At 47.1% G+C, this 71212-nt stretch overlaps 2 protein-coding genes across 3 annotated transcripts; one reads left to right on the plus strand and one right to left on the minus strand.

Moving 5' to 3' along the window:
- Positions 1-349: 349 nt before the first annotated feature.
- Positions 350-23767, plus strand: LOC136477562 (uncharacterized). 2 transcript variants are annotated; one of them, XM_066475764.1, is made up of 18 exons: positions 350-801; positions 875-974; positions 1501-1557; positions 1650-1696; positions 1805-1838; positions 1981-2071; positions 2423-2514; positions 2729-2803; positions 3238-3329; positions 4399-4528; positions 11177-11266; positions 20461-20520; positions 22137-22228; positions 22385-22450; positions 22552-22615; positions 22734-22822; positions 22983-23103; positions 23202-23767. In XM_066475764.1, exons 1-18 carry the CDS (start codon positions 740-742, stop codon positions 23259-23261), a joined length of 1422 nt encoding a protein of 473 aa, XP_066331861.1. In that variant the 5' UTR covers positions 350-739; the 3' UTR covers positions 23262-23767. The 2 variants fall into 2 exon arrangements, with proteins under 2 accessions (XP_066331861.1, XP_066331862.1); XM_066475765.1 differs by lacking the exons at positions 350-801; positions 1501-1557 and having other exon boundaries at positions 936-974; positions 1601-1696.
- A 31977-nt stretch (positions 23768-55744) lies between these two features.
- LOC136474053 (protein POLYCHOME-like) lies at positions 55745-59646 on the minus strand. Its single transcript, XM_066471670.1, has 6 exons — positions 58831-59646; positions 58677-58734; positions 58384-58452; positions 58198-58288; positions 57818-58090; positions 55745-56615 (listed from the first exon to the last, which is right to left on the minus strand). Exons 5-6 carry the CDS (start codon positions 58079-58081, stop codon positions 56181-56183), a joined length of 699 nt encoding a protein of 232 aa, XP_066327767.1. The 5' UTR covers positions 58082-58090; positions 58198-58288; positions 58384-58452; positions 58677-58734; positions 58831-59646; the 3' UTR covers positions 55745-56180.
- Positions 59647-71212: the final 11566 nt, after the last annotated feature.

A 71212-nucleotide genomic window follows, 5' to 3' on the forward strand; every position in this document is an offset into this window, starting at 1 on the left:
GGCCGCACCTTCTCCTGCCCGCTCCCTGATTTTGCCGTGCTTGTTCAGTGGTGAGACTCGATTATGTTCTTGGCGTCCCAGCCCGCCTTCCCCTTAAAAATGGGATTCAATTGTTACATCGGAAATTCACGCAATCATCATCTATCATTTACAATGGGATTCAGATACGTTTCATGTGTTTCATAGGCTGAGCGTCTATAGTAATAAGTTTGGCTGTACACAAAAATCCTGATTTTCTTAAAAAAGAATCGCGTTTTGCCGCTAGCGGCATTTTCAGCCAATTTTCATTCTGGCGGCAACAAATTATTTCGGCAGCCTGCTCCGCGCGAGAAGCGCTCCTCCGGCTCCAGCCGTTTTGCAATACGCTCCCCACGCTCCGCTCCCAGTTCGCCTCCTTCCGCCCCCCTTCTCCACTAGACCACTAGGATCCGGCGGCGGCGGCGGCGGTCCCCGCGAGCCCTCTTTTACCTCCACCTCGGCCTGGAGGGCTTCCCGAGCCCCGGAGACCTCCCACTGCTCGCCCTACACCACCACGGCGGCGGCCTCCCACAGCTCGCCCTCCTCGTCTTCCACCACCGCGGCGGCCTCCCGCGCCGTCGAGCGTGAGCGAGTTCGGGAGCGCTACCAAACATGGAGCTTAGCTGGAGCGGGAGCGCGTGGGAGCTGGTTGGGAGTCCTACCGAACAGGCCCTCAAACACTAACCGAGCGGCGCCTAGCCGCCTTCCTTAGCCGTCGCCCATGGAAAAGTTCCTCGTGGCGGCGCCGCCTCATTCTGGCGAGGAGCCCGCGCCGCCTCCCAGGTGCTCCGCGCCCCCCAGAGCCACGCTCGATCGGCCGCCTTTCACCGCTCTCTGAACCTCTTTTGGTCGACAGGAGACACAGGTGGAGGCGCATCACCGTGGAGCTCGACGGTCGCATCGATGACAGGTTCCGGCACCGGGAGTCGCGCCTCCTTCTCAATTCTTTCGTCGAGGTGCCATACTCTTGAAACAGATAGCTGTTAATCGTTTTGATTTGGGTTCTATTGTTGTTTATTGAGTTCGCCATTGAGATTTCTTAGTAGTAGGAGTTAAACAGGATGTGGAACTCTCCATGGCAAGTTTTGAACATTTTTTTTATAAAAATTATAGTAACCTAATCCTAGTGTAACTATCCCCTTTTTAATTTATCCTAGCCTAACTAACCCTTTTTAGTTAATCCTAGCACAGCTATATGTTTTTGTTCGAAAACAAAATGTAAAGTAATTTAGTGGAATAATAGAGCATAAATGTACTGTGATCCGGGAGAAATATCCTTAAGATAAACTCTGGTTCCTTTTGATTTATGAGCTTCACAGCTTTAGCTGACTAGCTTCTAAGGTCTGTTGGTGTTAAAGGTTATATATCATCTCTGTGGGAAAAGGAAAACGAGGGGCCATTTTTGTCTTTTGGTTCTTACATTCCAATATACATTTTTTTCAATCTCGATTTAATTTTCTCATTTACTTTTATCTTGACAAGATTGGGGCATTCGATCACAAGTATTACATGCATGGTGAGGAACGGTGTCGAACATATGTAATGCTGATCCTTTGATTTATGTTTTGCTTGTAATGCCCAGCTGCAGTACTTCATCCAACTGACGGGTTTATTGTGATTGCTCCCATCAGGTGGATCGAATGATTAGTGCTTCAACTATAGATTTTCATCCAGCAAGGTCAGCTTTTCTCTTTATAGCTCTTTGGAGCATTACCTTACATGATTTAGAGTTATGTAATGGTCACCTTCCTACAGTTTCATTTTAACAGCTATTGTATTTGAACAGGGAGGGTGTTTCAGCAATAGAATTTGATAGAAAGGTAAAATGCATATTTTGTGCAAATGTAAATTTTCTAGTTTAGCATGACTGTGAATTCCAACTCGTCGCCTTCCAATTTTTCAGAACAAAGTTGTGATACGAGTAATATCAGAGCATCCTCATTTCTGATTTTAACCGTGCAGGGAATATACCTTGCATCAGTGACACTATCAGGGTGCCTGACAGTGCATGACTTTGAGACCTTGTACTGCTCTAAATATGGTCCATCATGCAGTAAGTTAAAACTAGAACCCACGTGACCTCCTTTCTAACTTGTATTGTCTTCTGGTTAACATTATTTTTCTCTAATCATAGCTTCCTATCTTCATTTGATTTGGAAACTAGAAATCAGGTTAAGAACCTGACTTTTCCTAGACAAAGAGCAACCTCTGCACCTTCTGATGATACATTCTTGTCCGTGCAAATCTAGTTCTAATTTGTATATTCTCAAAGCACACCAAAATAGTTGAAATAATGACACACTCAGAGTGGGAGAATTAACACTCTAAATCTTCATTTGCAAAGCTGTTATAATTTTCTTAGCTTATAGGCTTAGGTGAGCAACTTACTTTTTTTTCTTTGTAGGTATGCCAGATGAATCATCAAATTATGTGCTCCATATATCTAACCGGATTCCCTTAAATGCTGTCCGATGGAATCCAGGAAACCAAGACGAGGTACAGTGCATATTTATTCTTAACGCAGTATGGGATTTTCCAGTTTCAGATACTTCAGTTCCCAAAATATTTTGCTACTTGATACTATCAATGTTTACCAAGCCTAACTACCATGCAGCTTGGCACTACAATCTGTTTTGTAATAAAAAAGATTGAGATAGTTATGAGTTCATTTGATTCCTATGTATTTTATTGTCGAAAATACCTGCTGCAGATCGCTTGCACATCAAGTCAAAGTGATAAAGTTTTCCTCTTTGATATTGGCTATGTCTCATCTGCACCAACTGAAGTAAGCCCCCTTTTGTGTTGTTCCTCATAAATGCTTCACATTTTTACGCAAGGAAAACATGTCTGCTGTTGGTTTACATTAGCAAATCATGTGTTATCCTTTCCCTTTTCTATCTATTCCTAGATTATCACACATTGCTGTCTCTTACTTTGTTCAATTTATTTTTCCCACTGTTTTTTTGTCAGTTATGTAGCTGCATAATATACAAGAATTTATGGCAAAAATAGTGTTGTGGGTCTGAATCAGAGATAAGATAGACCTGCTTCCATCAGTATGAATCAAAAATTAAAAAAAATCCACAATGTAAAAGAAAATGTTTCTAAATAATATCTTTGTACTTATTTAAATATTGTAAATTAGAAGGGATTATAGCTTTATCTACGAACCATTTTCTAAACATACATATCCTCTGACCTGAATTATTACCATTTTAGGTTTTGCATAAAGGAAAATCCAAATTCCCCGCGCTCTCTGAATCCTGCAAGAGTCTGACTGATATAACTTTTACTTCAGATGATAAGTCAAGGTAGGTAACAAATTTCAGGGCTATTCGCCTCTTCATGCCATCACAGTTGCCTCTGTGAAATAGGACCAATAACAAAATATTGCTATTTAGTACTGTGGAGCTTGCTCTAGACAATCAAGAGCATATCATGTTCTCTGGTTTTCTTTGTTCATAGTCCCTTAAGACATATGGACAGCTGTGAAGCTAAAGAAACCAAGGACTGCTAAACATGATGTGTTACCAAATAAATGTAGCTATGTGGGTTGGGCTGGGTGAGTTATCGAAGAAGAGATAGATGTGGATTCTGCTGATGGTTGTGTTCCCTCATAAATAAATAAAGGTTAGCTGTTTTATTTAGGGGAGAAAATTGGGATTTTGCCCTTATGGCAGGTGGGCTTCGCCCAAATGCCATCAAAGTTGTGGGATTTGGCTGAATGTCCTTATGAAACGAGTCTACGCTAAAATACCATTTCGCGATTTAAGCCCAGTGGTATTTTACCTTTCCCTTCATCTCTCTCATGCGTTCTCTCTCTCTCTCTCCCCCAAGGGATCTCTCTCACTGCTTCCTGGGCGTCACGGCGAGCACCAGCCCCACATTCTGGGTAAGGGACCAGGTCAGCATCTTCGATCTCTCTGGCGTGGCGCTGGAGATCTTTGCTGACAGCTTGTGCATCATGGAGGCCGGGGATAGACTAGTGTTTGGCCGCGGTGGGCCAGGGGCAGCAGGGAGAGGGAGAGGGAAGATTACTAGCGTGAGAGAGGGGTATGGCTGATTCAACATGCAGGGGCAAAACTGGAAGATTAGGCTTTTGTTTTGGCCCAAAAAATAAAATGAGAATTGAAATGGTGAAGTGGCATTTTAGCGTGTAGGCAATGCTTCATAATGGTGATCTAGTGAAGCCCACAAACTTGATGGCATTTGGGCGAAGCCCACCTGCCATAAGGGCAGATTTCCAATTTTCTCTATTTAGTGTACTTGAATGTCATTATCAATATCTTAGTGGTATTTGAGGCGTACGTACCAATATGCAAACACATCTTTGCCTTATTGGAAATATGGGGATTTTCACTTACCAGTTCTCTTTCATAGGATATTTGCGTCTGGCCTTGATGGGGCCGTGTACATGTGGGACAGGCGGTCAAGTAAGACACACTGTCTTGAGCTTATGGCATCTCCAGAATCTCAGTTCAACACTGTCAAGCTAACTGTGGATAATCGGGTATGCATAAGAATTTAAAATATTCAATAACAGGTGTTGCTTGCTTCTTTAGATTACTTTGTTTTATATAATGGTGAAATTAATCACGGAATATGCTGTTTGAGAACGACATCCCATGAACTTAATCATCTTGTTATGATAAACCTAATGCTACAGAATTCTATTTCACAAAAAGGAGGCTACAGCTGGATGAGAGGCCCTTTGATGATTGGTGGGATAATGCAAGCCAGAAAGTTACTTGTCAGATCAGAAATGGGTTTAACTCTCTGACTTATCATTCTACTAGGGGTTTGGTCAATTTGGAACCACCGTAATCATTGTCTTCGATGGGTTTTCCCTAGTCTGGCAGGTGTGATATCACTTGTGTTAAGGCTTGGTTTCCGACGTAGGTTGTAGCTATGTGAGATGGAAGGCCAGGGTTTGAAGCCCTGACGGTGAAGTGGCGCTGTGCTGCGTGACGGTGCAGAGAGGGAGGCTAGGGAGGCACGGGGTAGCCGGAGAGATTGATTGAGTTTAGGTTTTATAGCCTCATATCTTAACAAACTCAATTTCAAAGAAACTCCACTCTAATATGATCCGACTAACAGAACTGGACATCGGAGTGCCAGGCTGAGAACCGCGTCGCTGGGCGCGCCAAGGCTTTGGCGTCGCGCCTCAGCCATGGTTCCTCTTCCCCCTGTGCTGGTACATGTTGCCAACCATAACAACTTGTTGCTGAGTGATAGAAGCCTAACAGGCTGAGATATTATTCATTAGAGGGCTGAGTTACAAGAGGGTTACATATATAGCCTAGGATACAGAGGTGCCCAAAGTGCCAGACCCGAAGGGGCCAGTTTAGACTAGAGGAGCCCAAAGGGCCAAGCCAGCCTGGAAGAGGTGGCGCATTCATATGTAGAGTAGAAGCATTCACATAGAAACTAGATATTCTAACACCCCCCGCAGTTGGAACGTCGCTAGGACGAACGTTAAGACTGGAGCGAAACTCTAGGAAAACAGAGGAAGGGAGCCCCTTGGTGAAGACATCGGCGAATTGCGACGTGGTGGGAACGTGGAGCACACGGACAGCCCCAATGGCGACGCGTTCCCGGACGAAGTGGAGGTCGATTTCCATGTGCTTGGTTCGCTGATGTTGGACGGGGTTGGTGGAGAGGTAGACGGCGCTGATGTTGTCGCAGTAGACGAGGCAGGCGGACTGCAGCGGCTGATGCAGCTCCTGCAGTAGTTGCCGCAGCCAGGAGGCCTCGGCGACACCGTTGGCGACAGCCCGATACTCGGCCTCGGCGCTGGACCGAGAAACGGTGTGCTGTCGCTTAGAAGACCAGGAGACGAGGCTGCCTCCAAGGAAGACAGCATAGCCGGAGGTGGGGCGGCGAGTGTCTGGGCAGCCGGCCCAGTCGGCGTCCGTGTACACAATAAGTTGAGTAGGGGATGATCGAGGAATGACCAGGCCATAATCCAGAGTGCCCTGAAGGTATCGAAGGATTCGTTTGGCAGCAGCAAGGTGACTCTCCCTAGGATCATGCATGTGAAGACAGATCTGCTGGACTGCGTAGGCAATGTCGGGCCTGGTGAAAGTGAGGTATTGTAAAGTGCCCGCAAGGCTGCGATAATTTGTAGGATCAGCAACAGCAGGACCACCATCAGCAGAGGCTTTGGCGCAGGTGTCAACAGGGGTAGAGCAAGGTTTGCAATCAGTCATGCCATGACGAGCCAAGATATCCAGAGCATACTGCCGTTGGGAGAGAAAAATAGCAGCACCTTGTCGTTGAACTAACATTCCAAGGAAGTGATGAAGAGGACCAAGATCTTTCATGGCGAATTCCTTCTTCAAAGCATCAATAACACGGCTAAGAAGCTGTTGGGAGGATGCAGTGAGTATGATGTCATCAACATAAAGAAGAAGGTAGACTGTGTCAGCACCCCGGCGGTAGATGAACAGGGTGGTGTCCGAGCGAGCTTCAGAGAATCCCAAAGTGACCAAATAAGCAGCAAACCGACTGTACCAAGCGCGTGGTGCCTGTTTCAGACTATACAGGGACTTGTTCAGCTTGCATACATGATTGGGAAGAGCAGAATCAGTGAAACCTGTGGGCTGCGAACAGTAGACGGTCTCTGAAAGAACCCCATGAAGAAAAGCGTTCTTCACATCAAGTTGATGTATAGGCCAATCACGAGAGTGGGCCAAAGTGATAACCGTGAGGACAGTTGCAGGTTTGACAACGGGGCTGAAGGTTTCATCATAGTCGACACCTGGCCGTTGTGTAAAACCTCGAAGAACCCAGCGAGCCTTGTATCTGTCCAGGGAACCATCAGCATGAAATTTGTGTTTGAAGATCCATTTTCCAGTGACCACGTTTGCCTTGGCAGGGCGAGGAACGAGGTCCCAAGTGTGGTTCTCAATAAGAGCTGCATGTTCTTCCATGGCGCGACGCCAGTGAGGATCAGTGAGGGCGTCACGACAAGACCGAGGAATTGGTGACAACGCCTCGGTGTGAAGATGAAGGCGCGGTTGGTGATATCCAGACTTCCCACGGGTCGTCATGCCATGAGAGTTGGCGACCGGTGGGATGGGAACAACACCGACAGGAGGAGCAGCCTTCACGTAGCGAGGTGGTGAAGGGACGATGCTCGAGCGCCGGGAGGGAGCAGCAATGGGAGACGTCGGTGACGGTGCTGGAGCAGGAGCGTGCCGGGAGTAGACTTGGGTGACAGGCGGTTTGTTGAACGCCGTCGGTGGTGCCCGGGTCGTGGTGGGCGCCATGGGCACCACGGGTGCTGAAGGCACCATGGGCGCCGGACGAGCAGCAGGCATCATCAGCGATGGAGAGGTAGCAGGTACCGGGAACGCCGGAGGTGGAGCCGAAAGTGCGGGGAAGCCTGGTGGAGACCTGGGTGCCCGCGGGAGATGACCAGGGCTGTGTGAGAGCACTGGCAGCAGTGGAGGCTCATCGGGCGGCTCAACCTGCAGGGGTGCAGCAGCCACGGGCAGGGAGCTGGCACGGCCTGAAGTAGTGGGTGTACCTGCAGAATGAATAGGAGCTGGTGGAGGCTCATTATTAGTTAGAAAATCAAGCTCGTCGGGTGGAGGAGATGATCGGTGATGGAAGAAAGGAAAAAGGGATTCGTCAAAGATAACATGGCAAGAGATGATGACCCGGTTGGAGGTGAGATCAAGGCAGCGATAACCTTTGTGATCAGGGGAAAACCAAGAAACACGCACAAAGTAGAGCGAGGAGCAAGCTTATGTGGGGCAGTGGCAGTGAGATTAGGATAGCAGGCACACCCAAAGACCCGAAGTTCGTGGTAGGAAGGGTGAGTGGCATGGAGGACGAAGTAGGGTGTGGACAGACCCAACGTCTTGGTGGGAAGACGGTTGATCAGATAGGTGGCAGTGGCAAGAGCGTCCACCCAATAGGAGGGAGGCATAGATGCTTGAAACAGTAAGGTGCGGATGACATTATTTGTGGTGCGAAGGATGCGCTCAGCCTTGCCGTTTTGCTGCGAGGTGTATGGACAAGACATACGCAGGGAAACGCCTTTGGCAAGAAAGAAAGCGCGAGAGGAAGAGTTGTCAAACTCTCGGCCGTTATTGCATTGGATGGATTTTATGGGGCATCCAAACTGAGTGGAGACATAGGCGAAAAAATTAGAGAGAGTGGAAAAAGTGTCGGATTTTAGGCGAAGAGGGAAAGTCCATAGAAAATGCGAGTAGTCATCAAGTATAACCACTGTTCGCCTACACGGCCGTGTAGCCCGTGTACACGCCGTGTACACGCTACACGGTGGTGCGCCGTTTCCGTTTAATCGTCCGTTTACCCCGTTTAATTGACCGTTTAGCCCGTTTAGTGGACCGTTTAGCCCGAATAATGGCTAAACGGTAGGTGACCGACTGTTTACCGTTTAGCGTTTAGGAAAACACTGAGTATAACTAAATAGTACTTAAAACCAGAAATGCTGAGTACAGGAGAGGTCCACAAATCACAATGAACTAAATCAAAGGGTTTGGATGCCCTGGACATCGAACTAGTGAAAGGTAACCGAACATGTCATCCAAGTTGACAAGCATGACATAAAGAGGTGTCGCCGGGCTTGCTGCAGATAATAGAGGAGGACTGAGCAAGGTGTTGGAAAGCATCCTTGCCGGGGTGACCAAGGCGACGGTGCCAATCGATCGTCGACGGGGTGGTGACAAGAGCGCAGGAGCCGGACGATGATGATGGCAGCTGTAGGGTGTAGAGAGGTCCCGAGCTATTGCAGCGAAGGAGGATGGTGCCCGTGCGTAGGTCCTTTACAGAAATACCAACAGGGTCAAATTCAACAGAAACATGGTTATCAGTGGTGAATTGACGAACAGAGAGAAGATTTTTGATGATGTCAGGAGCAAGGAGAACATTGTTGAGGCGAAAGGGACCGGGAAGGGTGGAGTAGCCGGTGCCAACCACAGGGAGAGTGGCACCGTTGCCAACAACAATGGAAGAGGGAAAGGTGGAGGAAGAGGATAAGGTAACCATACTGGGGTTGGATGCGATGTGGGAGGAAGCTCCTGAATCGACAACCCAATCGCTGCTGCCTGGTGGCGTAAGGGTCACAGTGCTGAAAGCGTTGGCGAGGGAGTGTGGATCCCAAGGTGCCCATGCAGGAGGGGGTGCCTGAACCGGTGCCTGGGAGTACAGACCAGGGCCCGAGGTGGAGTATGGTGGAGGAGCCGGAGCCATAGCAGCCATCAGAGCTTGCTGTTGGTGTGGAGGGAAGCCGGCGCGAGGCGGTGGAGCACGAGGACCGCCTGGGTTGGAGCCGGGCCACATATGAATGGACCCAATCCATGGATTGAACACGGAGGGCCATGGCGAGCCTCCAGAGCTGCCTTGGCCACCTCCAGAGCCGCCTTGGCCACGCCCACCGCGGCGACGGCGCCCACGTCCGCTGCCAGAAGGGGCGCCCCCAGTAGAGGGAGATCCCTGAGGGGGGCGCGGTGGCGCAGGAAGTGGAGGCGCAGGGGGCTTGCTGGTTGGTGTAGTGAGAAGCGCCGAGGGAGGAGCCATAGGCTGCTCCATGTTGAGTTCAGCAAGGCGCAGGTCTGCGCGAACGTCGCTGAAGGAAGGAAACGACTTCTGGCGAGTGATCAGCTGTGCCATGAACTGAAACCGTTCGTTGAGGCCGCGCAGGACGTTCAGGACGAGCGTACGGTCACTGATGGGCTCGCCAAGATCAGCAAGGGCATCAGCCTTGGTCTTCATCTGGCGGCAGTAGTCGTCGATGGAGAGGGCGCCTTGAGAGAGGTTGCAAAATTCAGCATCAAGAAGGAGTGCCCGGGATTCGTGATTTCCCAGGAACTGATTCTCGACCCCGAGCCAAGCCGCCCGGGCAGTGGTGCCAGCGTGCTCGTGGACGATGTCCAGAAGGTCGGGGGAGATGGTGTTGAAAATCCAGGAGACGACCACGCAGTCCATGCGAGACCATGCCGGATCGTCGGGGCGGGCGTCATCGCTGAGGACATGATCCCTCAGGGAGAACCGCCCGAGGGTGAGGAGGAAGTAGCCGCGCCACTTGGAGTAGTTCGATGACGACTGGAGTTCGGGAACGATGGGGATCAGGTGCTTGATGTTCTGGACAGCAGCCGCCTGGCTGTGGAGATGAGCAATGGCCGCGGCTTCAGAGTGGGCGTCATCGGTGCGAACATCGTCGTCCTTGAGCAGCTCCGCGTGAAAACGATGGCGGAGGACGGCAGCCTGTTGCTCCAGGGCGTCAGCCTGCGCGCGCTCTTGGTCAAGAGCAGCGGCGGCAGTGCGAACGCGCTCCTGGGCGGCGGCGGCAGACTTCAGGAGGTCGGCCTCCTGTTGGAGCTGCTAGCTGCGCTCGGTGTTGGAGGAGCGGATGGAGATGGCCTGGGCCTCCAGCAGCTCGGCGGCGGAGGTAGCTTCATCACGAAGCTTGGCCGCAGCAGCTGTGGCCGAGAGACCGGTGGCCATGGGCGCAGGAACAGCGGGCGCAGCGGCCTGGGGGCGCGCGCGCGGCTGGGGAAGAGGGGCGGAAGCGGCACAGGACTCAAAAGTCTCGTGATACCATGATAGAAGCCTAACAGGCTGAAATATTATTCATTAGAGGGCTGAGTTACAAGAGGGTTACATATATAGCCTAGGATACAGAGGTGCCCAAAGGGCCAGACCCGAAGGGGCCAGTTTAGACTAGAGGAGCCCAAAGGGCCAAGCCAGCCTGGAAGAGGTGGCGCATTCATATGTAGAGTAGAAGCATTCACATAGAAACTAGATATTCTAACACTGAGGAATTGCAGCTATGGGGTTTGGCCAGGGCTTGAGGTATTTCACAGATCCTTGCCCTTGTGCTTGATGAGGGTTAATTTTAGGTCGAGGTCGGGTTTTTTCCAAGCTAGCACTGGCATGTATGTTTCCATAAGCCTTAGGAGTTAGTGGGTCTGTGGTAAGTGTTAGAAGGGTTTCTCCAAACCCCTTTTTTCTTCTTAAAACAAAAAGAAGGCTTTGCTAGCTGTTTCATGTTTTCAATGTGCTGTACATTTTCTATTATCTTTGCCACCTCATCTGATTTACACCCTTTCTTAACTTAAGCAGTCAATTAAAATTTTAATTATCAAGCCATCCCATAAATGGGCATTTACCATTTGTTTTGCAGACTGTGTTTGGTGCAGCTAAAAATGGCACAATCCATGTTTGGGATCTCCGTGGAGGAAGGGCATCAGCTGCTTTTCAAAGCCACAATGAGGTGGGTTTTGGTGTTCAGCAGATTAACTTTATGTATTCAGCACACGTGGTTCTGCAGTCTTTTACTTCATGATCAGCTTGTAACATGCGATCTAATTGCCTATATCTCCCAGAAGTTGCTTTAGCCCATTTGTCATGTACGAAAAACTCATAGAGTGGTTTACCCGTGCCAAAAGGAAATGAATATACCAATTCTCAGGGAAATTAAAACATCCAGTGTGCTGAAGCCTAATTATGATTGATTCAGAACCATGTGATGTCATATGAAACCTTTTTAAAATTTTAAAACATGAAGGATTCTATATCATAGTTATTAAGAATTAACTCACGTTAAGCGGTGTAGTCTAAGTAAATTTAAGGTGTCAAGCATTGGAAGCCTACTCCCCCCTCCCCCACGCGAAAAGCAACTAGCAAGAAGTTTTTTGTGCTTTTGGTCTTGGCTATGTGTTATGTGGTTTGTTATGGGTTGTAATTCTGTAATGCTTGTGGCCTAAACTGTTAGGTGTTGGTCAGTGACCCCTTCAATCAGCATGCTTCTCTGAATCAGAGACTTAGAGTTGTAGGTTGATCCGATGGATGGGTTTCACATACTTTCCTTCTGTTTCTCTTCTGTCTTTCTTGGTATGAATGCTGTATTTCCGTTATGTCATAATGGAAATGGGGGAGATCCTCGATTCATTTTTTTAATTAATAGTGAAGAAGTAACTTACAAAACAAAGCATAATAACACCAAGAAAAACAAAGAAAACAATACCCACAGATGCCGCCAACGCCTACCAGAGATCTGGCACAAGGTTATTGTCGGTACAGAAAGTGACCAACTAGTAAATATTTGTAGTTTTGCTGTACGTTGTGATCGGAGGTGGCCTAGCATTCAATGACACGGGATTTATACTGGTTCAAGCAACGTGCCCTACGTCCAGTGTGGGTCGGTCGGTGACTTTATTCCCGAGCCCAGGTGCTCGAAGTCTGTAGTAGGGTTACAAACGAGGGAGAGAGAGATGGGGTGTTCGGTCGGTCCGGTCGGAATGGCCGAGATTGACAGGAGCTATGCTATGAACGAAGTGTCCAACCCTAAACCTGAACTTGAAGAAGTCGACTTGGGTGAACACCCTCTCTGTTTGGAGGGAGCACATCCCCTTTTATAGAAGAAGGTGATGGCTTTACAAGAGAGAGAGTACGGACGTTTCTAAGCCTTGTTGCCCACGCCGATGAGGATGGGACAATGGTGGACGCTCGCAATACTGTTGATGTCATTGCAGAATGTCAGGTACATGTGAGAGGTTGAGCTGCTTTCTTTAAGACTGAAGGACGTCGGTACCTGCAAAAATGCTGTCTCGCCGACTGGAGGCATGGCTCTACCGAATTCACCTGGTATGGTGAATTCCGGCGCCCACAACACTGTTGATGCCCAAAGGCATGGGGGTCTTACCGTACGGGTGTTTTGACCGGCGCCTACAATACTGTAGAGGTAAATGTCGGCGCATACAACACTGTTCCGCAGGGTATGGTCCCTGGTGCCGTGGTTTGACTTGCGAGCCCTGTCTTGCCTTCCTTAGTACGCCTTCTGGTTCTTTCCGATCGGGCGTCCCCGGTCGGATGGCCCCAGTTGGTTCTGGCGCGCCAGTCGGAGGATAGCGATGGGCAGGGTTTTCTATGGACCCCGGTCGGAGACACGGGGTCGGAGTCGGAGGCGGTCCTCGGTTCAGGCTTTCCGAGCGGAGGCCGTGCGAAGGCAGCCGGGGCCTGACGCTAGCGCTCCGATCGGAGAGGCCGTTCGGAGTTGGCCTGAGCCCGAGCTAGTGCTCCGGTCGGAAAGATGGGCCGAAGGCGGCCAGGGCCTGAAGCGAGTGCTCCGGTCTGTTGAATTTAGATTTTCGGGTCGGTCCAGAGGAAAAGAAGGTCGTCCTCCTGGGCTGAGCCCTGGCATGGAAGCCGGTCCTCGAGGGACCCCGGGTTTATGAACCCGACAGGAGCCCCCGAGTCCCCGGGCGATTCGTGTCTTGCTGACGGGTGCGCGCGAGCGCACTCGCGGGTGTAGCCCCCGAGCCCCCGGGTGGTTCGTGCCGAACTGGCTGGGGGGTGTTTCCGAGTTTGTCAACGGGGGATGTTTTTCTGTTTTGTCGGCGGGTGCGCGTGAGCGCACCCGCGGGTGTAGCCCCCAAGCCCCAGTCGGTTCGGGCCGAACCGGCTGGGGGTGTTGTCTCAGCAGGCGTGTATGCATGTTTTTTAGTTTGAGACGGAATTTTGTTAAACCGCGGCGTCGTTGCGCGCCGTGGGATCGGGTGAGTCGGAGTCATGAACGGACCCTGGCGTCGGTGCGCGCCGTGGGTGGAGCTAGTTCGGTTCGGTTGTGTCAGAGCTCACTGATCTTTTGGCGTCGATGCGTGCCGCGGGATCAGGTGAGGCGGAGTCATGATCGGACCCAGGCGTCGGTGCTCGCCGTGGATCGAGAGAGTTAGTTTTAGTTAGTGAAGCCGTTTGAAGCCGTTACGCGAGTTTAGGAGTCGCGGTCCCAGGAGCCGTAGCCGGATGTCGCCGATCCTGTCGACGCGAGTTAAGGAGTCGCGGTCCCAAGCCGTAGCCGGATGTCGCCTATCCTGTCGATGCGAGTTAAGGAGTCGCGGTCCCAAGCCGTAGCCGGATGTCGCCTATCCTGTCGACGCGAGTTAAGGAGTCGCGGTCCCATGCCGTAGCCGGATGTCGCCTATCCCGTCGACGCGAATTCGGAGTCGCGGTCCCATGGCGTTTAAACCCCCGAGCCTTGTCGGGCCTTCGTGGGGGCTATGAGTCGTTTTTGCGCTACCCCATCCGGTTCCTCACAACCGGAGGGGCTGAGTTTCGTCGCCTGTCCCGATCGCTCGGGCTCGAAGACTAGCTCGGTGAGCTCGCTAACGGGTGTGATCGAGTGGAATCCGGGTCCGTTGTTTGTGACGGGGTTGGCATAGCCCTCTTGTGGCATTCCACTACTCTTTTTCCTTCAGCCCGGCAGATGCCTAGGTCGTTCCATAGACCGACCCGGGTGGCCTGACGGCCTCTCCCTCGATGGAGATTCTGTGGGCCTGAGAGGTTCAGGATCGAACGAGAAGGTTGAGATGACCCGCTTTGCCAGACCGGGCAAAGGCCGCACGGTGCTCATCTACGGTTTTCTCCTCTGGCTCTGTTTGGTTGCTCATGTCGAATGAGGCAAGCCACCGCTTCGTGGCGCAACATGGAGCGTATTGGTGCATTTCGCTGCACGTGCGATGCTTAGTTCCCGAGCCCCCGGGCGGTTCATGCCCTAACCGTCCGGGGGGTTCAGGTGTATGAGATGAATGCGCGTATGGATGTATGAATGATTTAAATTGAAATAGAGGGGCTTTGATAGTGTTTTACCTTGAAGACTGGAGAGACGGGGTTCGTTGGGCTCTAGTCGGAAACGTCCGTCCGGGACTTGCACTTGTCAATCGTGGGTTAGCCCTCGCGTGAACAGTTTTGTGTTTAATGAACATATGCTTACCTTGATGACCTGAGAGACGGGGTTCGGAGAGCTTCAGTCGGAAATGTCCGACCGGGACCCGTGCTCGTCATTCGAGACGGAGTCGACATGGCCCTCATGGGGCACTCCTTCGCTTCCTACCCGTATCTCAGGTGCTTATCCTGAGTGAATCGATCGACTCAGGAGGCCGGTTGGTCTCTTGGCGGAGATTTCGTGTTGAGCCGAACGTCGTGCCGTCGGGGGGTGAGCAGCCTGTGCTCTCGTCAGTCGCACCGATAGCAGACGCCGCTGGGTCGGTTTCGTAGCTCGTAAGATATAAGCAGTTTAGTGAACGTAAAAAAGTTTAAGTTTGTGGGGGAGCCCCCGTGTAAACGTTCATGTGTGTTTTAATGACTGCCATGGTATTTTGTTTTCTGTGATGGAGTCACTCCGTTCGGGGAAGCTTGTTCCCTTTCGTTCCTTAGTTTAACCTTAGCATAATTTTGTTTTAAATTTCTTTCTATCTCGTACCTGCCTGTTTGTTCCGTAGGTCGTAACCTTGCGAGCCCGGGGCGTGGCCCGCGAGGCTCGGCCGATCGTAACCGTAGGAAAAGGCGGGGTGCGATCAGTCGGAATGTTTAAAGCAAAGCTACGTAAGGTAAAATAAAGTAATGAGCTACCCCTTCGTTAGGGTAGGATGGAATTTCTCCATACAACAGGAAACAAAACAGGGAGGTAGTAGTGCCCCCTAGTGGAGCCCCCGAGCGTCCCGAGCCGAAAAAGTGTTCGAGTCAGGGTGCTATTACAGGAGCGTACGTTAAGTAAATAATGGTAAGATTGAACTTAGGGAAAGAAAAAGCGACATAGCTGTTCCAAGGTGCTCGGAGAGAGCATCATCGTTGTTGTCCTTCAGTCGGTAGGTGCCCGGTCGGATTACTTCGATCACCGTATAGGGCCCTTCCCCTTATCTTCCTTTCGTGGTACCTGCGGAGGGTTTGTTGGTTTGTTGCAGTCCGGGACTGCTGGGGTTGACGACTCCCCGAGCCGTAGGAGCTCGAATGAGTTGACGACCGCGGTTGCGAGCTCGTAGTTCTCGCGGTCGCACGCGAAGGCATGCGAGAAAGCACTACTCACGGTGATGACGCCGTTTGGTCCCGGCATCTTCAGCTTGAGGTAGGTGTAGTTGGGGATTGCCATGAATCTTGCGTAGCATGGCCACCCCAAGATGGCGTGGTAGGACCCCGGAAAGTCTACCACTTCGAAGGTGAGGACCTCCGAGCGGAAGTTGGCTCGGCTGTCGAACGTGACGGGCAGATCGATCTGTCCGAGCGGGTATGCCTGCACTCCCGGGATTACCCCGTGGAAAGGGGAGCCCGTCAGGCAGAGCTCCGACCGGGGGATGCGCATGGCATCAAGGGTGTCGACGTATAGGATGTTGAGGCCGCTGCCTCCGTCCATCAGCACCTTGGTGAGGCGCTTCTTGTAGACGATAGGGTCGACAATGAGCGGGTAGTGTCCCGGTCTCGCGACGTGGGAGGGATGGTCCCTCTGATCAAAGGTGATCGGGGATTCCGACCAGCTGAGGAAGGAGGGAATGGCCGTCTCGGCGGTGCATGCTTCTCTATAGCGGACCTTGTGCTGGCGCTTGGACCAGACTGCGTCGGATCCGCCGAAGATCATGATGCACTCTTCGGGCTCGGGGAAGCCGTCTCCGTCCTTGCCCGCCGCGCCCCCTTTCTTGGCTGCCGCCTCCTTGCCGTCTCCCTCCTTCGGCCCGTCGGCCTGTCGGAGGAAGCGTTTGAGGAGCTCGCATTCCTTGTAGAGGTGCTTGACGGGGTAGGCGTGGTTGGTGCATGGACCGTCCATGAGTTTGTTGAAATGGTCAGGCAGTCCCTGTTGGGGCTGCTTGGCCGTGCGATCGGCCGCGGCGACCAGCGCAGAGCTGTCCGACCGGCATCGATCTTTTTTGTTTTTCTCGCCCTTCTGTGTGGAGGGGCCTTCGTCCCGGTCCGTGCGCTTGGCTTTGAGCTTGTCCCGGCCTCCGCTAAAGACCGCTCCGACCGCCTCCTCGCCAGAGGCGTGGTTGGTGGCGACGTCGAGCAGGTCGCGGATGGTACGGGGTTTCAAGCAGCCAAGCTTGTGGATCAGGGACTCGCAGTTCGTCCCGGAGAGGAACGCGCTGATGACGTCTGCGTCGACGACATCGGGGAGGGAGTTGCATCGTTGGGAGAACCTTCGGATGTAATCCCGCAGGGACTCGTTGGGCTCCTGCTGACAGCTCTTGAGGTCTCAGGAGTTTCCCGGGCGGACGTAGGTCCATAGGAAATTCCCGACGAAGACCCTCTTGAGGTCCGTCCAGTCGCGGATGCTATCGTGCGGGAGGAATTCGAGCCATGTCCGAACATGCTCCCCCACGCAAATGGGAATGTATTGAACGATGAAATAGTCATCATCCACGCCTCCGGCCCGACAGGCGAGCCGGAAATCTTCGAGCCAAATGCCTGGGTTGGTCTCCCCGGTGTATTTCGTGATGTTGGTGGGCGGCCGGAACCGCTGCGGGAACGGTGCTCTCCGGATGCGCCGGCTGAAGACCCGTGGCCCCGGGCCCTCAGGGCTGGGGCTCCGGTCGTCCGTCCGGCGACCGCGCCTGGGGCGCGTTTCACCGCTTCCCTCGATGGTTTGGCCGGGGCGCATGTCACCTGCTGTCGTATGGTGGACATTGTTATCGTGTCGGGCCCGACGCCGGTTGCCGATGACGCTGCGAGCGTCCCGGTGCGGATCGGGCCGCTCGTGTACTGGCGATTGGCGTGAAGCAGGCGCCAGGTCCGACCGTGGCGCGACTGCCGCACCGCGAGCCGGGCCTGACGGCTGTGGCGGCGAGCGAATGGAGCGATCCGTCTGGCGCGTCCTCGTTCCCCCGGTGGGGAGTGAGGGCGCGGGTCGGAGTCACGACGCGGAGCTTTCCGCCTGTTGGACGGCGGCGGCTTCTACTAGAACCCGGAGGTTCCGGTAGACTGCCCGCTCCTGGGGGTTGGTGGGCTCGGGAACGCCGCGCAGAAGCACTGCCGCAGCGGCGATGTTCTGGCTAGCCCGGGCAAATTGAGGGAGATCGTTCCCCTCATTCATGATGTCGTGTTGGACTTGACGGGCGCGACCCCGGGCGCTGCCCGCCGGGCCATGCGCATGGGGCGCAATGGGCTGTACCAACGGCGCAGGCGCGGGCGGCGGCCGGTTCTGCCGTCGGTGTCGTAATTCCTCGGCGTGTGCTTGCGCAAACGCGAGGGCCCCCGCACGCGGGTCAGGAGGGGTGTGAGTTTGCTCAGACGCCGCCACCACCGGTGGCTGTCCCGGAGCGTCCGCCATAGCGCACTCCCGGGATGGACGGTGACGGGGCGTCACCTCGCCGATGCTGGAACCGTCGCTCTCGCCCTCGCCATCCGGGAGTTCGTGGGAAACGGCAGGAAAGCAGCCTGCCATTCCCACGAACTCGGACGTGAGGGGGGATGGTGCCAGCATCCTTCGGAGCCCCCGAGCGTATGCCTCCGCGGAGGATGCAAGGCCGTAGGGGAACCGATCGTACGGTGTTTGTGGTGTGAGCGGTACATTTTCTCCGGATGATCGGTGGGAGATAGTAAATAAAGAGCGAATAACAGTACGCGTATTACTTACAGTGGGGTTTGAGCAGAGAGTTTGCTCGGAAAGAAGCGCAGATGCCGCGCCGTCGAAGTCGCGCGTCCCAGAGTCGATGGAGGGCATCCCTCCGACGGGTTCCGGGTCGCGAGCCTCCTCGCGGAGGTGTAGTACACCGAGCCGGTCAGCGACGAAGGCCATGCTTCCGAAGCAGAAGGCCTGGGGTGGCTCGAAGACTAGGGGAGCCCGCATCCCAGCGGGTGAGAGTGCGGGAAACTCCAGCGAGCCGAAGCGGATCGTATCGCCCGAGCCCGCCACGGCGGGGGTGGCGGAGAAATGGGTCATCCGATTACCAAAAAAGTGTTGAACGTACAACGTCTTCCCCACGGACGGCCCCAACTGTCGGTGCAGAAAGTGACCAACTAGTAAATATTTGTAGTTTTACTGTACGTTGTGATCGAAGGTGGCCTAGCACTCAATGACATGAGATTCATACTGGTTCAGGCAACATGCCCTACGTCTATTGTGGGTCGGTCGGTGACTTTATTCCCGAGCCCAGGTGCTTAGTGGGGTTACAAACGAGGGAGATAGATGGGGTGTCCGGTCGGTCCGGTCGGAAGGGCCGAGATCGACAGGAGCTATGCTATGAACAAAGTGTCCAACCCTAAACCTGAACTTGAAGAAGTCGACTTGGGTGAACCCCCTCTGTGTTTGGAGGGAGCACATCCCCTTTTTATAGAAGAAGGGGATGACTTAACAAGAGAGAGAGAGAGTACGGACGTTTCTAAGCCTTGTTGCCCACGCCGATAAGGATGGGACAATGGTGGGCGCCCGCAATACTGTTGATGTCACTGCAGAATGTCAGGTACATGTGGGAGGTTGAGCTGCTTTCTTCAAGACTGAAGGACGTCGGTACTTGCAAAAATGCTGTCTCGCCGACTGGAGGCATGGCTCTACCGAATTCACCTGGTATGGTGAATTCCGGCGCCCACAACACTGTTGATTCCCAAAGGCATGGGGGGTCTTACCGTACGGGTGTTTTGACCGGCGCCTACAATACTGTAGAGGTAAATGTCGGCGCCTACAACACTGTTCCGCAGGGTATGGTCCCTGGTGCCGTGGTTTGACTTGCGAGCCCTGTCTTGCCTTCCTTAGTACGCCTTCTGGTTCTTTCTGATCGGGCGTCCCCGGTCGGATGGCCCCAGTTGGTTCTGGCGCGCCAGTCGGAGGATAGCGATGGGCAGGGTTTTCTATGGACCCCGGTCGGAGACACGGGGTCGGAATCGGAGGCGGTCCTCGGTTCATGCTTTCTGAGCGGAGGCCGTGCGAAGGCAGCCGGGGCCTGACGCTAGCGCTCCGATCGGAGAGGCCGTTCGGAGTTGGCCTGAGCCCGAGCTAGTGCTCCGGTCGGAAAGATGGGCCGAAGGCGGCCAGGGCCTGAAGCGAGTGCTCCGGTCTGTTGAATTTAGATTTTCGGGTCGGTCCAGAGGAAAAGAAGGTCGTCCTCCTGGGCCGAGCCCTGGCGTGGAAGCCGGTCCTCGAGGGACCCCGGGTTTATGAACCCAACAGTTATCCAACTGAAACTCCAGGGGGTGGGGGCCCTCATGACAATTCCTCCATTCAGGGACATGGTACCAAAAGCATTGTCATTGTCTGCTTTGTCAGTGAGCCAAGCAGATCCTTGGGCTGGAAAATCTCCCGCAACCCACAAACCCCTGTCTTATCATGGCATCGTTCTAGACTCTTATAGTTACTCTTGAGTGGCTAGAGCTCGTGTATTTTCTTCACAGCGGCACGCCTGTAACTGTTTTGCCCGGTGTGTGTTGATTTTTCTTTAGCCTCTCCTTTGTATTATTTCTTCTCTTCTAAATGAAATGACACACAACTCTCTTGCGTTGTTTGAGAAAAAAAATGGTCACCGTTGATGCACCGATCATGGCCTTTGTTTAATACCAAACTATTCTTTGAAACTGTGCAGACTTGTCAATCTAGTTTGTTTATTAGTTTGAATAGAACCATCTAGGTAAATTCTTTGGAATCTTTTTCATGCAGCAATGTATAGTTGTATTGATAACATGAGGGTTTGTATTCTTGGTCAATATTTCCAGGTTCAACAATTGCTATCAGTGAAGCTATCAACATTGTTGGGCAAAATTGCATCACTAAAGGTACGCAGAAGACAAAGAAAGACTTGTTATTATGGATTTATCTGCTAAAAAAATAACATACCACTCTTCGAGACACATTGATGCATTTTGTGTACACATTGAATGTAATTTAGAATTGCTTTTTTAACACTACCATTGAAAGCGTCCAAGATGTTGAATACAAGAGTATTGACATTTAGAGGCATACTCCAAAAGAGTACCATGGTCCTGTCCTGTGACCCTGTCCTGGGTTCAGAAAACCATTTTTATTCTTAAAATAGGGGCTGAGATTTGGCATCCCTAGCAACCATACCACGTGTCATCTAAAGTCAGACAGGTCTCAAAATTCTGGTTGCCATGTTACTGAGATTTCCAACTGATCCGTTCGAGTTCCTAGCATGCAAGTTCATAAAGCTGTTGGGTAATGGTCCCTCCACTGCTTGACACATACTTGTTACAGTCCTGAATTTTCGAATGCATGATATTTTTTGTCTGCTGAGTGCTGAGAATACAACTTTTTGTTCATTCCAATCTTGGTTTTTGAACCTCTTGAACCCGTTTTAATTACAATGTCTACTCATCTCTGCAGAAAGTATATTCTTACACTTGGATTGATACAATGAAAACACTTCTTTGGATTTTTAACATCCAAAATCATAATATATCCTCCTATTTGAAATATTTTGTTTTTTTCTTGTGGACCACTCCTGAATTTCATTACCATGGTAATGAGTGCAAAACATTCAACGTCTACGATAAGTATGCGTATCACCTACTACTACAAGTCATACTGCAAGATACACCCTAGATTGCCCTACTCCAACTTCAGAAAACTGCCACAGAGAAGCAAAATATACTTACACAAGATTACAATCCTACCATTTTGTATTGGATTTTGGATGCGATTTACTCTGCACTAGTTGGCCTTCTCCAACAAGATCTCCCATTTAATATCTCCTTCAACTGTCAGGTCTCACCTTGTTGGTCCAGCACCTTGCTTGCATCGTGCTGCTGAGGCATTTCCTGTCTTGGATGGAAATGCAGCACCACCGCATGCAACATGGCTTTCCCTTCTCAAATGTGCTGATCCTCTGGTTTCTGCAACCCTGCCCACTAGTAGACAATATTGGTAGGAGATTTGATGATTTTGTTTTCATAGTATGCATGGTTTCACCTTTTTCCCTATCGCCCTGCAAATACCACCTGGGCCAACCATGTGGAACTGTTTCCCCCGTAGAAACCAGCTATAAAATTCAAATATCATACTGCCTAAAAGATTCAGGTGCACAGTTAACTCCCAGAACAAAACTAATACTCCATACATATTTAGGTATGGCACATCCAAAAAAATGTTGAATTGATTCTTCTTCCTCACAATCACAGAACTTGGATCTGGAGTCGCCCTGCCATTTTCTTCTCTTTAGATTGTCCCTGGTTAGCATAACATCCTGAAACACAAACCTCATTCTGTTATATTCCAACATTTTCAACGAAAATGTCGAAATATATTTGTTTTTAGCTGGTTACATGATATACCATCATTTTTGACATTACTCATAAATTGTAAAACATGGAACCATTTCTGATTATGAAACATATCATTTGCAAACCATTATTTTGGCATTTATATTTTTCAGGAACAATCAAACATTGTTTCAAGTCCAATTCTGTCTATAGACTTCAACCCTAGTTGTTCATATCAATTGGCCTTCCATCTTGATGATGGCTGGTATGTATCTCCATTTTCCCCTTTAAGGATCATTGTTCTTGTTAGAAATTTCTGTCTATGATCATTTTAAGTCACCATATTTAGCCCATGATAACTCTTCCACTCATTTAATGCATTAGATCTCAATGAATTTCTTCTACGCACATCTCATGTTAGGTCTGGAGTCCTGAATGTTAACAACCTCAATGTGACTCACCTTCATTGCCCTCCTCCTGCTTGGTTGTAAGTATCCTGCTATGTATTTTGTTTGAAGCCTATGTTCCTACAAATATTCTTAATTAAAGTATGCTTGTTCTGAGGTACACTTCGTTTTCTCTTACTAGGGAGAGTACGGACTTGGTGCTGCAAAACCAGTTAAGAAAGCCAACCTGGCTTCCGACATCTTCTGTAAGAATATTACAGAGTACACTAAACCTTAGTACCTGCAAAAAGTTTTAATGAATGCTGAATGTTGCACTCCTGTTTACTGTTGAGAAGTTCCCTTGATGTTAAGGAATTTGTCCAGATTTATGCAGTTGGGTCTTCTTCATATGATGGTATTTATCTACTGGACTTTCATCCAGATACGAGCTCTGCATGCCATGTGGACTACAAGTAAGCTGCTCTACCCCTTTGTTTTTTGTTTGTTTTCTGGAGATATACCTAAAGAAGTTCAAGACTTCTGGTTATTTACCTATTGTTTTTTTATTTTTATTTTGCCCCTTTATCATATGATATTTATTCTCTTTTTTCCCACTTGTTTTCCACATTTCAGAGAGGAAACAAGAGTCTCCGAGGAAAATCAACCTGCAGAAAACAAGTTTGTTCCTTTATCCCAAAGGGTGCTTTCTTGTGCAGCCCATGCACTCAGTCACACCATAATTGCCGGTACACAGGTTGGTTTAGTTCTGTGGTCTCATACATAATTCCTGCAAGTATCGACCTCCGCGGCTCTACCATTTTAAACACTGATAAACTATTTTTATTTCTCCAGTTCTCATCGTTGCTCATGTTATCACAAAAGTACAAGACTATCAGGAATCCAGAGTCATGAAAACCTGCCATTTCCTCCACGCAACATCTCCAATTGTGCATTTGCAGAATCACAATGGTGTTTGTTCATCGCCAGCGCGCAATAAAGAATTATGTGCAGCATGGAGACCTTGCTGGTGCCACTGAGTCTTCAGATCTAGTTGGCCGGTCACTAGGTTCAAAGTGCTGCCAATAACCAGCTTCCAAGAACTGATGAATACGCAGCCATTCACACAAATGCTCCGTGTATGCTGGTATCACCGCAACCTGTGCCAAATTCTGTACATTATCTCCGCTTCTCCAAGTTGTTTGGCCAATTTTAACATCTCTCGATGTGCCCTGAGAGGGTGAGACCTATCTTAAACTCCAAGGTCAGGTGCAGAGTGTAATGACCTAATAGGCTAGGGGATCTTGTATTCTTGTACCTTCTCTAGGAATGGCACTGTTCCTAATGTTCTCCTTCAGTTCATAACTGTACAGTTTCATTAATACTCTATGTATGACTAATAAGAGAAGTCAAGAACAAAGTACTCCGCCCCATATGATTCATAGCGCCGGCTTCGGTGGAGGCGTGGAGCCAATCAGCCAATCCTTCCACTGTTGCTGCGTTCTGTCCATCCTTGGACCGACGTCACTCGCCAGCACTGTCCACTGTGGCTGTTGTGATCGCCGCTGTCAGGGATCACCGTTCTGTAGTTTCTATTTCTATCACGGCAGCAATGACGTCGATCTCAGGGATCACCGTTCTAGTTTCTATCACCGGTATAGATGTTCAACGGCCGACATGGCACGGGCCTGTGCCAGGCACGACCCGATGGGGTTCGGGCTAGCATGGCATGTCGTGGCCTGTGCCGAGGTGGGCATCGTGCCTGACCTACGGCCCAGGCATGGCATGCTGGGCCGTTTATCGGGCCGGGCCGGCCTGAGAAGCACGGTCAGTCCAGCGTGCCGGGCCATCCTGGGCCCACGATGAAGCGCGAGCAGCCAGAGAGGGGGAAGTAGGCCTGGGCGTTCGGTTAACCGAAACCGATCGGTCCGGTTCTCTACAAATAGGAACCGATCGGTTCTTTGCAAATCTTGGAACCGAGCAAAATCGGTTTCGGTTAGTTCGGTTCGGTTCCGGTTCTGACCGAACTAACCGAGGATTTACACAAGCAGCAAAAAAAGAATAGAAAAAAATAGGAAAAAAGATTTTTAAAAAAGCACAATGCCGAGATTTTAAAAAAATGTGAGGGTGTGAGGCTGTGAGGAGGTGTCATCCACCTTTTATATCTAGGGTTAAGTTGGTATTAGGCCTATGTTGTAAGGTTTATTAGTCTTGTTTGTGAATTTCGGTTCCTTGGGTTATTTCGGTTAACCGAGCCCAGGAACCGAAATTTGATCAGTTAATTTGGTTCCTAAGAACTGAGAACCGAACAGCTAACTGAAATTTTCGGTTCCGGTTCTTTCGGTTTTGGTTCCGGTTCTTTTGGTTCGGTTTTCGGTTATTTTTGCCCAGCCTTAGGGGGAAGGGGAGGAAGCGCGAGCCACCGGAGTGGAGGCGGGGAGGGGGCGTCCGCGTGGGGGCGCGGCATCGGCGCTCGTGCGCGAGGGCTGAGGGGAGGGAGGGGCGTCCCGCGCGGCACCGGCCTTGATGCCGCCCGCAACTCCATGAGCTACGACCACCGGAGCAGCTAGGCAACGGACGACGTAGTAGGGCCACCGGAGTAGCCCGCGTGGCTCCCGCACCGCCGCCGAGCTGCCGCTGCACCACAGCCCCGCCACCGCGCCACCGTAGCCGCCTCCCGCCATGGCACCATAGATCTGCGTGCCGACAGGCCGGATCCGGCCAAGGGGACGACGGATTCAGGCATGGCTGGTGACAGATTCGGAGAGAGAGAGAGAGAGAGAGAGAGAGAGAGAGAGAGAGAGAGAGAGGAGGGAGGAGAAGGTCCGAAGGGGGAAGACCCAGCCGGCCTTGAGCTCCGGCGGCGGTTGGGGATGAGAGCGCTGGGAGGCTCGGAGGCGGGGGGAGGAGTGGAGGCCGGCGACTCGGGGAGGGAGCGAGGGCTAAGGGGCTACAGCTGCACGGCTACCCATGCTTCTCGGGAGGGGGTGTTAGGGTTAGCCGGCACCAGGTGAAAGCTCTAGTTTGGTTTTGGTTAATTGATGAAACCCTAAATGCTAACCTAGTTTATCAAAGTGATTATGAGATAGCTAGCACTATTCCATGTGGTGAAGCAAATGAAGATCATGATATGATGATGGTGATTCCATGGTGATGATCAAGTGCTTTGACTTGAAAAGAAGAAAGAGAAAAACAAAAGGCTCAAGACAAAGGTATAAGTTGTAGGAGCCATTTTGTTTCAGTGATCAAGACACTTAGTGAGTGTGATCACATTTAAGATCGATAGTCGTACTATTAAGAGGGGTGAAACTCGTATCGAAATGCGGTTATCAAAGTGCCACTAGATGCTCTAACTCATTGCATATGCATTTAGGATCTAGTGGAGTGCTAACACCCTTGAAAATATTTGTGAAAATATGCCAACACATGTGCACAAGGTGATACACTTAGTGGTTGGCACATTTATGGAAGGGTGAAGGAGATAGAGTTAAAAAAGAGTTAGTCACGCTAGTCACGCAGTGACCGGACGCTGGGGTCCTACGTCCGGTCAGTGAAAACAGTGAAGATGCTGGCATCGGTCTTCGACCGGACGCTGGGTCACTTAGTGACCGGACGCTGATAGGGTGCGTCTGGTCCTGCTGACGTGACAGCACATAGTGAAGAGGGTGACTGACCGGACGCTGAGTGAGTCTGGTCAAGGGTGGCTGGACGCGTTCGATCGTGAAAAATTATCTCTGGATGCTTACTGGAAACGACCGGACGCTGAGGTCCTACGTCCGGTAACTTCAAAGCAGCGCGTCCGGTCACAACTCAAATGTGCTGATGACCATTGAGATCGGGCGATCAACATTTGAAGAAGGGGGCATGTGGCACACCTCGCGTGACCGGACGCTGGGGTCCAGCGTCCGGTCGATCTGACCTGCGCGTCCGGTCGCTCTGTTTTTCAGTGGACTAAGGAGCCAACGGCTCTATTTCGTGGGGGCTTCTATTTAAGCCCCATGGACGGCTCAAGCTCACTCTCTTGGCCATTTGCATTGATATAGCAACCTTGTGAGCTTAGCCAAAGCCCTCCCACTCATCTCCATCATTGATCCATCATCACTGTAAAATTGGGAGAGAATCCAAGTGCATTGCTTGAGTGATTGCATCTAGAGACACTTGGTATTCATGTTTCGCTGCGGGATTCACTTGTTTCTCTTGGTGGTTGCCGCCACCTAGACGGCTTGGAGCAGCGAGGATCGTTGAGCGGAGGTTGGTAATTGTCTTCGGCTCCGATCGTGGTGATTGTGAGGGGTCTTGTGCCTTCTCCGGTGGAGCGCCAAAAGGTAACTCTAGTGGATTGCTCATGTCATTGAGTTACCTCACTTGTGGGTAGGTTCTTGCGGTGTCCCATTGTGTGGACGAGGTTCGTGCAACACATCTTAGCCGTCGAACCACCAAGTGTTGGTCGACACAACGGGGACTAGCGTGCTGTTAAGCACGTGAACCTCGAGAGAAAAATTGGTTGTCTCTTGCCCTTTGGTATTCTCCCGGTGATTGATTTAGTATTTATCTTGTGATTGGTTCACTCCTCTACATAGCGGTATAATCACCCTACTCACTCATTTATATTCTTGCAAACTAGTTGTAGTAAGCTCTTTAGTGTAATTAGACTTGAGAGCTTGCGTTGTTGTTTTAAGTTCATCTAGTGGAGCTCTTTAGTGTAGCAAGTGTGAGAGCTCTTAGTGAGTAGTGACATAGCAAATTGTGTGTCTAGAGATCATAGCAACTAGAATTGTTGGATAGGTGCCTTGCAACCCTTGTAGAGCTAGAGCAAGTTTGCATTTCGCTATTTGTTATACTAATCAAATTGCTCTCGTTGATTTGTAGATTTTTAAATAGGCTATTCACCGTTTGATTGAAGGCTTAACAACCTCGGTGTCAAATTATGGCTCAAGTTGTGTTCAACCATGTGGGGGGCAAACCACCGTTCTTTGATGGCACATGCTATGATTATTGGAAGAGAAAGATGAGGATGTATCTTGGTTCAATCAATGATCAAGTATGGGAGGTGACCGAGAATGACTATGCTATCATTGATCCCGATGACCCCACCAACCAAGACAAGACCAACAAGCAATGCAATACAGTGGCTCTCAACACCATATACAATGCCATTGATTCCAAGGTGTTTGAGCAAATCAAGGATTGTGAAAGAGCTAATGAGGTGTGGAGGAGATTGGAGGAAACATATGAGGGCACACCGATGGTGAAGAGTGCCAAGTCGTACATCCTCAAGGATAAGTTGGCAAGCTTCAAGATGAAGGATAATGAGAGCATTCCAGAGATGTTTCATCGGTTGCAAGTAATTGTCAATGACTTGAAGGCTTTGGGAGAGAAGATCAAGGATGATGATGTCTCTCATCGGTTCTTAATGTGCCTACCTTCAAGATTTGAGATGTTGAGATTGCTTATCATAAGAGGAGGATTGAAGGAGATTACCCCTAACCAAGTACTAGGTGATGTCATGACACAAAAGATATACCATGTGGAAAGGGAGGGGGATGACAAGGATGACAAGAAGGAAGAAGAAGACAAGAAGAAGAAGAATATATAATTCAAGGCTAGCTCATCATCATCCAAGAACAAGGGAAAGTCCAAGAAAGAATCAAGTGATGATGATGATCTTAGTGATATTGATGATGAAGCTATGGCCCTCTTTGTACGTAAGATGGGAAAATTCATGAAGAAGAAGGGCTATGGTGCAAGAAAGAGAAGAGATCACATCAAAAGAAAAGAATATGTGAGAAGATGCTACAATTACAAGAGCCCCGATCACGTTGTAGCGAATTGTCCCTACAATAGTGACAATGATGTGGATGAAAAGAAGAAGCACAAGAAGGACAAGAAAGAAAAGAAAGAGAAGGAGAAGAGAATGACCTTCCAAAAGAAGAAGAAAGGAGGAGGCTATGTGGTCACATGGGATAGTGATGGCTCTTCGGATAGTGATAGCTCTAGTGATAATGACAAGAAATCTATCAAGAAAGCACTAGCAAGCATCGCCATCAACAACAAGCCTTCCATCTTTGAAAGCTCTAGTTTGGTTTTGGTGAATTGATGAAACCCTAAGTGCTAAACTAGTTTATCAAGTGATCATGAGATAGGTAGCACTACTCCAAGTAATGAAGCAATTGTGAAGATCATGATGATGGTGATGCCATGGTGATGATCAAGCGCTTGGACTTGAAAAGATGAAAGAGAAAAACAAAAGGCTCAAGGCAAAGGTATAAATGGTAGGAGCTATTTTATTTTGGTGATCAAGACACTTAGAGAGTGTGATCACATTTAGGTTCGATAGCCGTACTATTAAGAGGGGTGATATCAAAATGCTGTTATCAAAGTGCCACTAGATGCTCTAACTCATTGCATATGCATTTCGGATCTAGTGGAGTGCTAACACCCTTGAAAATATTTGTGAAAATGTGCTAACACATGTGCATAAGGTGATATACTTTGTGGTTGGCACATGTGAGCAAGGGTGAAGAAGATAGAGTTAAAAAGGAGTTAGTCACGCTGGTCACGCAGTGACCGGACGCTGGTCTTGGTAGGACCGGTGCGTCTAGTTAGTGGCAGTAGAGAACGCGCAGGCATTGGTCTTCGACCGGACGCTGGCGATAAAAGTGACCGGACGCTGCCTGGGTGCGTCCGGTCGCACTGGTGTGGCGCGCACAGAAGAGACGCTGACTGACCGGACGCTGGGTGAGTCCGGTCAAGCATGACCGGACACGTCCGGTTGAGATTTCTCGTTTCTGGTACCTTACTAGAAACAACCGGACGCTGGTGTTGGAGCGTCCGGTCACAATGAGCAGCGCGTCCGGTCATCACTTGACCGTTAATATCGGATGAACAGAGTTTGAAGAAGGGGGACGCGTGGCATGCATCGGGTGACCGGACGCTGATGTCTAGCGTCCGGTCACCCCGAGTTGTGCCCAGTGAAGGGGTACAATAGCTCTATTTTGTGGGGGCATCTATTTAAGCCCCATGGCCGGTTCAAGCTCACTCTCTTGGCCATTTGCATTGACATAGCAACCTTATGAGCTTAGCCAAAGCCCTCCCACTCATTTCCATCATTGATTCATCATCTTTGTGAGATTGAGAGAGAATCCAAGTGCATTGCTTGAGTGTTTGCATCTAGAGGCACTTGGTGTTCGTGTTTCGCTGTGGGATTCACTTGTTACTCTTGGTGGTTGTCGCCATCTAGACGGCTTGGAGCAGCGAGGATCATCGAGCGGAGGTTGGTGATTGTCTCTGACTCTAATCGTGGTGATTGTGAGGGGTTCTTGACCTTTCCTCGACGAAGAGCCAAAAGATACTCTAGTGAATTGCTTGTGGCTTGTGTGATCCTCATCTTGTGTTGGTTGTGCAGCACCCTATTGAGGGTTTGTCGTGTGATGCCAATTAGCGCGTGAACCTCCAAGTGAGTGAATCGCCACAACGAGGACTAGCTTACCGGTAAGCAAGTGAACCTCGGTAAAAAATCATTGTGTCATCATTTGATTCTGAGGTGATTGGTCTTCATTGGTATTCATTCTTGTGATTGATTGGTTCACTCCTCGACTCGGCGATATAACCATCTTGCTCACTCTCTTTACATTACCGTAAACTAGTTGTCAAGCTCTTTAGTGTAGCTAGTTGTGAGAGCTTGTTAGTTTGGTTAGTGTGACTCTTTAGTTAGCTTTTGAGAGCGCACTAACTTAGTATTGTGACATAGCTATTGTGTAGATAGAAACTATATAAACTAGAATTGTGGTAGGTGGCTTGCAATTTTAGTAGGCTAGCGCAACACTTGCTTTGCCTCATAATTGTCTAACCGGTTTGCTAAGTGTTTGTAACACCCCAGTGTTATGGTTGCACTAAAACACTTGCATCACTTGAGCGTGAGCATCATCATCTCATTCATAAGCATCATATCATTATGAATGTTATCATTTCATGTGTGTTTCTATTTGAACTGCTTGGTTTATGCTAGCAATTGTGTGTGCTCATGTGTGGTCTATGCAAATGTGTGCCAAATGTCCTCTTAAACAACTTAGCTACACTTAGAATGTCTTTAGCAACAATGTTCATGTTGACCATCTTACCTAATTACACGTCTAAGTAATAGCTTGACTTGTGTTGACCCTAGAGCTCTTATCTTTGACTGTTTAAAAAGTACAACTTAGAGTGTTTGCATGTCTGAGCAACCTAAAGCAAAGTTGTAGCAAATTATATAAGGAACAAAAGTTATTTTAGGACCAACTCATGAAAATGTGTGGAACATTCTCAAACATGGCCCACAAGTCAGATTTGGGGTTGAATTCTACACTTAGAAATTTTCTAAGTCCAAGGGCTGATTTCCAGTTTTGTAGGCTCGACTTTGGCTTGATTTTACTCTCTATCCATTGCGAATTAGACTTTGATCTCTAAAGGAGTTTTGTAGCTGGTACATAGTACTTCAACTTTCGTTTAGGAGGTTTGCGCTAATGACCAAAGGATTCGGAGATCCATCGGCTCCAAATCGCGCTGTCAAGCGTTGAGGTTTCGACTGAAACGAAGCTACAGTGTTTCGGCAGTTCAAGTCATGGCCGACCGAGCTCAGGCCGCGCGCGCCAGGTGGTGGCCGTACGCCGGCGTTGCCCCCGCAGGTCAGGCCATCGTGGCCACGACGACGCCACGCGCCCCTCAGCTCGCCTATTTGCTTCGCCGTGCGCGTCTGGCCTCGTCAGTCCACACCGAACCAAGCGCAGCGCCGCTCTGCTTTGCCGCCAAGAGCACGCCATCGCCCAGCTCGCTCGCCGTCGCGTCAGTGCTCACTCCAGCTAGCCCATGACTCCATCTTCTTCCTCCGGAGCTCGTCCACCTCACCACTGAGCCAGAGAGTCGAGGTAGCCGCCGTTCTTCTTCTTCTCCGCAGTGCTCCTCCATTACCGCCGGAGTCGGAGGTGAGCCTGCCGTGGCCAACCACCACCGGAACTCTCTCCCTCCTTTCTCTCCCTTCCCTCGGTTTCCCTGTGAACTCTTGATGCTCACGCCAAGCTTAGGTCGGACCGACATGGTCTTAGTTGGCCGGCGCACCACCGAGCTCCTCCACCATGCCGCCATGAATGTCGGCGAGCTACCTCCGGTGGCTCCGCCCTCCCATCACCTACCCCTATCGATGCGCATGGATGAGTAGAACACGCAGGTGACCTTGGTCTCGCCGGAAACGTAGCTGCCGGCGAGCTACGCCATTCCCGTGCCGTCACAGCCGCCGTGCTCTGTTTTAGTGCCACTTACATGTGGGGTCCCCTAACCGGTGGGCCCCAAGCGTCAGTGATTCAAGCCAGGGAAGCTAGCTCATTTATTCAGTTTTTGAATGCAGTTTGTGATTTTTGTATCTCCTAAGTGGTAGATCCAAATGGAGTGAGGCAAATTTTAGTAGAATCACAATGAAGTGTAGTATTTAAGAAAAATAGGACATGAGCACATGATGTAGAAATTTTGGATGAATTAAATAGGAACTTAAAATGGGTTTTTAAATGCATGCAAACTTGTTTAAATTATATCTTGAGTTTCTGTGATCCAAAAATTGTGAAATTTTGTGGGTAAGCTATTCTTGCTTAGTAGGAGCTCTGGTAAAAATTTGAGAGTCATTGCATGTATGGTTTTTGAGTTATAGATTTTTCTTTTACCCTTGGTTGATACTTGTGTGAATTTTTATAAATCATCTAGGAATCCTATGACCCTGAAATTTGGTGGGTAGCATCCTAGTACCTTAAGTATGCTAGGAAAAATATGAAATCTGTTGCTTGACACTTTTCACTAAGGTTTCCTATTTATGCCATTTTAAGCCTTTATGCCTTGTCATTTTTGGGTAGGATGAGATACTTGTTCAATTGATGTGAAATTTATGTAGTAGCCTATTGGAGACATGTATATGCTACTGTAATTTTTGTGGAATTTTATGTACACTTTGGATATGTGTTTATTATTTAACCTAAGTATCTAAATAAATTATTAAAGGCATGAGAATAATTTAGTTAGGAATAGACACTATGTTTTCTGGTGTTCTTTCAACATGTATGATGAGTTAGTAAAGTTGGTCTTGTCCGTTTGTATGTTTACAACGTAAGTTAATAATTATTTCTTGCGTTGTGTCTTTCTGGCCAATTCTGGGAACTTTATAAAGTTCTCCATGATAAATTGGTTTGCTGGGAAAGTGGTCAATAACAAGGTTGTAGACAATTTTATAAGCTTTCCAGAAAGTCTGAAATCATGGTATTTGGATCTGTGGAACTCTAGTTATGGATCAAACTTGTAGCTACTGTTTGCAGCCTGAAAACTGTTGAGTGCAGTGACTGACTTGTTTGCTTTATATGAGTGGATGTGATGATTTAGATGCTAGGCTAATTAAGATAAATTGTTAGTTGTAGGTGCTAGATCTCTTACTGAAGATGAACAACTTTATCTTAGGTTATTAGAACTTGGTGAGTGTGCCGTTCTTGTTTTCTAAAAGAGATATGCACCTACTCGGTAAAAATCAATGTTAATCTTGCATCATTATGTCTTTCATGCGTCCATTCATACATGGCTGTACATTTCATCATCGTCTTCCATCTCTTGTGCATGCATGATTCTTATACTATGCATATGCATGCAATAGGTGTTCCAGAGGGAGTTACGCTCCTGGAATTCGAGCCAGTACTTCCGGAGGAGCCGCAGCAAGCTCAGGAGCAGGAGGTGCAGGCCCCCGAAGAAGGAGTCAACGAAGAAGTTCTTGAGTGCCCCGATCACCAACCTTCATCTTTTCTGAAAGGCAAGCCCCGGAGCATTCTAAGTCTCCTATGTTTTAAAAATGGTTACTTTGAGTATCTTTATTTATTGATGCATTGAGTGATAGGAATTGGATGCGAACACTTGTTGCATATATATCTATTCCTTGGCCAGTATACGTACCCTGAATCCTACTTAGGTCCAGGAGCGAATCAAAGCTTAGCCATGCTTAGACCGGTAAGAGTCAGGTGATTTCCTATCACCTGCAAGATAGGAGAATGTCTGGTCACGGTTGGCTATAATTGCTATCGTGGAGAATAACCATGTGTTAATAATGAATTGTGACCGGGCGGAATGTCTATAGAGAAGCAACAAGGCAAGGAGGTCTTGGGTGTGGATCTATCCCCATCTGTGTCAGTTAAGGACCAATTCGCTGTACGTCCTCATGTCATGTTGAACGCATGCCTATCACTTAGTTGGCCGGATAACTCATTCCGACCGTGAAGCCAAGTAGCTCAACTCAGGCCGGAAGACCGAGAAGTGAAAGTGCGCACCCTGGCGGTAGTAAGGATGTGCGGGGAGCTATTGGCGTAAGTCCGAGGTGAGATTGACCACCTGGCAGAGTGGACTCCCTGAGGGTGCGGCGCTGCTCGGAGCCATGATTCCTGAGATGTACCAAAGGTGATCTAAGGCTGCCTTCACGCGGTATGCCTGGGTTTGTGTTAGGAATACCCCTCCAGCTGGATAGGAATCGATTCGAATCGCCATCTCTCCCAGATAGTGAGAACTTGACTGAGCAGCGGCAACGTAGATGCACTTAATTGAACTTGATGGTTAAATCGATGATGATGATGATATAACATTATACTGGATATGGTTACTAATGTTTGGAGTTAATCAATTGCTTGCTCTAGTACAGGTGCTAATCTAGTTGATAGGTTAATATTGTTAACGTGCTGCGTTGATAGGTTAATATTGTTAACGTGCTGCTTACTCATAAATTAAATTATGCTCTCTTATCACTAAAGCTTTTATGCAAAATGGTTGTCAAGCAAGATCCACCGATAAAGCCTTGCATACTCCTTGGTGTCATTTATTTCTGGTTTACGACGGGTAAGTCTAGCTGAGTACCTTCTCGTACTCAGGGTTTATTCCCCCTTGTTGCAGATGACGTGCTCTATAACGGCTACTGCAAATATTGTCTCCACCCTGCGGGGGATGAAGACTAGATCATGGGCATGATCATCTATGTTATCTTATCTTACTGCTTTTGCTGGATATGACTATGGAACTGGCTTGTATTTGAACTAAGTGTGTGTGATGGTGTCAAAATACTTTGCTTCCGCTATTTGTGAACTCGTTTTGTAATAACTATGTGTACTCTGAGGTATGAGGTACTTATGAACTACTTGTGAAATGGATGTAACATGTGGCTTGTTATGTTGAATTACTGTGATCTTGGTTGTATGCAAGTTGGTTTGAAATCCTTCGTGATTTCAGTTGACTACCGGGTTTATATGGGTTCAAGTATGACGGTTTGATCACTCCGGTGATTGCTTTCGTACTTGTTCTCTTATAAATTGGTCGGTTCTGTTACAGTGTTGTTGTAGAATTTTTTTCTTAATAGGCTATTCACCCCCCCTCTAGCCATTAGGACCTTTCAAGTGGTATCAGAGCTGAGGTCATTGTGATTTGAGGCTTAACAACCTTCGGTGTAAAAATGGCTCAAATCAACAACACCAAGAAGCCACCCCAATTTGATGGCTCAAATTATCCTTATTGGAAAGCCAAGATGACAACTTATATCAAGTCAATCAATAGGAAGGTTTGGAAGGTGGTAGAGACAAAGATTAAGATTGAAGATGAAGAGGCTACCACCACCACCGAAGAAGTGCTTCTCCAAAACAATGACATTGCACTTAGTGCCATCCATGATGCTTTGGATGAGAGAACATTTGAGCAAATCAAGAACATTGAGAGAGCTCATGAGGCATGGAAGAAATTGGAGGAATCATTTGAGGGCACTCAAGCCGTGAAGGGTGCAAAGGCATACATTCTCAAAGAGAAGTTTGCAAGCTTCAAGATGAAGGGGGATGAGAGTGTGCCGGAGATGTTTCATAGGCTTCAAGTGTTTGTCAATGATCTCAAAGCACTTGGAGAAGAGGTGAAGGACAAGGACTTCTCCCACAAGTTCTTGAGATGCTTGCCTTCAAGATTTAGCACATTGGTCACTATTCTAGTGAGGAGTGGTTTGGACACCATGACACCAAACCAAGTATTGGGAGATATAATGACCGATGATACATATAGAGACGATGATGAGAAAGAAGAAAAGAAGGAGAAGAAAGATGAGAAGAAGGATGAGAAGAAGAAGAGCGTGGCATTTAAGGCCACATCATCCAAGGGCAAGGCAAAGCAAGATACATCAAGTGAAGATGATGGCTCATGGGATGATGATGATGATGAGAAGATGGCTCTCTTTGTCAAGAAATTTGGCAAGTTCATGATGAAGAAAGGGTACCATGCTAGAAGAAAGAAATCTTCATCCAAGAACAAGGAAGAGTCAAGAAGGTACTTCAATTGTGGAACCAAAGATTATCTTGTTGCTCAATGCCCATACAATAGCGACAAAGATGATGACAAGAAGAACAAGAAGAAGGATAAGAAGGAAAAGAAAGAGAAGAAGGATAAGATGACCTTCAAGAAGAAGGGTGGTTCATATGTGGTCACTTGGGATAGTGATGCTTCCTCAAGTGATGATGACAAGACCACCAAGAAGAAGGCACTTGCAAGCATTGCTATCAATGAGAAGCCTTCTCTCTTCGACACTCCATCATGCTTCATGGCTAGGCCACTAAGGTACAAATTTGTGATGATGGAAGTGATGAAGAACATGATAATGAAAATAAAAATAAAAATGATAGTGATAGTGATGATGATGAACCTACTAAGGATGAACTATTTGACATGCTAGAAGATGCTAAAGAACACTTTGGCATTAAGAGAAGGAAATACAAAAGCTTGCGTAAGGAACTAAAATCCCTTAAGCAAGCCTTTGATGAGCTCAATGCATCTCATGAGAGGCTAGAGGAAGCCCATGAGAAGCTTGGCAAGGCTCACAAAAAGATTGAAAAGGCTCATTCCTCTTTACTAAATAAACAAAATAAAAAGAAGCATGTTGAGACTTGTGATGTAGGCTTAACTTATGATATAATTGATGAATCATTATCTATGCCTATCATGGTTGCTCCCGCTAATCCTTCTTGTGGTACTTCTACTTCCACCTCATCTAGTAGTGATGGTTTCACTTGTGATGCCTCACTAATGGTTGAGAATGAGAACCTCAAGAAGGAGGTGAATAAGCTCACTCACACCTTAGCTAAGGCCTATGGTGGTGAAGACCGCTTGCTTATGTGCTTGGGTAGCCAAAGAGCTTCTCTCTACAAAGAGGGACTGGGCTATAACCCCAAGAAAGGCAAGGCAGCTTTTGCTCCTCACAAGACTAGTTTTGTGAAGAACAATGGTCGGTTTTGCACTAGTTGCAAGCAAGTTGGTCATAAAGAGCATGACTGCAAAAACAAGAGCAAAAACGCTAATGTATCCTCCGTTAAGATTGATTCGTTTTATATGCTTACCAAGGGTGCAAATTGTATAAAGGCTAAGTTCATTGGTAAACCATGGATGGGCTCAAAGAAGAAAGCCATTTTGGTGCCAAAGAGCTTGGTCACTAACCTTCAAGGACCCAAGCAAGTTTGGGTACCTAAAAAGAATTGATCTTCTTTTGTAGGTTAATTACAAAGCCGGAGGAAGGCATTGGGTTCTTGATAGTGGGTGCACTCAACACATGACCGGTGATGCAAGAATGTTCAACTCAATCAACACCAATGGCAATGATGGTTATGATAGTATCACATTTGGTGACAATGGCAAAGGCAAGGTCAAAGGGCTTGGTAAGATAGCAATATCCAATGACATGAGCATTTCCAATGTGTTACTAGTACAGAGCTTGAACATCAATTTGCTATCCATGGCTCAATTGTGTGATCTTGGATTCAAATGCATATTTGGGATAGATGATGTAGAGATCATAAGTGTAGATGGCTCTAACTTGATCTTCAAGGGCTTTAGATATGAGAATCTATACTTGGTTGATTTCAATGCTAGTGAAGCTAAATTATCTATATGTTTGTTCACTAAGACTAGTATGGGTTGGTTATGGCATAGAAGGTTTGGTCATGTTGGAATGAAATAATTGAATAGATTGGTTAAGCATGACTTGGTTAGAGACTTGAAAGATGTTGTGTTTGAAAATGATAAGGTTTGTAGCTCTTGTCAAGCCAGAAAATAAGTTGGAAACACCCATCCTAGGAAAAGCATGATGAGCACTAGTAAAGCATTTGAGTTATTGCATATGGACTTGTTTGGGCCAACATAATACACTAGCATTGGTGGAAACAAATATGGCTTTGTGATAGTAGATGATTATACTAGATACACATGGGTATTCTTTCTAGTGGACAAAAGTGATGTGTTTGCAACATTTAAATCATTTGTCAAGGGCATTCACAATGAGTTTGAAACAACCATCAAGAGAGTTAGAAGTGACAATGGTAGTGAGTTCAAGAACACTAGAATTGATGAGTTATGTGATGAATTTGGAATTAGACATCAATTCTCGGCCAAGTACACTCCACAATCAAATGGCCTTATTGAGAGGAAAAATAGAACACTCATTGATATGGCAAGGTCTATGCTTAGTGAGTACAATGTGAGTCAATCTTTTTGGGCTGAAGCTATCAACATGGCTTGCTATTGTAGCAACCGTCTTTATTGTCATCCATTGAAAGAAAAGACACCATATGAGCTCTTGAATGGTAGAAAGCCCAACATTGCATATTTTTGGGTCTTTGGTTGCAAATGTTATATCTTGAAGAAAAGCACTAGATTAGGCAAGTTTGACAATAAATGTGATGAAGGATTTCTACTTGGTTATTCCATTACAAGCAAAGCATATAGAGTTTGGAATTTGGATAGTGGTACTCTTGAGGAAGTTCATGATGTTGAATTTGATGAAACCAAGGGTTCACAAGTAGAGAATGAGAACTTGGAAGATGTTAGAGGCATTCAACTTTCAAATGCCATGAAGAACATGGATGTTGGTGAATAGAGGCCTAGGCAAGTGAATGATGATGAAGATGATCAAGTACAAGTACTCTCTAACTCAAATATGCAAGATGATACAAATCAAGTTAGTACAAGTGGCTCTCATGACAATGAATAAGATCAAGTGGCTAGTACATCATCTCAACCCAATGATCACGCAAGTGTAAGCAATCAAGTTCCAATACTCCAACCAGCAAATATTGCAAGAGATCATCCTTTGGACACTATAATTGGAGATATTTCTAGGGGTGTGCAAACTAGATCAAGATTGGCATCATTTTGTGAGCATTTCTCATTTGTGTCATCCATTGAACCAAAGAAGATAGATGAAGCATTGAAGGATGTTGATTGGGTAAATGCTATGCATGAAGAATTGAATAACTTCACAAGAAATCAAGTATGGGAATTAGTAGAGAGACCAAAGGGACATAATATGATTAGAACCAAATGGGTCTTTAGAAACAAGCAATATCAAGATGGGATGATAGTAAGGAACAAAGCAAGATTGGTAGCACAAGGATATACATAAGTTGAAGGTCTTGACTTCAGAGAAACATATGCCCCGGTTGCTAGATTGGAAGCAATTAGAATCTTGCTAGCCTATGCTTGTGCCCACAACATCAAGCTCTATCAAATGGATGTAAAGAGTGCATTTCTCAATGGTTACATCAATGAAGAAGTATATATTGAGCAACCTCCCGGTTTTGAAGATGATGAGAAGCTCGACCATGTGTACAAGTTGAAGAAGACATTGTATGGCTTGAAGTAAGCACCTAGAGCATGGTATGAGAGATTGAGGGACTTTCTACTCTCTAAAGGGTTCATGATGGGCAAGGTTGACACCACTCTTTTCATCAAGAAGATTGGCAGAGATTTGTTTGTGTTGCAAATCTATGTTGATGACATCATATTTGGATCTACCAATCAAGACTTTTGTGATGAGTTTGGAAAGATGATGGCTAATGAGTTTGAGATGTCCATGATTGGAGAGTTGAGTTACTTCCTTGGTCTTCAAATCAAGCAATTGAAGAATGGTACATTTGTGAGTCAAGGCAAGTATATCAAGGACATGATCAAGAAGTTTGGCATGAGTGATAGCAAAGTCATTAGTACACCAATGGGAACAAATGGTAACTTGGATAGTGATGCAAGTGGAAATATGGTGGATCAAAAATTGTATCGGTCTATGATTGGAAGCCTACTCTATGTGACCACATCAAAGCCGGATGTCATGTTTAGTGTATGCATGTGTGCAAGATTTCAAGCCTCAACAAGAGAAAGTCATTTAAAGGCTACAAAGAGAATATTGAAGTACTTGAAACATACACAAAGTGTTGGTTTGTGGTATCCCAAAGGAGCAAAGTTTGAGCTAGTTGGTTACTTCGACTCGGATTATGCAGGATGCAAGGTTGAAAGGAAGAGCACCTCGGGCACATGTCAATTTTTGGGAAGATCACTTGTTTCATGGTCATCAAAGAAGCAAAATAGTGTTGCATTATCAACCACCGAAGCCGAATACATATCCGCTGGTAGTTGTTGTGCACAAATACTTTGGATGAAGGCCACCTTGAATGACTTTGGAATCAAGTTGAAGAAAGTACCATTGCTATGTGACAATGAGAGTGCAATCAAGTTGACCAACAATCCGGTTCAACATGTAAGAACAAAGCACATTGATGTCCGCCACCATTTCATAAGAGATCACCAACAAAAAGGGGACATTTGCATTGAGAGTGTAGGCACCGAAGATCAACTTGCCGATATATTCACCAAGCCATTGGATGAGAAAAGGTTTTGTAAGCTAAGGAATAAGTTGAACATATTGGATTTCTCAAATATGTGTTGATGCACCCCCACTAATATGACATGCCTCTTCTTCGAGCAATCCAAGGTAAAAGTTGACTGACATGGCATACATCCTTGCTAAGGACATGTTTAGTGCATCTAGACATCTTTCATATTTAATAGGCCCATTCATGAAAATCAAATGAATTTGATGATTGTGTGGTACCACTATTGCTTCTATGCTTATTTTGATCTAGTGGTAGCATATGACATGTTTGTGGGCTTGCAAACCTAGTGTTTGGTCTAGAAAATGAGCTATAAGTGTTTAACTCAACATGGTACAAGATAACCCTTATTTGGAGGTGTGAAAAAGCTTGTCCTTAGATCAAACCGAGTTAAATATCTTTGGCAAATATTCTAGTTTGAACCAAATTTGGAAATATGATCCTCACCCCATTGATTGACATTGATAATCTCAACCTATCTACATTTTGAGCCTTTGTGGTCATTTATGACAAAGGGGGAGAAATAGTGTACAAAGATAGTGAAAAGACAACAAAGGGGGATTTGACATAGAGGGAGAGATATGACAAAAGAAAGGTATCAATTAAAATTTTGAGCACACAAGTAGGGGAGAAGCAAGCTCATGAATTTGTATGGTGTATGTGAATGTGCATTTCATATGTTTGCTTGCATGGCAACAAGTTTTAATTTTCAAAATCCATGCTTGTGTGGTGTATGCTAATTGTAGGATTGAATGATGAAATGAAAAACTAGCATGCATAGGTTATCTAGTGATTTCATTTTCAAAGTGGTATCGAGCTAATCATGGTGCTAAGGATGGTATATTGGTGCACTCCGATTGGTATCATGCTTCAAAGGTCCATCTTTTATACCTTAGCATCATTTGGTAGACATTGTCTCCTATATTTCCTATCTAAGCATATGTGCAAGCTTCAATCCAAACTCTTAGCACATATGTAGGGGGAGCAATTGCTACCATATGGAGTTCACGAAACTTGTCCATATCCTTTTACACATGGTAAATATGCTTGGGCAAGCAACATGGATTCAATTGAATTTCAATTCATATCTTTGTGAAAGGGTTGTCATCAATTACCAAAAAGGGGGAGATTGAAAGCTCTAGTTTGGTTTTGGAGAATTGATGAAACCCTAAGTGCTAACCTAGTTTATCAAGTGATCATGAGATAGGTAGCACTACTCCAAGTAATGAAGCAATTGTGAGGATCATGATGATGGTGATGCCATGGTGATGATCAAGCGCTTGGACTTGAAAAGATGAAAGAGAAAAACAAAAGGCTCAAGGCAAAGGTATAAATGGTAGGAGCTATTTTGTTTTAGTGATCAAGACACTTAGAGAGTGTGATCACATTTAAGTTCAATAGCCATGCTATTAAGAGGGGTGAAACTCGTATCGAAATATGGTTATCAAAGTGCCACTAGATGCTCTAACTCATTGCATATGCATTTAGGATCTAGTGGAGTGCTAACACCCTTGAAAATATTTGTGAAAATGTGCTAACACATGTGCACAAGGTGATATACTTGGTGGTTGACACATGTGAGCAAGGGTGAAGAAGATAGAGTTGAAAAGGAGTTAGTCACACTGGTCACGTAGTGACCAGACGCCGGTGAAAGCATCTAGGCCCCTAGTTGGGTTTCGGTGATTAATGATAATACAAGATTACTATGACTAACGTGTGTTTTGTAGAGGCAATTAAGTTAGGTCATGGTAATGGAGATCAATTGGGCAATCAAGGTGGTCATGCCCCTACGATGGAAATCGTTTTGGTTTTTAAAGGATGGACGACAAGGTTAAGGATGACTAGTTCTAAGTGTCGATTGGAGTTGGAGAGACACTTAGAGTAGTTTAGGACTTTGTTTTTCCTTTGGCCGTACTATTAAGGGGGGTATGGACGGGTAGCTTGACCTAGATGAGTCTAGTGAGTTAGGTGTGGTGCACACTTGTCAAAACTAGCGCTAGGTAGCTCCTACATATGCCTAAGATCCTTTGGAGCAAACTTCATTCACATATGATCGAGAGTAGGAAATGAATGGAGGGTCAAGTACTGACCGGACGCTGGCTCCAGTGCAACCGAACGCTGGCCGCAGGGCCCAGTCAGTTCATTTGACCAAGGAGATTACGTCTAGCGTGACCAGACGCTGAGTGGTCAAGTGACCAGACACTGAGGTCCAGCGTCCGGTCGACTCCAGTAAGGTTCTAGAAGAGAAAATCTACGACCGGACGTGTCCGGTCTGTACTGACCGGACCCTAGGGGTTCAGCGTCCAGTCGAGTATAGTAAGGTTCTAGTGAGGGTTAAATGCGACCGAACGCGTCCAGTCAGTGATGATCGGACACTTACAGCGTCCGGTCAACACTTAAACACTGGTGTGCGGGTTGAACTGACCGGAGCGTCCGGTCAACTTGACCGGAGCGTCCGGTCACCCCGTAGAGGCACGTAATGGTTCGTTTTTCAGCTAGTGTTATAAATAGAACCTCCACTCATGTGTGGGGGTACTTTTGCTCATTCCAACAGCTGAGAAACCCGTTTGTGAGTGCCAAGAAGAGCAAGGTCCTAGTGAGGTGATTGAGTTTTGAGAATCCAAAAGAGTAGCCTCATTAGTGAATCAAGAGTAGCAAAGTGTGCATCCACCGTTCTCATTAGGCTTCGCGTGGTCAAGTGAGAGTTCGTGCTTGTTGCTCTTGGTGATCGCCATCACCTAGATGGCTTGGTGGTGATTGGGAGCTTGGTGATCACCCGGTGGAGCTTGTGGGTGACCCAACTCAAGTTGTGAGCGGCTGTGGGTGATTCACCGCGATGGAGTGTCAAAGAATCAACCCGTAGAGAGCACTTGATCCTTGTGCGGATCAAGGGGGAGCTACACCCTTGCACGGGTGCTCCAACGAGGACTAGTGGGGAGTGGCGACTCTCCGATACCTCGGCAAAACATCGTCGCGTTCCTCTCTCTCTATTTACTTTGAGCATTTACTTTGAGCAATTCAATACTTGTTTTTACATTCGTAGAATTGCCATGCTAGAGTAAGTTTGGAACATAGGTTGCAAGTCCTTTGTGCGTTAGATTAATAGAAACACTTTTCTAGGCACAAGGGGTTAATTGGGCTAACCATATGATTTAATTATTGCAAGAAAATTTAGAATTAGCCCAATTCACCCCCCCTCTTGGGCATCTTGATCCTTTCAATTAGTATCAGAGCCTCATGCTCACATTTTTAAGCTTGATCACTTAGAGCAAGATGTCTCACGGGGATGGACCTCCTCCTATCTTTGAGGGAGATGACTTTCCATATTGGAAAATCCGTATGGAGGCGTACTTAGAAGCTCTAGACGTTGGTATACTTAGAGCCACCTCACAAGGCTTCCCAAAACCTCGGGATGCTACACACTTACAAGGCGATGAGGTTAATTATGAAAAGTGGAATGCAAAGGCTCGAAACACCATCTCTAGAGGCCTTTGCAAAGATGTGTTCAACCACGTAAGGAACCACAAAGACGCCCATGCACTATGGTCAGACGTTTGTGCGCTCCATGAGGGAACCAAGAGTGAGCGTGAGGAACGCTATCATCTTGTAATTAAAAAGCTAAATTCATTTGAGATGCTTCCCAAAGAATGTGCTAATGAGATGTATTCACGTTTGAATGTTCTTGTAGAGGAAGTCAATGGGCTTGAACTTACTCAAATGTCACCATCCGACGTTGTGAGAAAGATCTTGAGTGTCCTTCCCATTGACAAATATGGGCATATTGTGACCGTGCTACACCAAGGTGATCTTTCCACCGCTACACCGACACAAATCTTGGAAAAGATCAATGCTCATGAGATGTACATGCACATCACGCCACAAGATGGCTCATCCTCTACCAAGAAGAAAGAGAAGGACTTAGCATTCAAAGCTAGCCAAGAGAAGGGCAAAGCAAGACTTGAGTATGAGAGCTCAAGTGATGAAGAAGATGATGATGAAAATCTTGCTCTCATGGTGAGAAAAGCCATCAAGATGCTAAAGAAGCTAAACAAGAGTGGCATCAAGTTTGACGGTAAGAAGAAGAAGTTCTTCACAAGCTCTAGAAGGAAGCCAATGTCCGAAATGGATTGCTTCAATTGTGGTGAACTTGGTCATCTAGCACACCAATGTACAAAGCCCAAGAAAGACAAGTTCAAGAACAAGGTCAAGGGCAAGAAAGATGACTCAAGCAATGAAGGAAAAGAAGAGAAGAAGAAGAACAAGCCATACAAGAAGAGAGATGGCAAAAAGAGGGACTTCCACAAGAAGAAGAAGAGTGGAAAGGCCTACATCGTCGGTGATTGGCTCACGGACATTGATTCATCTAGTGGATCATCCGATGATGATAGTGAAAATGAGAAGGTGGCCACCATTGCTATTGATCTTTCATCTTCACCGCCACCATCGCCATCATCCTCTACACACCTATGCCTTATGGCCTAGGGTGAACGCAAGGTAACTAATAATGATGACAGTAGTGATGATGAGCAAGCTAGTGATGATGATAGCGATAGCGATGATGATGATTCACCTTCATATGATGATCTTGTCAAAATACTAAGACAATACACTAAGATCATTAGAAAGAGTAGAGCTAAAAATGAAAAGCTTGATGCTAAAAATGATTCACTCTTAGCGAAATGCGATACATTGGAAAAGGCTAATGTTGAGCTTAAAGAAACAAATGATGCTATATCATCCAAACTCAAGGAGCTCAAATCTTCTAAGAAAGAGCTTAAAGATAAACATGATAAACTTGAGTGGGTGCACAATGAGCTCATCACTAGCCACAACAAGCTAAAAGATGAATATACAACTCTAAAGATCAATTATGATACTCTTGTTATTGCTCAAGAATTTTTACCAAATGAGCCACATGATGCTACTAACCATGTTGTTAAGATTGATATAGCTACATCATATGATGATTTAATTGATGAGAGCATTGAGCAAGGATCTAGTGGCAAAGGCAAGAAAGTGGTTGAGTGCAATGACTATGATAAATATGTCAAGCTCAAGAATGCAAATGAAAAACTCATGAAAGATCTTGAAGAGATGAAAAGCCACAACACCATTGTGCTAGAAACTCTTGATCATGATGAAGAGTTGATCCTTGAGAATGAGAAGCTCAAAGAAGAGAACAAGAAGCTCAAGGAAGAGAAGAACAATGATGTTCTCAAGGAAGAGAACAAGAAGCTCAAGATGGAGAAAGAACATCTCAAGATGGGATTGAGCAAGTTTGCAAGAGGCAAGCATCTCCAAAGTGAGCTACTCATGAACATCGTCATGAAGATGGATAGAAGTGGCATTGGATATGTGGCGAGTGTAGAGAAGAAGAAGGCTCAAGTTCAACAACAACAATCAAAGCCAAAGCCAAAGCCAAAGAGATGTTTTGAGTGTGGACAAGAAGGCCACTTTGCTCATGAGTGCCAAACTCCACCGCCACAACCCTTGCCCAAGCATGCTAGACCCTTTGCCTTCAATGCTCACTACATGCTTAGAAAGGATTCTAGTGGAAAGATGAAAGTCATGTTCTTAGGACCCCCTAACAAGAATAGGCCTAAGAAGATTTGGGTGGCTAAGTCACTTGTTGAGAAGGTGAAGGGTCCTCAACAAGTTTGGGTTCCTAAAGCTTGAATCTCTTGTGTGTAGGTGAACTACAAGACCGGTGGAAGTCATTGGCTTATTGATAGTGGTTGCACTCAACATATGATCGGTGATCCTCGTATGTTCACCTCACTAGATGAAGAGGTAGATGGACAAGAGAGAATAACATTTGGAGATAACTCAAAGGGTAAGGTTAAAGGATTGGGTAAAGTGGCAATATCAAATGATTATTCCATCTCCATCATTGATTCATCATCTTTGTGAGATTGGGAGAGAATCCAAGTGCATTGCTTGAGTGTTTGCATCTAGAGGCACTTGGTGTTCATGTTTCGCTGTGGGATTCACTGGTTACTCTTGGTGGTGGCCGCCACCTAGATGGCTTGGAGCAGCGAGGATCGTCGAGTGGAGGTTGGTGGTTGTCTCCGGCTCTGATCATGGTGTTGTGAGGGGTTCTTGACCTTTCCCCGACGGAGAGCCAAAAGGTACTCTAGTGAATTGCTCATGGCTTATGTGATCCTCATCTTGTGTTGGTTGTGCGGTACCCTATTGAGGGTTTGGCGTGTGATGCCAATTACCGTGTGAGCCTCCAAGTGAGTGAATCGCCACAACGAGGACTAGCTTGCCAGCAAGCAAGTGAACCTCGATAAAAAATCATTGTGTCATCATTTGATTCTGAGGTGATTGGTCTTCATTGGTATTCATTCTTGTGATTGATTGGTTCACTCCTGGACTTGGCGGTATAACCATCTTGCTCACTCTCTTTACATTACCACAAACTAGTTGTCAAGCTCTTTAGTATAGCTAATTGTGAGAGCTTGTTAGTTTGGTTAGTGTGGCTCTTTAGTTAGCTTTTGAGAGCGCACTAACTTAGTGTTGTGACATAGCTATTGTGTGGATAGAAACTATATAAACTAGAATTGTGGTAGGTGGCTTGCAATTTTAGTAGGCTAGCGCAACACTTGCTTTGCCTCATAATTGTCTAACCGGTTTGCTAAGTGTTGTCGTAGAAATTTTTTCTTAATAGGCTATTCACCCCCCCTCTAGCCATTAGGACCTTTTAATCTTTGACACTCCATCGACATGCCTCATGGCAAAGCCTACCAAGGTAAAATATGACGTGAGTGATGATGATGAATGTGAAAGTGATGCTTGTAGGAGTGATGATGATGATGATGATGAGGAGGAGGAGGAGTACACCAAGGAGGAGCTCTTGGACATGTGTAAGCAAGTGCACACTTGCGTTGAAATAAAGAGAAAGGAGTGCAAAGAATTACGCAAGAAAGCCAAATTTCTTGAGCAATCCTTTGATGAGCTCAATGCCACTCATGAGAGGCTAATGGAAGCCCATGAGAAGCTTGGCAAAGCTCACTCTAAGCTTGAAAAGGCTCACTCCTCTCTCATCGAGCAAGTCAAAATAGAGGAAGCCAAGAAGGAGCAAGTGATTATATCTTGTGATGTGGGACTAACATGTGATATTATTGATGAATCTTTTTATAAACCTAGTGTAGTTGCTCCCACTAACACTTCTTGTAGCACTAGTACTTCTACTTCACCGTTGAGTGATGGTATTACTTGTGATGCCTGACTAATGGTGGAAAATGAGACCCTCAATAAGGAGGTGAATGAGCTCACTCGTGCCTTAGGCAATGCCTATGGTGGAGATGCCCGCTTGCTAAAGTGCTTGGGTAGCCAAAGGTTTTCTCTCAATAAAGAGGGATTAGGCTGTACCCCCAAGAAAGGCAATGCGGCCTTTATCACTTCCAAAGTTAGCTTTGTGAAGGGCAATAGTCGGTTTTGCAATAGATGCAAGCAAGTTGGGCATGTAGAGCAATATTGCAAGATTAACAAGAACAACCTACCTAATGTATCCTCAATTAAATTTGATTCTTGTTATATGCTTCTTAAGGGTGCCGATGGTGTGAAGGCAAAGTTCATTGGTACACCAATTGTGGGCCCAAAGAAGAAGGCCATTTGGGTACCAAAGACCTTGGTAACTAACCTTCAAGGACCCAAGCAAATTTGGGTACCTAAAAAGAATTGATCTTCTTTTGTAGGTAAATTATAAGGCCGGAGGAAGGCATTGGATGTTTGATAGTGGGTGCACACAACACGTGACAGGTGATCCAAGGATGTTCAATTCAATCAATGAAAATAAGAGCAACGGGATTGATAGTATCACATTTGGTGATAATGGGAAAGGCAAGGTCAAAGGTCTTGGTAAGATTGCAATATCCAATGACTTGAGCATTTCTAATGTGCTACTAGTAGAAAGCTTGAACTTCAACCTATTATTGGTAGCTCAATTGTGTGATCTTAGTTTCAAGTGCATATTTGGTGTGGATGATGTAGAGATCATAAGTGTAGATGGCTCTAACTTGATATTCAAAGGATTTAGATATAAAAATCTATACTTAGTTGATTTAAATGCTAGAGAAGCTCAATTGTCAACATGTTTGATCACTAAGTCTAGCATGGGTTGGTTATGGCATAGAAGGCTTGGTCATATTGGAATAAAACAATTGAATAAGTTGATCAAGCATGACTTAGTTAGAGGCTTGAAAGATGTCACATTTGAAAATGATAAGCTATGTAGTGCATGTCAAACCGGAAAGCAAGTTGGTAGCACACATCCTAAGAAGAGCATGATGAGCACATCTAAGGCATTTGAGTTGATGCACATGGACTTGTTTGGACCAACCACATACACTAGCATTGGTGGAAACAAATATGGATTTGTGATTATGGATGATTTCACTAGATACACGTGGGTGTTCTTTCTTGTTGACAAGAGTGATGTGTTTGCAACATTCAAATCATTTGTCAAGGGTATTCACAATGAGTTTGAAACAACCATCAAGAAAGTGAGAAGTGACAATGAAAGTGAGTTCAAGAACACAAGAATTGATGTGTTGTGTGATGAATTTGGAATTAGACATCAATTTTCGGCCAAGTACACTCCACAATCAAACGAATTAGTTGAAAGAAAGAATAGAACTTTGATTGACATGGCAAGATCAATTTTGAGTGAGTACAATGTGAGTCATTCATTTTGGGCTGAAGCAATCAACACGGCTTGCTATTATAGCAACTGACTCTATTGTCACCTCATGATGGAGAAGACACCTTATGAGCTATTGAATAGAAGAAAGCCCAACATAGCGTACTTTCGGGTTTTTGATTGTAAATGCTACATATTAAAGAAAGGCACTAGATTGAGCAAGTTTGAAAAGAAATATGATGAAGGTTTCTTGCTTGGTTACTCCACTACTAGCAAGGCATATAGAGTTTGGAATTTGGCTAGTGGTACTCTTGAGGAGGTTCATGATGTGGAATTTGATGAAACAAATGGTTCCCAAGAGAAAGATGAGAATCTAGATGATGTAAGAGGCACTCAATTGGTCAATGCAATGAAGAACATGGACATTGGTGATATAAGGACTAGAGAGGTGATTGATGTTAAAGATGACAAGAATCAAGTGCTCTCTAACTCAAATGTGCAAGCTAGTGGTTCTCATGATCAAGTTCAAGCAAGTACTAGTGATGACAAAATGCAAGATCAACAACAAGTGGCTAGTTCATCATCTCAACCAAGTGATCAATCAAATGCAAGCAATCAAGTGCAAGTGCTTCAACCAACCAATGTTGTAAGAGATCATCCATTGGATACTATAATTGGTGATATTTCAAGAGGTGTGCAAACTAGATCAAGATTGGCTTCATTTTGTGAGCATTTCTCATTCATGTCATCCATTGAACCTAAGAAGATAGATGAAGCTTTGAAGGATGTTGATTGGGTCAATGCTATGCATGAAGAGCTAAACAACTTCACAAGAAACCAAGTATGGGAGTTAGTTGAGAGGCCTAAGGATCATAATGTGATTGGAACCAAGTGGGTCTTTTGGAACAAGCAAGATCAAGATGGGATAGTAATAAGGAACAAAGCAAGATTAGTGGATCAAGGTTACACTCAAGTTGAAGGTCTTGACTTTGGAGAAACATATGCCCCGGTTGTAAGATTGGAAGCAATTAGAATCTTGTTAGCCTATGCTTGTGCCCACAACATCAAATTGTACCAAATGGATGTGAAGAGTGTATTTCCCAATGGGTACATTAATGAGCTTGTGTATGTTGAGCAACCTCTTGGTTTTGAAGATGAAAAGAAACACAACCATGTCTACAAGTTGAGAAAGACTTTGTATGGATTGAAACAAGCACCAAGAGCATGGTATGAGAGATTGAGGGATTTCCTACTCTCTAAGGGATTCAAAATGGGAAAGGTTGACACCACTCTCTTCACCAAGAAGCTTGGAAATGACTTGTTTGTAATGCAAATCTATGTTGATGATATCATATTTGGGCCAACAAATCAAGATTTTTGTGAAAAGTTTGGCAAGATGATGGCAAGTGAGTTTGAGATGTCCATGATTAGAGAGCTTAGTTACTTCCTTGGTCTTCAAATCAAACAAATAAAGAATGGCACATTTGTGAGTCAAGACAAGTATATCAAGGACATGCTTAAGAAGTTTGGAATGGATGATGCTAAAGCTATTAGTACACCAATGGGGACAAGTGGAAGCTTAGATAGTGATGCTAGTGGCAACATGATGGATCAAAAGATGTAACGGTCTATGATTGGAAGCCTACTCTTTGTGACCGCATCAAGGCCGGATGTGATATTTAGTGTATGTATGTGTGCTAGATTTCAAGCCTCACCAAGAGAAAGTTATTTAAAGGCAACAAAGAGAATATTGAGGTACTTGAAGCATACACAAAATGTTGGATTGTGGTATCCCAAAGGAGCAAGATTTGAGTTGATTGGATATTCAGACTCTGATTATGCGGGATGCAAGGTTGAGAGAAAAAGCACATCGGGCACATGTCAACTATTGGGAAGATCACTTGTGTCTTGGTCATCAAAGAAGCAAAATAGTGTAGCACTTTCAACCGCCGAAGCGGAGTACATTTCGGCCGGTGGTTGTTGTGCTCAATTACTTTGGATGAAGGCTACTTTGAGTGATTTTGGAATCAAATTCAAGCAAGTGCCATTGCTATGTGACAATGAAAGTGTCGTAAAGCTCACCAACAACCCGGTTCAACATTTAAGAACAAAGCATATTGATGTCTGCCATCATTTCATAAGAGATCACCAACAAAAAGGAGACATTTGCATTGAGAGTGTGGGCACCGAAGATCAACTTGCCGATATCTTCACCAAGCCACTTGATGAGAAGAGGTTTTGCAAGCTAAGGAATGAATTGAATATACTTGACTTCTCCAATATATGTTGATGCACCCCCATTATATGACATGCCTCTCCTTCGAGCAAAGCAAGGTAAAGTTGATTGACATGTCATCCATCCATTGCTAAGGACTTGCTTAGTGCATCTAGTAATTCCTATCATGTCCTAGGCTCATTCATGAAAATCAAATGAATTTGATGCTTGAATGGTACCACTATTGCTTGTATGTTTGAAATGATCTAGTGGTAGCATATGACATGTTTGTGGGCTTGTAAACCAAGTGTTTGATCTAGAAAATAAGCTATGAGTGTTTAACTCAACATGGTACAAGATAACCCTTATTTGGAGGTGTGAAGAAGCTTGTCCTTAGATCAAACCGAGTTAAATATATTTTGCAACTGATCTAGATTGAACCAAATTAGGAAAATGATCCTTATTTCACATAGTTTCACCCTAACCTATCTATAATTTGAGCTCGCCTTTTCTGCTAATTGTTGACAAAGGGGGAGAGAAATTCACAAAGATGGTAAGATAGGAGGAGCAAACAAACGAAATGACATTGTAAGGGGATCAATAAAAAAATGCACACAAGTAGGGGGAGCAAGCTCATAAACTTGTATGTTGTATTTGAATGTGCATTTCATATATTTGCTTGCATGGCACAAGTTTTAAATTTCAATATCCATGCTTGTGTGGTGTATGCTAGTTATATGCTTGAATGGTGAAATGAAAAACTATCATGCATAGGCTAAAGTAACTAGACTTATGTTCATCATATGGAAACTAGATCCTTGATTGTAATGTTGATCTCATGGGGTATTCTAGTTTTTGTGGATTTGTGTATGTATAGTTACTAATGGTGGTAAGGATGGTATATTAGTGCACTCTGATTGGTATCACACTTTAAAGGTCCATCTCTTATACCTTAGCATCATTTGGTAGACACTGTCTCTAATATTTCCTATCTAAGCATATGTGCAAGCTTCAATCCAAACTCTTAGCACATATGTAGGGGGAGCAATTGCTACCATATGGGATTCATGAAACTTGTCCATATCCTTTTACACATGGTAAATATGCTTGGGCAAGGAACGTGGATTCAATTAAATCTCAATTCATATCTTTGTGTAAGGGTTGTCATCAATTACCAAAAAGGGGAAGATTGAAAGCTCTAGTTTGGTTTTGGTTAATTGATGAAACCCTAAATGCTAACCTAGTTTATCAAAGTGATTATGAGATAGGTAGCACTATTCCAAGTGGTGAAGCAAATGAAGATCATTACATGATGATGGTGATTCCATGGTGATGATCAAGTGCTTTGACTTAAAAAGAAGAAAAAGAAAAACAAAAGGCTCAAGGCAAAGGTATAAGTTGTAGAAGCCATTTTGTTTCGGTGATCAAGACACTTAGTGAGTGTGATCACATTTAGGATCGATAGCCATACTATTAAGAGGGGTGAAACTCGTATCGAAATGTGGTTATCAAAGTGCCACTAGATGCTCTAACTCATTGCATATGTATTTAGGATCTAGTGGAGTGCTAACACCCTTGAAAATATTTGTGGATCTAGTGGAGTGCTAACACCCTTGAAAATATTTGTGAAAATTTGCTAACACATGTGCACAAGGTGATACATTTAGTGGTTGGCACATTTGTGGAAGGGTGAAGGAGATAGAGTTGAAAAAGAGTTAGTCACGCTGGTCACGCAGTGATCGGACGCTGGGGTCCTGCGTCCGGTCAGTGGAAATAGTGAAGACGCTGGCGTCGGTCTTCGACGGGATGCTGGGTCACTTAGTGACCGGACGCTGATAGGGTGTGTCCGGTCTAGCTGACGTGGCAGCACACAGTGAAGAGGGTGACTAACTAGACGCTGAGTGAGTCCGGTCAAGAGTGACCGGACGCGTTCGATCGTGAAAAATCATCTCTGGATGCTTACTGGAAACGACCGGACACCGGGGTCCTGTGTCCGGTCACTTTGAAGAAGCGTGTCCGGTCACAACTCAAATGTGTTGATGACCGTTGAGATCGGGCGATCAGCGTTTGAAGCAGGAGGCACGTGGCACACATCGCGCGACTGGACGTTGGGGTCCAGCGTCCGGACGATCTGACCTGCGTGTTTGGTCGCTCTGTTTTTCAGTGGATGGAGGAGCCAACGACTCTATTTCATGGGGGCTTCTATTTAAGCTCCATGTCCGACTCAAGCTCACTCTCTTGGTCATTTGCATTGACATATCAACCTTGTGAGCTTAGCCAAAGCCCTCCCACTCATCTCCATCATTGATCCATCAACATTGTGAGATTGGGAGAGAATCCAAGTGCATTGCTTGAGTGATTGCATCTAGAGGCACTTGGTATTCTTGTTTTGCTACGGGATTCGCTTGTTTCTCTTGGTGGTTGCCGCCACCTGGATGGCTTGGAGCAGCGAGGATTGTTGAGCAGAGGTTGGTGATTGTCTCTAGCTCCGATCGTGGTGATTGTGAGGGGTCTTGTGCCTTCCCCGGTGGAGCACCGAAAGGTAACTCTAGTGGATTGCTCGTGTCATTGAGTTACCTTACTTGTGGGTAGGTTCTTGCGGTGTCCTATTGTGTGGACGAGGTTCGTGCAACACCTCTTAGCCGCCGAACCACCAAGTGTTGGTCGACACAGCGGGGACTAGCGTGCCGGCAAGCACGTGAACCTCGGGAGAAAAATTGGTTGTCTCTTGCCCTTTGGTATTCTCCCGGTGATTGATTTAGTATTCATCTTGTGATTGTTTCACTCCTCTACACGGCGGTATAATCATCCTACTCACTCATTTATATTCTTGCAAACTAGTTGTAGCAAGCTCTTTAGTGTAATTAGAATTGAGAGCTTGCTTTGTTGTTTTAAGTTCATCTAGTGGAGCTCTTTAGTGTAGCAAGTGTGAGAGCTCTTAGTGAGTAGTGACATAGCAAATTATGTGTCTAGAGATCATAACAACTAGAATTGTTGGATATGTGGCTTGCAACCCTTGTAGAGCTAGAACAAGTTTGTATTTCGCTATTTGTTATACTAATCAAATTGCTCTAGTTGATTTATAAATTTTTAAATAGGCTATTCAACCCCCCCTCTAGCCATATTAGGACCTTTCACCAGGCTGCGCGGACGTGGAGGCGATGGGGTGTTAGGGTTAGCCGGGCCGAGGGGGGTGCGGGGACGGTGGGTGGTGGGCCGCATTGGGCCATGGGGAGTGGAGGAAGGAGTGAGGAGGCCCAGTAGGGGGAGGGGGCAGGCCGGGCCGCTGTCAGGCCGACCACCGAAGGCCGTGCCGTGCCGTGCCAGCCCACGGGCTTGAGCAGCGGCCCAGGCACGGCCTGCACCCTCGGGCTAGGCCAGCTTGGGCCCGCACGTCATCGGGCCGGGCCGTGCTCGTGTCGGGCTAAAAAAGCGGGCTTCGTGCCGTGCCGTCGTGCCTCGGGCTGCATGGACATTTATAATCACCGGCATGTGATGGCCTGATGGGACACGCCGGTTGCTGTAACGTAACCCCGTCAGGCCATACTCCAGAATCCTGACTGTAGCCCGACGTGTCCCATCCGGGAAATTCACGAATCAACACCGGTATCACGAGGTGTTCAGCTTACGTAAAAAAAACTAGGTGTTCAGCAAATAACACCCCAGAATCACGTTACATTTATAGGCCCCTTTCGCTTCGCTGAAAAAACAAGCCGAAACACTGTTCCGGCTGATTTGTTGTGAGAGAAAAACACTGTTCCGGCTAAAAAACAAGCTGAAAAGTACGGATTATAAGAGAAGCGAACAACACCCTAGAATAGCACTGCACCCACGGTAACAATTTGTGAAACTGCACGCCTCTTTGTTCCCCCTTGAAACAAAAGACCAACTTGCCCTCAAATGCATGCAGGAAGGGACTTCCAAACCAAAGAACAGAACAGCCAGACCAAGGACAATGCATGTTGGCAATATTTCTCCTGGAAGGACATGCATCATCAGCCAGAACAAAATGATGGCTTAGTACCAAAGAATGGAGACCTAGTGAATATTTTGTGATCCATGCAACTTATTATACTTTTGAGATGTCTGAAAGACAAACTTGGTTATACTAGATAACTAACCTGCAAACTATGTTTGCCATAGTGATCTATTATGTACTGCGAAATCTGGTATAATTAATCTTGCTTAAAATGGAATTCCTATTTGTCTGTTTATCTTTTTGTGCTGTATTTATGTACTATCTGCCTATGTTATCTCTTGAAATAGAAAAAAGGGCAATTTGGTCCATTTGGTTCATGAATTCTCCCCACAAGACAATAGTCAAAATGTTATCAGGTGCAAAGGTGGTATTTCTGCTCTCTTTTTCAAGTAAATATTATGAACCACCTCTTGCATCTTGCTACCCCAAGTGAACGTAATCATCCATCACATCTCCGAAGTGGTCTTGAAATGTAACTGACGATGGCCCCGTTCGGCTGACAGAATTTTGGCTGAAACTGGCTAAAAAACACTGTTCTAGCTGAATTGTTGTGAGAGAAAAACACTGTTCTGGCTGAAAAAAGAAGCCGAACAAGCCGGATATGGGGTAAGCCGAACGGGGCCATCGAAGTGGAAAACTCCATGGAGCCTAATCAAGACATTGTGCATAGAGAAAATGAAAGACAAGCACACTTATAGTCAAGAGAACACCAGAAACTGGCTGTAAACCTGAACGAGTCTGGAATTCTGGATCCATTAAAAGGAGACCCAAAAAAAACACTATACACAACTCAATAATCACGAAATGAAAGGCATTCATGTCATTTTTGGAAATCAATAACTCAGAATCTAGAATTTGGTGAGCACAACCACAGCCAAGTAAATCTGGAACAATAAGCAAGGTTAACTGTATCAACCGAAGAATTCAAGCTGTTACAACTCGTAACTGTTCTATCTATCTATTCAGTGAACTAAAGCCACAAATATCCAATACGCCTTACTACTACGCAGTGAAGTCTTATACTACTTCACAAACAAAAAGACGTGAACAGTGGTTCATTTCTGGTGAAGCCAACTGAAGTTGTAGTGCAGTAAGCGTGCCATGACAAGTTGTATCAACAGATAACCATGCCCTCAAGCAGAGAGCTAGAAATCCCTCCTACCACAGGGTCCTCAAGCAGATAACCAGGAACCCCCATCCCTAGACAAACCTTGACAGGCGGCTAAGAAAGCAGCAGACATGAGAACCATTGGTGCCCAGAGAAGGCTTCAGCTCATCGCATGGACATCAGTACGCGCCTTTGGGCAACTACCTTGGAAGGCTGAGCAGCCTTTGGAGTTTCCTTCATATGACGCCTCACCATCTTTTCAATCTGCTCTATTGAACTTGACAATTTCTTCTCCAGATCAGCAGGAGATGGATCATTTGGCTTGGATGGAGCCATCTGCAAGGAGCAGTCCGATGGAGAGGAAGATGCCCCTTGCTTGTTCTCAGCTACAGAAGTCACTCTGTTAGCAACAGCTGAAGTTGAGCCAGGACCAGAGGCAACAACACCCAGTGTTTCTTGAGTTTGTGTGCTTTGAGAATCAGGATCACTATGCTCTGCATGTACTGGAGTTGTTGGATCCACAGGCTGTGGAGAATCTTCATTCCATTGGATATGTTGCCGAGCCGCATCCTCCTCTAGGCGATTTCTTTTCTCAAGAGCCTGTAAATTGCAATTAGTACAGCAGCATATCTCAGGGGATACATAATGCATCTAGATTTGGTATGTGTACATTTTTTCCTACCTATAGTTAACAGTGGACAAGCAATTTTCAAGTGCGTCAACAAACAAAAGCATAGACTGTCTATACTAAGTCAAATGTGTTGTTCATATGAGGCAAGTACTGTCTACAGAGAAAGAAACAAACAAACTCTGCTGAGCTTGAAGCAAATTTTGCTACAAAATCTACATTAACTGTCAATGTGGTAAGCAACAATGACTCCGTGGCGTGTTTATACTAATTCTTTATATGGCAACAGTATAATTACTTATCCACAGGGAAAAATTCCAATCCAGTGGATACGTACTGGATTAGCCTTCAATGATTCAAATCAAGAAAAGTACATTACACAGTATGCAAAGATGCTTTACATTGAGTATAAGCGAAAGCATAAACTTCCACAATTTTAGCATTGAAAATGGCTGAACCAGTAAAACTTCAGAACTAAAGAAAAGATACTAAAATATAATGTACTAACAAATATCTAGAATATACTGAAGAACAATATGCACACTCTACAGATAAAGCAGAACTGAAGTTGCAAATATCCTGAATAGATTCGTGAATGTTGAATTTATTACATGTTAAATGAATGGGCATCTCAGAAGCGAGGAAGAGAGGAAACATGGGTTTGGTAGGCTGCTGCAAATAAGATCCTCTATCCAAGCATTCGATAGAAATGTACGTTGCCAGTAAAGTCTTCAAGTATACTTAACTAATATAGTAATATAATACATATGGTGGCATATATGAGATAAAAGTATACTCTAAGTGATCTGGTTTGAGTCTCGAGGGAGCATTAGACCTTTCTCTGGTTTTAAGCACATTTATATTGCTGGCCATATAAACTGAGAATTGCAAGATCCAAGCAGACAGAACAAAAGTGTGCTGATTGGCCTAAGACAATCATTGCTAATCCATTTGAACTACACTGACTTCTATGTTAATCATTTATCACTGAACTAAGCATAAAAAGGCTTGCTTAACCTGCAATTTCATGCTACTGTCATTCTCAGTCAAGTCATGGTGACACAATATTAGTTCTAGCATTGTGAAGTTATGGCATAACATTAGCACAGAACAGACACAATATTTAAGGAATTTATACAACATCCCAATACAGTCTAGGGAAATAGGTCACCACCTTTACGATTGATGTGATGTCACGGAGTGGGGTCCTTGGGTACCAGTCAGGTAGGGGGCTCCTCCTCTTTGGTTTAGCCCTCGCTGCACCCGCGGGTGGCACATTCTCCTTGTTGCTGAAATGTGTTCGGACCCGCCGAGCCAGCGGCTTGACGGCACCCTTCGCCACCAAAGCTCCTGGTGATGCCACCCTCCTCCTGATAAAAAAGCCACCAGCTGAGTTGCTGGCAAGCGCCGGCCTGCTGGCAGTCCTCAGTTGAGGCATCTTGTAGTCCTGCGAGAAGTTTGTGTAGCGCACATCGGTGAGACCGTGATTCAAGAACCAACCAGACAATGAATCAGCAGATCAGTAAATGGCCAAGCAAGCATAATTTTCCTTACAGTTCTGCTCTCGTTCTGCCCTGATTCCTATTGTTCTTCTCCTGGATCTACGCAAGGAATTCTTGGTGCCCTGAGCGCTGTTGCTCTTCCCCTGGATGCGTGAAATAAATTTTCGGATGAAACTGCCAAATTGGCAACAAGAATTCAGAGAGCACGTGAGCAACCTATTCAACAAAATCTACGCACCTATTGCTCGGATTCTGCCTCTCCGCGATTTCTCCCAATGTCAATGCGATCCCTACGACTCTAGGACACCTGCAAGAAAAACGCAAGGCAAACGAGAGCAACAGTTCAGACAAGAGCTTCAAGAAAACCATGCAAATCCCAGTCGCTCTACTCATATTCCCACCACAATTCCCCATCCTTCGCAGGTATTCGAAACAAAATAACCCGTCAAACACGTCAGAACAGAGAGGCTGAACCAACAAAATCCCCCGCAAGAACCAACAAAATCCCCTGTGAAATCCTTCGATTCTCACCTCGAACAGGTTCCCTCAGCTCCTGATCCCGCCTCCGAATCCTTACCCTTCAGCAGATCTGCGATAACAGAACCAAAAGAAGAAGAACTGCGTCACCAAACCGCTCGAAAAGATGCAAGAACACAGCCGACGGAGAACAGCAAGGATTCCTCACGATTTGCTCCGCTCCTCTCCGAGCCGCGGCGATCCGGTCACCGCGACGGCTACTTGATACGATACAGCCCTGATTGGGGTGGGATTTCTGGGTAGATTCCCTAGGGTTTGAGCCTGGATGGAGATGGCTGCTGGCTACGGGCTACGGCCTCTCCGCCTCTGTCTGCTGAGCGGGATGTCCGTTTGAACCTATTTGAAATGGCGAGGCAGAGATGAGCCAAGGGTGGACCCCGAGTCGCATCGGGACGTTCGTGTGGTGAAGCGCGACCGATGGACGGACAGGATGGATCCGGTGTATGGACCAAGCGCGTGCGGTTGAAATGTTGGGTCTGAAATGGTAGAGCCGCGGAGGTCGACACGGCCGGTGTACGGTGCGTTTGGGTGTGGATCGTGATCCCGTCTGTGTGAATTTCGAATTTCTGGACCGTTGGCCGAGAGCCGAGAGTGTTTGGTTTGGATTGCTCCGTGGGTGCCGGAGTGCGGGCGGCGAGTGAGGCGGAGGCGTCGGCAGGCTCGCCCTCGGGGCGGAGCTGAGGCGGAGTAACTCCATCGGGTCGGGACAGCTCCAGTGCGGACCTGATGCGGAGTGGTGCGGGCGTGGCGGCGAGGCGTCGTCGAGCGCCACAACGGCGAGGCGGAGCGCGGGAGCAGGCGCAACTGCGAGGAACCATGCCGGCGCGGGCAAGCTGCCCGGTGGCCTGAACCCGGCCGGCACGGGAGCGCTGCCCAGCAACAGACCGCGCGCTCCACGGCGCCGCATCTGCTGCGCTACCACTCGCCACTCGGCCCCGCCCGCGGCCACTCCGCTCCTGCGCCGCTCTATCTCCGCCGCTCGTCATGGAAAAAGGAAGAGACGAAGGGGATGGTTATCCTGGTACGAACGGATAAGGCAATATATTACAGTATTTTTCCCTAAAAACAATACGTAGTATTCTATAATGAAAAGGACTCTCCGATTATGGTTATCTCTCTAATAAACTCAAATTACTAATAAAAGTCAAATAATTAGGTCTAATAGATAAGGACATTGTAGGTATTCAGCGTATTTCATCTATTTTAGAAAATCAGGAGGAGCTGTTTTGCTAAATATATATTTTTTAGAAATGCTTCAACTCCTTCGGAAAAAGCTGCTTATTCAGAAGAGTTAGAGCTGGAGCCGTCATTGAAGGAGTCGGAGCCCTGTCAAACAACAAGTCCTTAGTCTTCAGTGCCTTTGGTTGGATTTTTGAGAGTTGTCTCTGCTTTTAAAAAGTCAAAAGCCAATCAATGGAGTATGAACCAGAAGATGCTTTTTAGAAGTAGCTGTTTTTGGTAGTAAAGTTTTGAAAGCACCTTTGACCATGCATTTGGCTTTTGGCTTTCTACTTCTTGAAATGCTAGTTTTTTCAGAAGCCACGGCTCAACCAAACACACCCTTAAGAGCATCTCGAACGAGACTCCTAAACTAGCTCCTATCTTTTTTAAAAAACATCATGCAACAGGGTTCTTATTCCGTCCCTCAAAAAATTATAGGCCCTCAAATCCTCCCTCAATCCTCGTTCCTGAAAGAATTTGATGGGGCCCTAAATTTGTAGGAGGCCCTCAAATCCCTCCTTCAAACCCTCGTTTCTTAAAGAATTAAAAGGGCTCCTAAATCTGTTTTCCTACGGTTGGAAGCCTGCACAGATATGAATTCTTCTCCTGCCTGCTCCCTTGCTCTCTCGTCCGCGCCGCCGTTGCTGATGACCGTTCTAGCCAGTCCTCGAGCCTTAGCTTTGGCGTTCGCCTCGGCCTTCCTCCATTATGACACGTTCTTGTGCTCCCTGACATGTATTCGCCATCCGCATGAGCCAGGTCTCTAGTGCCGGCTACCTCCTCACCGATGTCTGTATCAGCCCTTCCTGATGCGCCCTCCATAGGCGCGCTGACCTCCTCCCATGATTTCAACTCTATCCCAGCGCTGCCTCAACCCTACAAAGTGTTGAACGTTTAATGGAGATCGACGAACGTTGTGGGTTACTTGGCATGCTAGGGAGTATTGATTGTATGCATTAGCCCTAGAAATGGTGTCCTTATGTATGGAATCATATATATACCCATGGTGATCATGGTGTACCTATGGTATTCTAGAGGCAGTAGCTTCACACGATCATGGTGTGACAGAACCACCCGAAATTACATGCTTACGGAGACGCTCGTCTTCCACTAGACACTAAGCACCTTAAAAATGAGCTACATCGGACAGTTCCTTCGACCACACCCCAAGGGAGAACTCGAAACAATCCATATTTTTCATCTAGAATATGCTTAGGATAATAAGTCTATGACAAGAGTGTAACGAGCCTTCCCATTCCCATAAGCAAGTATATGCTCAGGATAATAAGTCTATGACCTGACTACCATTCACATCAATGGACGGTCTTTAATCAACACGAACAGGGAAAACAGTGTAACCGAGCTAAGCCCCGTTGGCCGTGGGACACAACCTGTTACACCCACCAAAACCCATACCATATCCCTGTCTGGTCTCTATTTTCTTTTCATCATTTTATCATGAGAGTAATAATAATCCCCTATTGTGAGCAAGGTACTAAGCTAACTATCATCTTTATGAAGCAAAATGTTGAGTTCAACTAACAAACACCTAGCTTTACAAATGAAGGATATATCTTTATTTCTATTGATGATTTAATGTATATTGAAACAAAGAGCATTTAACTACCCTAATGGTTAGTCTATTTTAAAGCTACAAAAATTACCAAAGATCAGCACAAAAATTAAATTAGAAAACCATTGCTAATTCCTTATGAAAAAGAAAACTAAATCTCCCATGTGGCCCACACGCACAGCCCGCGCGACACAACGCAGGGTGGCAGGACGTATCGGAGCGAGCTACGGCGGCGCGCGACCATCCGCGATGGTGATGCGACTGCTTTGGCGAACCAGGGCACCTAAGGACCTAACTGGCTAGCGAGTGAGCATCAGTAGACTACCATGGACCTAACTGTGGTGACGGTTGGAGAAGAGGGTGACGGAGAAGGGCTAGCCATGTGCGGCCGAGCTGTGCGCTGGCGCACCACGGCGACACGGTCACGTCAACGATGACGGCGAGGTGGTAGCAGTTCAGCTAAGGCATGTAGGGTGAAGAGGGAGTCAAGGTGATGCTAGTGGTGCAGGTGAAATGGTTTGGGATGGGCGGTAGGAGGGCTGCCCTCGACCATGGCTGAGCGCGGCCTTAATGGCATGACGGCGGGGAAAACTCCAAATTGGAGCTTGGCCTTGCACGGTCCAAGGCTGGGTGGGGTCAGGCAGCGAGAGGACATGATGTTGAAACCGTGGATGCACTGAATTGAATGGAGGTGATTGTTCGTTGGGTAATTTGATGGTGCGGCTCGACGGCGGCAGCAGAGGGATAAAGTGAGAAAGAGAGAGACAGGGCACGGTAGGTGTGCTCGGCTTGGCCTCGCCTTGGCAGGATGCGATCAGCATAATCATGGAGGCCCACGCGTAGGCGCTGAGGACAAGAGCGTGCGTCCATGACCAGCATGGACCGCGCGACCACAGTGCCATAAATGGCAAAGCGGCGGCGAGCTCTACCACGTGCGCGTGGCTGCGGCGAGCACCAAGCCAGGTCAACAATGGGGTATGGGTGCAGAGGATGGCACGAACATGACGGTGAGGAGACGGCACCTGCAGCGGCTCTATCACGGCACAAGGCGGATTAGCGGTGTGGTGGGATCACCCACGTGCCCGCGGTGGCAGAGCGAGCGGCAGCAGCGTAGCACGGCATCACGGTGGCGTCGGTAGCGACAACGCGAGGTAGGGTAGCAGTGCGTGGATGTGACAATGAGGTGACGGCACCGATAGTGGCTTCATCGTAGCGTGGGGCGAGGTAGGCATCAGCAGCAGCTCCGCGTGGCGGGCCAGTGGTAGTCGGGCCACGGCCAGGCCAGAGGCAACCATTTTTAGGCTATTAGAAATGTTGGCTAGCAATGTTATTTTTCCACAACAAGTATTTCATTGTCATCTACAAAGTTGATATTCCAAATTCTATTTAAGTGCCACATATATGTTCTATAATATTTTTGTTCAATAAAAATTAGTTTTAAACCCTACTTGATATACATGAGTTGTGTAATAGCTTCTCATTTAACATTTTTATTAATCATTTTAGGTTGCAATACATCATCTATTCATTCCATCACATGCATTATCACGTAAATATGATGCTCATGACATGGTGTAGTAATTTGTTTAGAGCGTAACACCAAGGGTGTTACACATGGTATATGGCATATCTTTTTTGGTGTTGCTGGATCCAACAATGACATCAACGTCCTTAACCAATCATATTTGTTTGTCAAGCATCTGAGAGGAGGAGCTCCTACCGTGCAATACTATGTCAATGGAGAGTAATATAATAATGGTTATTAACTAGCAGAAGGTATATATCCAGAGTGGCTTGTTTTTGTTAAGTCAATATGTGAACCACAATCAAAAGCAAGAAGGGCCAAGGAATGATGTTGAATGCGTCTTTGGCATTTTGCAATCTTACTTTTGTATTTTGCGTCGACACATCTATACGAGCATGGGAATCTTGAGAATATTATGCTTGCTTGTTAATCCTCCACAACATGATAATTGAAGATGAGAAGGGTTGATTTGAATGAGGAAGCAAGCACATATACTTTTCTAGTAGCTATAATCTCTCAAAGAAAAGCCATCATACATGATCACTAAGCATACAGACAACTTCAATCTAATTTGATTTATCATATTTGGCAAGAGAGAGAATGTATACGTGTGCTACCTAGTCTTGTTGCCCACGCTGTCGGGTATGAGATGGTTGTTGATGCCCACAATAATGTTTATGTCCAGATGCATGTGGCAGGCTCTATCGTGTTCGCCTGGTATGGCAAACGTCAGCGCCTATAATACTGTTTGTGTTCTGACACGCCTAGAAGGTTGCATAGTGCTCATCTAGCATGACCTGGTGGCACCGTCCTACAGGTGCATAGGGTATGGCAGGATACAGTCCTCGGTATTGTGGTTTGACTTGAGCACCTTACCTTATTTGCTTCACCTGATCCATAGGCCTTCACCGAGCGGGCGTCCCTGGTCAGTCATTCCCAGTCGGCCCCTACCGTGTCGGTCGGGGAAGAGCCACGAGTAGAGGTCCAGCATATCCCTGGTCAGAAAAGGAGGTTGGAGTCAGACTGTGTCCCCACTGTGGCTAGGCCTTTCGGTCAGTGACCGGATTGTTCTCTTGGCCTATCATTATGTATCTAGGCCAGCCCAGGAGGCACGCGTTGTCGCTACGCCGTCTGCTAGGCTGAGTTTTTGTAGGGAAGCAAGTGCATTAGGGACCCTAGGTTTATGAACTCAAGAAAAGCCCCAAGCCATTTTAAGACTTCTGTGAAGTCATGAAGGGGTTGTTTACACTTGTTTCACGAGCGCACCCAGTGGGTGTAAGATCTTGGGTCACCGTCGGATGAGACAGAGCGCAAGCCCGAAGTGTCATGCGCCGCCAAGGGGTTGGGCGAGATGGGGCACCAACCCAAGCGTTAGGTGCGGCCAAGGATGGAGCGCCAACCCAAGCGTTGGGCGCCAACCCAAGTGTTGAGCGCCAATCAAAGTGTCAGGCGTGACCGAGGGGTCGGTCTAGTTTTGTGCATTACCTCATCTGCAGTTTCCACAACCGGAGGGGTTGAGCTAACATCGCTTGCCTCGATGGCTCGAGTGACGTGCTTGGTGAGCTTAATAATGGGTATGTTCGAGTGGAATCTAGGTCCATCGTTCGTAATAGGGTCAGCATAGCCCTCATGTGGCATTCCACTGCTCCTTAACCCGCCTCCCGGTAGATGCCTGAGCCATTCTAGAGACCGACTTAGGTGGCCCACTGGCCTCCCCTCGATAGAGATTCTATGGACATGGCTCGAGGTCAGGATCGAATGAGATGGTCAAGATGACCCTATCTGCTTTTGAGCAGATCGGGCGAGAGCCGCTGGGGCTCATCTATATTTTCTCCCCTGGCTCTGTTTGACATGAGGCAGCCTCAAGCCCTTTGTGGGTAAGCCTTCGAACCTGGTCGGTCATCGCTCATATCGAATGAGGCGACTACCGCTTCATGACGCAACACAAAGCATTGTGATGCAACAACTGCATATGCAATGCTTGGATGTATGGGATGAATATATGGATGAATGTATGAATGCATGCATGAGAATGGATGAATGAATGATTATGCACTAGAAAACAAAAAAGGGGGTTTGGTAAGGTTACCTCGATGGCTCGAGTGATGGGTCTGGGGAGCTCCTATTGGATATATCCAAATAGAATCCATGTCCGTCGTTCATGATGGGGTCGGTATAACCTGCATGAGGCATCCCGCTGCTCATTACTTGTCTCTCGACAACCGCCCGAGCCGTCCAATCAACTCGGGTGACCCATTGGCCTCTCCTCGATGGAGATTCCATTGGTGGGCCCTTCCAAACCCTACCTAGGAAGGTGGATGATCGTTTGCATGTGGTTGCGCCTTATTTCCTATGCCCGGGTTGTGGTAGTGGTGGGCCCTACCCAGGCCATGTCCCGCTAACTAGGTGACGTTTCATCGGGTAGAGCGCGTCCCATCAGCCTGGGCCACGTCCCATCGCACACCTTTCAGCATTAAATTGGGGGAAGGGAGAGGATTTTCCTCCCGTTCTTTCGCCTTCCTTCAATCGCTACCATTCCTCCTTCCTCTTTTTCGCCAAGTCTATTCATGTGCCACGATGGTTTCTATGAGAGAGAAGGGTAGAGCAAGGGAGAGGAGAACTCACAGATTCATTCGTAAATCCAAGGCGTAATGTCAAACTAGAGGCCTTCCAACGTGGATGAGGAGGTGCTGGCCGCCTTCACCAAGAAGGGGTTGCTCCCATCGAATGAGGTGGCGCATTGGAGGGCTGCTATGCTGAGGGAAGTTGTTTCACAACCCTAGGCCAACGAGGTCATCTCCTTCCTCACCTTCCACAAGCACGGCCTCAGGTATCCCGTGCACTGGTTCCTACGTAGGCTCCTCAATGAGTGGGGCCTAGAGCTGCAACACCTCAACCCAACTAGGGTACTGCACATCACTGGCTTCATCACCGTCTATGAGGCCTTCCTTGGGATGGAGCCACATGTGGACCTCTTTCGATGGATCTTCAGTGGGCGAGCCTTGTCCGTGGGGAAGCCACCTAGAATCGCACCGTTTGAGGGATTTGCCTTGCAGAAGAAGCCAAAGCCATCGGTCCCCTACCCTGCATACTCCCCCTATGATTCCAACCGGGGGTGGCACGGTGAGTGGTTCTACATTAGGAACCCAGCGGAAGCGCCATTCCTGCCATTCACCAAAAAAAGGTTAGAGAGGAGGGAAAGCTAGTCGTGGGGTCCTGTCGGTCGACAGAACAAAGGTGGAGGTTATCGAGACAGAGCTTCAGAGGCTTGTGCAGCATGGCCTCGATGGGTTGTGGGTCTTCCATACCTTCTTCCACCGTTGGGTAGCCCCATTGGTAGAAAGAACACGACCGATGGGGGAATACTTCGGCTCGATGGAACCCGACCGCGCATCGCCAGAGGAGTTGCCAAAGGATGAAGTCTAGAGTCATCTTGATTGGGTGCTATTGTTGAGGGATAAAGACTCCCTTGAAGGGATGCCCGGTCCCCTTCATATCGTGAAGCTGTCCAATTTGGTATGCCCCCTTTTGTGACATTTCCTTCTTGTTTTGATGTTTTGATTGATTCTGAATTGTCTGTTTTGAATGGACCATGGGCTATAAATCTCATCCACATCTTCCGAGAGGGCCAAAAGGTGTGGCTCGACAAGCTGCCTAGAGGGAGGCGGCGCTTGCCAAGAAGAAGAAGAAAGCCAAAAAGGCCCGGAAGAGGTTCGATAAGGAGAAGGAGATCAACCAGTGGGTCTGGGGGGGAGGAGAGCCAGAGTGACATGGAGGCAGAGCTCGAGTCAGAGGAGCCCATAGAGATGGGTGATGACACAAGTGCCTTAGAGGACAAAGGAGTCAAGGGCACTGTTTTGACCTCGGTGGAGCACCATGAGCCCATGACTACATCCATCGGCGGCAGGCATGATGTGGAGACGAGCGATGATGTTCTTGAGTCAAGGAAGCGCGCTGCGAGTGAAGACACCACCCTCGAAGGAGAGGAAAAGTGGGCACGGTCGCCGCACCCTTTGGAGGCATCGTATGCTTCGTGCCCCCCTGCTACGAGTGTGGTGGAGCACGCCGGTCGGTCGAGGGGACATGATCGTTCTCCTACAACTTCAGGGTCAGCGTGTGTGCATGACCCCCAATGGGGGGATTCCTTGCCAGTTGCTTCGGTGGTTTCGCCACGAATTAGTGGTCGTTGCCGTTCATGGGCCGATTAGGGACTGGCTGGGTCGGCCCTCCCTCAACCGATGCGAGGGGGCGTGGGTCATGACCCATGAGTGATCCTCATCCGGTTGGCTCATTGTCAGCTGGTCAGGGCTTTAGGGCTCTGCTGCTTTTGTCTAGGTATGCATTCATGCTCCTTTTTATTCTCATAGTTGAGTTTTTGAGTGTGACTAACCTACGCTTGTTTGACAGCAGCCAGGGGATGGTGGGACTGGGAATCTCCCCACGTCCCATGTGAGAAGAGTGGAGACCCAACCTATAGCGGGTTGCGATGAGCGACGGGGGAAGTAGGTTGGTAGCGGCGTGACCTTCCCCACTGGGGGTTGCATCTTCCTGGCCGAACACAAGAATAGCGGTAGCGGCGATGGCTATGATGGCAGTGATCCCCATGGTGACAATGGAGTTTGTGTTGGAGGTGACTCTTGTGGTCCCTCCCCCAACAGTTGTGGAGGAAGAGAGGGGGGAAACCAGACTCCTTGCCTCGCCCGATGAAGGAGCGCATGGTTCACCCGTCTGGTCAGAGCTGGAGGGGTCAGGAGGAACCATGGCTAGGCCGGAGGTAGTGCATCCGCTGATGAGCCGTGGAGTCCTACCGGTGGACATCCTCTTCTCTAGCAAGGAAGACACCAGGGTGGACCCACCGACCATCCCGCCATCCTAGGAGCTGGTGATGATCCGGTCGTCGCATGATACTACGATGGCTGGATCTTCCAATGGGTCGAGGGCGACCCACAAGCTAGTGTGGCCTTGCCCCGATGAGTCAAGAAAGGCCTGATTCATCCTTCATGACGAGGAGGAGGTGAAGCTCTAGCACCCGCTCATGGAGAGAGGACTATCGATGGAGTCTGATCTCACCCTTACCAAGGCGAGGCTCAAGGAGGCCTTGGAGAGGGTTGAGCTCATCCAACAGGCCATGACAGTCGACCTACAACATGTTGCAGAGGTAAGTTCTTTGCATTTTTGGTGTTGTTCTTGACTCCTTGGCCTTTCAATGGTTGTCTTAGCATGCCTGCTTCTTGTCTCATAGGATCTGGAGATGATGTCGATTCAAAAGTCTTGATTTCTTTAGGAGGAGCACGATCAGATGGAGCAGGAATCAATAGCATCGTGGTGGGTTGATGAGCTCAGGCACCAGCTGGAGTCCACCCGCTGTGAGTCCCAAGACCGAGTGGCCAAGGTGACGGGAGCATGGGTGGTGGAGCTATGTGCGGTCGAGCAGGCGACTGCTGCCAAGTGGGAACTTGACACGGTAAAGGTCCACTTGGCGGAGACCAATGTAGTGCTTTAGAAGTCCTTGGAGGCTCTAGAGGTAGAGCGAAAGGCCCAGTCGGACACTGAACAACAAGTGGTTGCGCTCTAGGGGCAGATGCTCGGGGTAGAGCAGTTGAACGCTCGACTGCTTGAGAGGGTGACCCGATAAGAGGAAAGGCTCTCCATTCTCAAAAGCGCCTACCTTGGTATGTATCTGTTCCACCCTTGGTTGATGCCTTGATTTTTCCTTTCCTTTGCTTCTAAATTTGTTGTCTTTTTCTAGAACTGGGTGGAAAGATCGGCTCTCTAGAGCAAGAGCTGGAGACGGTCAAAGCGGCGGCCGATCAGGGCATGGAGGCTCTAGCCTAGTCCCTTGAGGAGTGACACACTCTTGAGGGGAAGCTTGACCAGATTCGCAACATCGCACAGGTGGTGGTCTCCGAGGTGTTCGGGTCAGGACCGAGCACCAGTACGCCCGTGATCCAGCTGGCGAAGGTTCCAAATGAAGTTCAGGCACTCATCTCCGATGGCATGTTCTACAGAATGATGGGGGTGCTGACCTTGGTGGTGACCCATCACCCCGATCTAGACTTCACAGTCATCTATAGAGGATATGCCGATGGGTGGAGCGTAGACGAAATCCATGTGTTGGGGTAGAGTTTGGTGCTACATGCACAGATGGTTGCCGAGCAGGTCACCGCGCAGTGGGTGATGGAGGCTCGCCATACGTCCATGGCTGAAGACGTGCACCGGCAAGATGTCGTCCAGCCTATGGAGGGAGTAGAGACCAGGTCAGAGGAGAGCGTCGTCCCACCCCCAATAGAGCCGAACATTGTCCCAACCGGAAGCGAGCTACCTTTGTCCTTGTTGATCATACCATCAACCGATGTCGTTGGGAGGACATAATAGAGTTTATAGTAGAAATAATTAGTTCATGTAAGAGATGAGTTTGTGGGGGAGCCCTCGTGTGAACAGCTTTACATTCGTGAATATTCTAAGTTTGTTTTGTGATGAAATCACTCATGAGGGGAAGCTTGTCCCATCCACCCTTGTTTTTACCCTAGCGTAGCATTGTTTTTTATCCTTTCTTTTTTGCACCTGCCCGTTGACCCATAGGCTACAACCTTAAGAACCCGGGCGTGGCCCATGAGGCTCAGCTGCTCGTAACCATAGGTCATGGCAGGGTGTGATCGGTCAGGAGGTTAAAACACAAGTTACGTAGGGTAATCAAAGGAATGAAATGCCCTTTCGTTTGGGCAATGCCCTTTTGTTTGGGTGAAAAGTATTACTATATGATAGTAAAAGAGGAGGGTGGTATCGCACCCCCGTGGAGCCCCGAGTGACCTAGGCCGAGAGTGCTCGTACTAGGGTGCTATAGGAGCAAACATTGAATGGAAAGAGAACAGTAAGACCGAGTTTTAAGGGAAGAAACGACGTAACTATTTGATGTTCCATGTGTTGGTGAGAATGTTGCTGTTGTTGTCCTTCAGCTGGTAGGCACCCAGCTAGATCACCTTGGTCACCGTGTAGGGTCCTTCCCATGGTGGAGAGAGTTTATGTTTCTCTTTGGTTGACTAGGTCCTTTGGAGTACAAGGTCACCGACATCGAGGATCCTCCCCCTAATTTTTCTTTCATGGTACCTACGGAGAGTTTGCTGGTAACGAGCGGAGTGGATGATGGTTGTCTCATGAGCCTCCTTGAGTAGGTCGACTGCATCCTACTGAGCCTCCATGGCTCAGTCTTGGTTGAAGGCCTTTACTCTCGAGGCATCGTGATCGAGGTCGGAGGGCAACACTGCTTCGGCTTCGTATGTGAGGAAGAAAGGGGTGAACCCTATGGACTGGTTTGGCATCATTCTTAGGCTCTAGAGGATCATTGGAACCTCTACAACCCATCGCCTGGCATACTTCTTGAGTCGGTCGAAGATGCAGGGCTTGAGTCCTTGGGGGACCATGCCATTGGCCCACTCGACCTGACCATTGGTATGCGGGTGCCCGACCACGATCCTAATGCCATATCCATCACAGAAGTCTAGGAACTTCTTCCTAGTGAAGTTTGTTCCATGGTCGGTGATGATACAGTTTGGAACAACAAACCAATAGATGATGTCAAGAACTTGACCGCCTCTTCTGAGCAGATATTGGTGATGGGCTTTGCCTTTATCCACTTTGTGATTTTCCACTACTATGAGCAGGTGAGTGAAGCTACCCGAGGCCTTTTTGAGGGGTCCAACCATGTTAAGGCCCTAGACAGTGAATGGCTAGGTGATGGGGATGGTCTGAAGCTCCTATGCCGGCAGATGAGTTTGTCGAGCATAGAACTGACATCCTTCACACCTATGGACAACATCCTCTGCATCTTGTAGCACAGTGGGCTAGTAAAACCCTTAGCAAAAGCCTTTCCCGACCAGCGACCTTCAGGCCACGTGATGTCCGTATATTCTGGCATGGACGTCGAGGAGGAGCTGTTTCTCTTGGTCAGTCAGGATGCACTTCATGAGTACTCCTAACGGACTTCACTTGTAAAGTTCATCACCAATGGCGACGGACATCTTGATGCGTCGAGTGATTCATCGCGCTTCAATCCTTTTCGGTTAGAGAACCTCCTCGAGGAGGTAGGCGAGTAGTGGTGCTCTTTAGTTAGCCTGATCGAGTGCCACCACAGCAACATCAGTGGGCGACGTTGTCATGGAGGCACCAAGGTTGGAGCCCTCGAGCACTTGGTTGGGGTCGGGGCACATTAGG

The sequence above is a fragment of the Miscanthus floridulus genome, chromosome 8 (assembly GCF_019320115.1).
Source record: "Miscanthus floridulus cultivar M001 chromosome 8, ASM1932011v1, whole genome shotgun sequence".
In the NCBI taxonomy this organism is placed as follows: Eukaryota; Viridiplantae; Streptophyta; class Magnoliopsida; order Poales; family Poaceae; genus Miscanthus; species Miscanthus floridulus.

What these genes read in the sequence shown, in the direction of transcription:
- LOC136477562 (XM_066475764.1), top strand. Translation starts at nt 740, where the DNA reads ATGGAAAAGTTCCTCGTGGCGGCGCCGCCTCATTCTGGCGAGGAGCCC. An exon ending in TTCTCAATTCTTTCGTCGAG is followed by an intron (nt 975 to 1,500) that starts GTGCCATACTCT and finishes TATCTTGACAAG; the next exon opens with ATTGGGGCATTCGATCACAA. An exon ending in AGGAACGGTGTCGAACATAT is followed by an intron (nt 1,558 to 1,649) that starts GTAATGCTGATC and finishes TGCTCCCATCAG; the next exon opens with GTGGATCGAATGATTAGTGC.
- LOC136474053 (XM_066471670.1), bottom strand. Translation starts at nt 58,081, where the DNA reads ATGCCTCAACTGAGGACTGCCAGCAGGCCGGCGCTTGCCAGCAACTCA. An exon ending in ACATCACATCAATCGTAAAG is followed by an intron (nt 56,616 to 57,817) that starts GTGGTGACCTAT and finishes TGCAATTTACAG; the next exon opens with GCTCTTGAGAAAAGAAATCG.